The 71,223-nt window shown below is 47.9% G+C and overlaps 1 protein-coding gene across 1 annotated transcript; it reads right to left on the minus strand.

The window, feature by feature from the left end:
• Nucleotides 1-1,123: 1,123 nt before the first annotated feature.
• Nucleotides 1,124-23,102, minus strand: IGFBP5 (insulin like growth factor binding protein 5). The gene is made up of 4 exons (XM_082841530.1): nt 21,819-23,102; nt 7,484-7,713; nt 7,058-7,177; nt 1,124-5,877 (listed from the first exon to the last, which is right to left on the minus strand). The coding sequence occupies exons 1-4, from the start codon at nt 22,150-22,152 to the stop codon at nt 5,746-5,748; spliced, it is 816 nt and encodes a 271-aa protein (XP_082697656.1). The 5' UTR covers nt 22,153-23,102; the 3' UTR covers nt 1,124-5,745.
• Nucleotides 23,103-71,223: the final 48,121 nt, after the last annotated feature.

Genomic DNA, 71,223 nt, shown 5'->3' on the forward strand with positions numbered 1-71,223 from the left:
GATGAGCAGCTGCCAGCGGAGAGGCCAGGAGACAGTCCCGGGGCAGGTGATGCCACGTGGCCTGACCTGGACCACACGGCCTTCCTGCGTGCCACTCTTCCTGTCCCCGCCCAGCACAACTCATCAGCACTCCCGCCCAGGAAAGTGAGGAAGGCCGGTCCGTCTCTGGCCTCCCAGAGCAGCTGTCACACCCTCCAATCTCTGCCGTCACTGCCGGGCGCTGGCTGAACGGCTGCACATCTGCAAAGCTGTGTACGGTTCCAGTGGTCTCAGGGAAGAGAGCTTCATTGATGCTTCCGAAGGACACATGCCCAATGACAGGCCAGCCCCTTGCCAGGCAGGGACACTCCCAATGTCTCTGCTTTGCCATGTGACTCGGACGGGGCAGGGCACCGGGGTGGGGGGGGTGTCCGGGTCGGGCAGAGTGGAGATGCCCCCAATTCTGTCCCCCTGCTGTGCCCATGGATGGAGGCCCTTGCTGGGGGTGGTCAGGGGGGTGCATGAAGCAGTGCCCTGCTGTGGGCTCGCAGATAAAGAGGGGACATGGAGATGAGGAGAAGAGGCCGGAGGAAGGAAGGGCGGATGGTAGAACAGTGCAGGAATTGTGGTCCTTACGCCGCTGGAGGGTTGAAATCAGAGTTACTAGCCATTTCATAACTTTCCTCTTCAGCGGGTGGAAATGGCACCGGGGTGCTGGGCAAGAGCAGGAGGTAGGATTCACCTCTGCCAGAGGTTCCCAGGAGTTGAGAGCTTGAGAGGAACATTCTAGCATTGCCTTCCTTAAAGTCCTCTCTGAGGAGAAGAGACCCATCATTTGCTTAGGAGTTGATTCAGATCGCTTTCTTTAGCAGCGGGAGCTGAGATTAGATGGTAAAAATGATAACAGTCCTAGTGCTAACGCTGCTGAGCTGCAGGACCACCCTTCCGCCTAAGCGCCTTGTGTAGGGAACTCACTGACAGGGTTTCGGAGAGATGGAGAAGGGGGCACCTGGGTTTGGGTCTGGGGGCCCCTCTGGAGGGAGCAAGCCCTGGTTTTGCCTCCACCTGGTCCTCTCTCCTTCCCTCTGTCCTCTCTCTCCCTTCGCCTACCTTCCCTGGACCCTCGGAGGAAGGTGACGCAGGCTAACTGAATGCATAACTTTATTAAATAAATGCTTTGTCACGACAAAAGACAAAGATCAAGGAGTAACATAAATTATAAGTTGAATAAATAGTATACAGCAATCTTCACTTTTTTAATAAAACGTGAGATCCTCAGGTTTTTTGTTTTGTTTTTTTTTTTTGTTTTTCTCGTTTTTTATTTCCTTACGTACAAAACACTAAACAGGAGGCGAGCTCTTCCACATTCAGGTGATTTTTTCCCCCCGCTTTTTCTTTTTCTTTTTTTTTCCACAAACAGGTTTTGTTTGTTGGTTTTTTGTTTTTTTTCATCCTTTTCACCAGTAAAGATTATGAGCATTTATTAACAAAAAAAAAGTTGAAAACAAAAAAAGAGGAGAGAATAGCGCTATGGTATGTATGTATGTCAAATTATAAAGAACTACAGTAATATGTGCTGTGGTTATTGCTGTCTAAAAAACAAACAAACCGGTAGGCAACTCGGAATCTGAAGGAATCTTGTCTGACAACTGTCTATCCGTGTGGGCTACTGTGTGATGCTGGTGGTGGACGGTCCGGGACTCAGGCTGGTGGCCGAGGACCAGAGAGGCGGGGTGAACGGGTGCAGGGCGGCTGACCCCCCCTCACCTCCCCTTTCTCCCATCCAAAAAAAGTTAAAGAGAGGAGGCCAGAGTCTGTGGAAATGGCTAAACTATATATTCCATTAGAAAACCAAGAAAGTATGTTTATAAAAAGACACCAAAAGCCTATGAGAAAAAAAAAAAGTGGAGACTAGTGCAAAATAGGTCTTGCACTTTAGTGGTTTTAAAAATAAAGACAGTACAACGCCCAGGTTGCTGGCCGGTAACCTCCGTTCCCTTGGCCCACTACCTCTCAAAATAGAGCCTCCTTTCTCTTGGAAGCCAAATCTGTCCTCTCCGAGACCAGAGGGTTGCTTCTCCTTGGCCCACTCCTCTCTGCAATTGTCATCTGAGCTGGATCCCTCTTGGGGGCTAAGTGGATGGGGGGGGGGCACTGCCCCAGTTGGAGGGGGGCTGGGCAGTTGCTTGGTAGCCCTGTGGCTGCTGACGAGCTGGGCAGTGGGAGAGTGGTGGTCCAGGCCCGCCTCCCCGGAGGAGGTTGGCCCTGCTGGGTTACCATGGAGACCACAGAGGTGGTGATAGGGAAATGGGCGAGGGGACAAGGGATGGGACCACACAGGGCCTCCCATCCTCCCCCCCCATGTGGGGGCTAAATGTCTCCAGGCCTGTCTGTCCAGGCCTGGCTGTCTGAGAAACTTTCGAGTCTCTTCTGTCCCAGATGCCCCGCTTTGCCCCTGTGCGTGGGGCAGCTCTAGGGGCAGGGGGAATCAGTCCTGGCTAGGCCTCCCTAAATGACCTGGCAGTAGAGGCGGACACAGGTCTTCACTGCCAGAGCGAGGCATGAGTCAAAGGGGGATGGGGAGAGACCTCCTGTTGGCGCAGTGGGCCAACGTTTAGACTTGAGGCCATAGAAAACCCAGAGCCTAAGGCCTCTGGGTGAGCAGACAGCGGCCAACAGGCAGCCTGGGGTCAAGAAGGTCCCTGCTCCGGGACTTCACAGCTGGCAGCTCACACCTGCCTTCCCGCCTTCCCGCCTGCCTTCCCGCCACCTCGTCCAGGGGAGGGCTCACCTTCCTCAATGTCTCCCTCCCCATGGGCTCCCACCCTGGGCTCAGGCCAGACCTCCCTCTGTCTGAAGGTCCAGCATCCTCTAGGGAGTGGCCAGCTGACCAGAGTCCTCCCCCCGCCCCGTCCTCCCTGCAAGCACTAGAGAGAGACTCACAGGTTTGGGTTAGTCAGTGTGAGCTTTGGAGGCCTGAAGAGACGGGTGGCGTTAAAGCAGGTCCCAATCCCCCACCTTACGGCTGACGGCAAAGAGCCCATGGAAGGAGCACAGGCCCCTTCAAAGTCCAGTAAACAGCGGGAGGAAAAGACAGCCCCTCTCAGGAACCAGGAACCAGGTCCAGGCCTCGGGGGGTGGGGAGAGCTCTGCAAATCCCTGGTTCAGTCTTTTTTTAGGGGGAATGACCCCCCAGTATCCACTCGGTAGATCCCAGGTAGACGACTGATCAAGATGCAAAGAAAGAATGGGCAGAAAGAACAGTGAAGTGGGAAAGGCTGACGATACTGGCCTAAGACATTGAAAGGTGAATCGGGGGCTTGGGGACAGTTGCGCAGAGAGCTGGGGCACGGTGACACAGCAGGTCAGGGAAGTCCTCACGGCTGCCAAACCCCTCAGGCCCTTTGTCCTGCGAAGATCGACTGCCTCTTCCATCCCAGCCAACCGTCCTGGCCAGGGAAGCAGGAGACATCCCCCCAAGTTCCAGAGCTGCAGGCTTTCCACTAGCTGGAGTGTGTTTGCTCCTTAGCTATGCCTCTTCACCGTCCCCAAGTTAGATGCTGGTGTGGTCTCCACGGCGTCGTGTCATCAGGAAAGAGTGGAGAAAGCTGTGTTCACAGCGAGAAAGGGTCTCCTTCGCCATGTCCAAGACCCTTCTCCTGGCCGGCGATCTCCATCCTCAGAGGGCAGCCCCAGGGCCGCCCATGTGTTGGGGGGAGTCCGTGGAGGATGGGATTTTTCTTGGTTCAAAGTCTGGCTGCCAAATGACAGCACCCCCAAAACACACATTTCCCGCTTGTCCTGGGCCTTTCCGCCATCCTCCACCCCAGGACGGAAGCCAGAACTGGCCAGAGTGGATGAAGAGCTTGAAACCCCCTCTGGCCTCAGTCCCTTATTGCAGGGTGAAGGTAGGCAGGTGAGCACATAGGCTTGTCCCTTCCAAACTACGGCTGGTCTCTACTGATCCTGTTTCTGTCCAGCCGCTACAGTCTAGAACCCATCGAAAGTTACCCGCCTTCCCTGGATCCGAGGCCTGGATTAAGCACATTTCTCCCTTACAACCTGTTCCCCCATCTTCCTCGCTCCTTCCCCTTAAATTCCAGAGGCATTATCAGGTGGGGACCCAGGGAAGTGCCTCTTGGGTTTGTTCTCTTTTCTGTCGCTTCGCTCCAGAGCTAGAGCGGGACAGTCAGCCCCCTGTCTCTCCAGCTCTCTGCCCCTCGCTTCATCTACTCTGGCCTGAACAATCACTTTTACTGTTTCCCCATATTTAAACCTTTCACCTCCATCTCCCTCTTTGCCGTCTCTCATTTCAGTCTCTCTTCTGCTCTGCCAGCGTGAAGGCTGAAAGAGGCTTTCCAGAGGCAGGCTCTGTCCAGATGAAACAAAAAGGCTGGGCAGGACCAGGGGGTCAAACTTGGACCTATTGGGTTCACTGGGTGTGGGAGTCCAGAGACAGTGACTTCCCAAGGGTCTAAAGGTGAATGGGGTGTCCTGGGGAGCTTGGTGGGTGCACCGCTGGGTGTGCTCATCCACCTGGCTTGGTGGTACATGAACACACACACACGGGAAATCACGAAAAAAATCCAACACTGTGTCCCACAAAGGGTTGAGTTTGCCGCTGCTCATGGGAGGCAGGCATTATGGGTTGTATTACAAGAAGATGGGTTTTCTTGGTTTTCCCAGAATAAGGACGCTCTTCAATGCCCCCAGAGGAACTACTTGGAAAAGTTAATGCAAACCTTTGACAGAAAGGAAGGAAGAAAGAAAAAAATCAAGAAAATAGATTTATATGCCTATATAATACTATATGGAGCCTTGTAGATAAATACAAGCCCACTGTTTGTTTTTCCAGCCTATCCTCCCCCACAAAGGCTGTGCTAGCTGCGAACTGGATGCAATGAAGGGCTGAAACTACAGGCTTCGTTCAGCGCAGAGTTTTAGCCGCCCTGGAAGAACCCATCTTCCCACTCTTGGGGGTGTGGATTGATTTCTCAAAGTCTGCAGGGGGAGTGAAATATGCGCACATACTTCATATTCATGGATCCACTTAGGGACACCTACCTATCTAGTATCACTCAGTTATGAATTTGCTTTGCGTTGAGAGGAATGGAATGCATTTTAGGTTTTGTAAATTTGAGGGAGAGAGAACACAGTGTCGGGGTGGGAGGAGAGGAAGGACCCGTCGAGCCGTGCAAGCTGCTGGCTGCAGGTGGAGATTGATCCAGGAGAGGCACTGACGCCTGTTGTCTTTTCCTTTCTCCCCCTGTGACCCATCCAAACCGGGCAAATTCCAAGGGTGTCATCGAAGGCCACACCTGGGGCTGCACCCGCTCCTGCCCAAGCGGCTCCCCACCTCGGGCCGGGGCTGGACGTAAAGGCGGCTGCTTCCGGCCCACACTCTGCTCTTCCTTCTCGTGACTACTCGTCCTCCCCTCTCTCACACACATCTGCTTCCCTCCCTTTTCTTTCTCTTGTTCTTCCTCTCTTGCCCTCCCTGTTCATTCAACTTGCCTCAAAAAGAAAAACTTTTTTAAAGGGGGGGGGGTGTCTCCTTAGCTTTGTGCATCTCCATTGTTGCCGTTTCCAAAGTTGAGACCTTGCCAGAGATTCCGAGGTCCTCAGTTTCTTCAAATAGATAGATATATGTATTTTCTTCCCTTAAATGAGATGAAATGAGTGGCGTCCTGGGGTGGAGGGAGGCACTGGCTGGAGTCGGGGCTGGGGGGGTGGGATGGGGTGAGGGAAAGATGGGGAGGGGACGCGTCACTCAACATTGCTGCTGTCGAAGGTGTGGCACTGAAAGTCCCCGTCCACATATTCCATGCCTGGGAGCTTCATCCCGTACTTGTCCACGCACCAGCAGATGCCACGTTTGCGGCCACGGGAAGGCTTGCACTGGGGTGGGAGAGCGACAGGCAGTGAGGATGGCTGTACCCCGAGGCTCTGCTCCTGCCTGGCCCTTCATCCTCCCTGCCTCAAGACAGATCCTCACCCCCGGAGAGTTGAGGGAGCTGTACCCAACCCTGGGGGTTCTGGTGTCCACACTGCATGGGCGGACGGGGGGGCGGGGGGGAAGTGCTGATTTAGGCAGTCTTCCCTAGGCTAGCTCCTACGACTTTGTTTTATGTCACCCATTCAGGGTCCTCCAACTTGGTATTTTCCAGAGAATGATATAACCTGATCATGATCATGATGATGAAAATGATGATAAATTAAATTGTTAAATAATAGTAATAATAGGAGGCATCACTTGTATAGCTGTATCACATACAAGGCACCGCCTAACACTATATTGTAGGTACTGTTCTAAGTACTTTATAAAGATTAGTCCATTATTCCTCATAATCATGTGAGAATAATAGGTACAATTATTCTCCATCTTATATGAGAAACTGGAGGCAGAGACTAACTGGGGTAAGAGGACACAGCTAGTAAACAGGAGAGCCAAGCACTCACGCAACGCTGTCTGGTTCTTGACTCCTAACCTAGAGGAGGGATGCCCTCATCAGAGTCATCTGGGAGGGCATCTGTTAGAAATGCGAGTTCTCAGAGTCTGCCCGAGACCTACCATCAGAAACTCGGGGGTGGGACCAGCAATCAGTGTTTTAACAAGACCTCGGGGTGATACTGATGCCCTAGGAAGTCTGAGATCACTACCCTAAGGTAATGTGTACTCCTTAACGGGCTCAGATGACTGCTTAATCAGCCGTTGCCCAAAGGGTAGCCTGGCTGTGAATGGGACACTAAATGATTTCAAGTGGTATGTGGTTGAAACACGTTTTAGAGTCATGTATATGTATATATTTACGTGTGCCTATCAGAAAATAACACATCCAACGTGTGACGTGACGCAGTGACAGAAAGTTTCCTTTTTAGATGAATTCATGTATGTAAGGTGAACCATTAAAACGTCAGTAGATTATAGTATAGGAGGGAATGGGGACAATCACGACTGTGACGAGTGCAAGGATTTTGGAGGTTTGGGACAAAGTGTTGTTAATGACAGAAATCCAGGCATTTAGAGGTGGAGGTTTCTGGCAAGCGCCCTGAACTTGGGGCTTGGCACGGGGCGTACCTGCTTTCTTTTGTAGAATCCTTTGCGGTCACAGTTGGGCAGGTACACGGCACGGGGCACCATGCGCGGGCTGGCTTTGAGCTCCTGAAGGGAAGCCTCCATGTGCCTGCGGCAGGGACCCTGTGTGCGGACAGGAGGGGTGAGAGGCGTGCCAGGACCCGCGGGAACCACCAGGACGTGCAGAAAGCATGGCTGGTTTATGGGGGGGGGGCGTGGTAAAGGGTCCGTACGGAGAGTCACCGCCTTCCGTCCCCAATACCTGCCACCCAAGGTCTCCCTCCGCCTCGCCTGCCGCGCCCCCTGGGCGTATAAAGTGCTGGCACGCACGCTCATTTAGACGCGGGCTAAGGTGGAAAGCTGGGGCGGTGGCGGAGGCTGCGGGGTGTGGATGCAGAGGCGGATGGGGAGAGAATCCTTGAGACTCACCTGCTCAGACTCCTGTCTCATCTCAGGTGCAGAGATGACCCGGGGGTGGGCGGTGTTCTCAGCTCCCCCCACGAACTTGGACTGGGTCAGCTTCTTTCTGCGGTCCTTCTTCACGGCCTCGGCCTTCAGGTCGGAGATGCGGGTGTGCTTGGGTCGGAAAATCTTGGGCGAGTAGGTCTCCTCCGCCATCTCGGAGGTGGTCGGTTCCTCGTGCTCGCGGGAGTCTCTTTCTGCAGGGAGAAGGGGGCTGAGGCCCAGCCGTGCAGAGCCCGAGGCTCGAAGGATTGGGGTGAGGGCACGGGCTCTCTGCCCTCCTGGACTCGTCCAAACTGGGGAAAGCAGGGAACTGAGAACCAGGGCACGAGTCGACACTTGTGTAAGTGGTGGGAAATCCGGGGCGACTTCATGGGGTAGGAGAGTGTTGGAAAAGTCAGGCTGATACAGGAGGGGACGTCGGACAGGAGGGAGAGGATATTCTGGGGACGGGGAGGGCGAGGCCTGTGGGAAGGGGCTTGCTTGTTGGGGGGCTGGCTAAGTAGATGGAGTGGTGGCCGGAGGCGGGGCTGTGATGTAAGAACACATTCTGGAGACCTAGGCTGTGGGGGAAGTAGGCGATGGCCAGAACGTGGACAAGAGGCCAAGTCCATCCTTTTGGTGTTTTCGGAACTGCTGGAGTTGAGATATATCTGGAGCTGGGAAACCAAGGGCAGGAGGGTCCTGGGGTGTCTGGACGGGCAGGGGGGTGGGACCATCAGGCAGAACAGGAAGAGGGGAGCCGGGAAAGCCAGAAATGTGGGGTCTGGAGAGGATCAGTGCCGGCGGCTGGGGGTGACGTGGAAGCCCGGGGCCTTGCTTCCTTCTCAGAGCTGGCTCTGTGCTCTGTGCCCTGGGAGGCTGGGACATAACTCAGCTCCAGGCCAAGAGAGGCAGACTGCTGGCTGCGGGTGGCGTGGTTATATATAGCAGTGACTTGGTGACAGTCTATATTTAGCTGACTTATGACCTTTAAAGAACTAGGACTTTGTTCATTTATTTGTCGATCTGTTCATTCCAGCCTCCGGCCTTTTCTTGGTTCACAGATTTCCATGAAATTCTCATCTCACAGGCGCCCTTCTCTGGGTCCCTCCTCTCAGCACCCTGACCTCACCAGCCTAGGCAGACCCAGGGCAGGAGGACTTCGATTGCTCTTCCCAGGTGGGCAGGATGCCCAGGGTGAGAGCAGGTGTAGGGCGGGGGGGGGGGGGTGCGGGCAGGGAACCCTGTCTTCACTGCCCTCTTTTCTTTTCAATTTCTAGAAAAAGAAAATAGGGCTTTGGGGGTGACCCTGAATACCTCAAATAGACTGAAGAAGAATCCGGTTGTCCACCCTCGCTGCTCTCACTGGGCTGCCCAGGAGCTGAGATGGCAAGGCATGGGTTGGGAAATAGAAGGAGAGGAATCTGAGGAGGTGGTGTCAAGGAGAGGTGCAGGGAGAGAGCAGTTCTGTGAGAGGACACTGTTTGGTGTCCCCGGGGCAGGAGATTTCAGCCCGGGGGAAGTTCCAGGTGTGTGTTAAGAGAGGTATGTGGAGGCCTGGCCTAACCTGGTCAGGATGGCAGGTGGCAGGAAGCACCCGAGCACCTGTTTGTCTCTTGGCTCGGGATTTGTCAGATTTAATCAAATAGGTAATCCAGTCCTTAAGCCCCGGGCAGGGAAGTGCCCCACCCTAAAGACGCCTCCAGAGGTTTGCAGTGTCCTGGGTGGCGGCCGATTTGGGTATTTATCCACAGGAGAGGAAGGGAAGTAGTTTCTGGAGAAGAAGGTGTGAGAAAGCAAATGACAAAGCAGTGGGCAGGCTCTCCCTGAACAAAATTCAGTACCAGGATCCCTGTCCCCTTCCGGCCTTTCACTCCCTCTTCCCACCATGTCCTGCCCTGTGCTCTGACTCTATCAAAACCCACCGGGATGATAAATCAACAAGGTGATGCACCTGGCAGGTGGAATGGAGCCTTCCGGAGATTAGCTAACAGAGGGATGTTTTTGGCGTAAACCAACTTTTCCTGGTTGTGGGATTAGCTAGGATGGGGGTGGGATGCAGGGTGGAGCAAGCTGATTTGGGGGACTCTGTGCAAAGTGAAAGATTAGGGCTCTGTTATCTAGTAATTCAGGCCCAAACCTGAGGCCCAGGTCTTGAGGGAGGGGGTGAGGAGAGGAAAAGCGAACCATTGCCTAGTCACATCTTGCTGAGTGACTTGACACTTCACTCAGACTCTCTGGGCATCCCCAAGCGCTCTGACCCTCGCTTGAGCAGTGGGGGAGGGGAGAGGGCAAGAGATGGTTGCCATTGAAAGGCTGGGAGCATTCTGGGTGTGCATGGCCGCACGCCTTCCCCAATCAAGATTGTAACCAGGTGAAGGGAGGGGAGGAGGGCGAGAGGGCTGGGTGTGGGACGCATGGAGGAAGGATGAGCATCTCCTTTGGGGGCTGCTCTGGCCTGGCCCAGAGGAAAGCAGACTGTCCTCAGGGGCACCTGTGGATCTGGGCTCTTCACCGGGAGAGGTCCCCGGGGCTGCTTACTCCCAGTGGCTGGCTGTTCCAGCTCCCCGAATCCCTCCAATAGTCCGTCCCTGTGTCCACAAGTACACGCACCCATCCCAGCGGTACTATTTCTGGCTCTTAAAGATATCTGGGGTGGGAGTGCCACCCACCTTCTTCTGGTCACCTGTTTTGGGGGCCCCCTGTCCCTTTGGTCAGAGGGTGTGATCCTCCAGATGCCGTTTCACCTTCTCTCACGGAGCTTCTCTCTCTGGCTTTGGTGGTCGTGGAAGTACATTGGCTAATGCCCACCCTCCCCCAGCGTCAGCAGCCCTTCTCAAGACTCTTCATATTTTAGGATCTTTGAGAAGTGCTGTGGCTGCCCTTAACCTTGACTCACCCTTCCTGGGAGGAGGATAGGGCTGTTATCAATGGTTCAAGAAACTTTGGGGCAATTTACTTTGACCTCTCTTGGTCTTTTGTCCAAAAGTGTTAGCTTTGAGACTAAGCAAGGATGGTACTGGAGAACAAAGTGCCTTCTTTAAGGAACTCAAAGTACTTTTGCAAACCCTCTGTCCTTCCCCTGGCCTCACCAAGGCCGGGTTCCTGAGGGCATACCCTCCCCAGTTTGCAGTCTCTTTGGCTGTTTCTGAAGGGCAGACTTAAAGTTTTGATGTGCCTCCCGGGTTTCGGTGCCACTTAACCCCATGGGACCTATTACTTAGGCAGCGGGAGAGTCGAGTATCAAAGATACTAATCAGGGTCTTGTGGTCACCTGTAGGCTCCAGAGAGACAGTGGAAACTTGGAGCGGAGCCAGGGCAGAGCCATGAAGATTAAAGGGCTGGAAAGTAAGACTGGAGCTGGGATGCCAGAGCCAACTAGCCCTACTCAGCTGCTTTGTAGCTGAGTCATAAATAGGCTTGCAATTTTGGAAGGGTTTAAGTTTTAGATAAAACAAGAAGGCACAAGTAGACTGGCAGCTCCTGAGCTGTTGCATCCAAAGAAAATGGAGCAAGGTTGCAGAAGGGATTTAGGTGGGATATAAGGGAGGACTTCCTGGTGAAGTTGCCCTGCACGTGAATAGCAATCTAGGGAACTTAGCAATGCAGTAGGTTCTGGAATCCAGTCGACCAGCATGTCAATACCTCCATACGGCCAGTAGGTGGCGGAGGAGACCGATGGCCGCAGAACACGTCCGTGGCGCTTCCTTGTAGGGACTGTAAACAATTTTAAAATCTGGAATTTGTGTGCCTCCCTCCCCTACTTCTCTGACAACCACCCCAATCCTCCCCTCTTTGTGTGTCTGCGGCATGCATGGAAAGAGTCAGGGAGATGGACATGCACGGACTGGGAAGGACCCACGGGGGGTCAGGGTGGAGAAGGCAGGTGTGGGGCGGGGGCAATGCTATCAGTGTGTAACCCCGTGCTGTTTCTTTAATCTGCACCTGAAACACGGTCAGGGAAAGAAGGGAAACAGATCGAGGACCTCCCTTCCTATCTCTAGATGTTATTTTGAAAGGATTCTGCAGAGAGTGGGCAAGGGAATGTTCACTATTGTTCCCTCCTCTGGGAAGCTGTTGAGGCAGGGCCCTTTAACTCCATGATCTATCCAACAACTAAGGAAGCAAGGGTTCTCATATTGTCCCGATATTTACCTTTGGATAACTATCTGATTCTCTGCTCTGTTCTGCCCCCAGTCCTGCCACCCGGGCTCTCTGATGCTCCCAGCCCCTGCAGTGTTAGGGTGGGCAACTCAGTTTCTCCTTCCTTCATAAGGCGCTGTGCATTCACACTGATGCAGCAACATCCACTCCCCAGGGCAACACGAAAACCTGCCTGAGGACTGTGCCATCCTCATGTCCCAGTGAACCTTTTTTTTTTTGGCCACGCCATGAAGCTTGTGGGATCTTAGTTCCCCAACCAGGGATTGAACCAGGGCCCCGGCAGTGAAAGTGCTGAGTCTTAACCACTGGACCGCCAGGGAATTCCCCCAGTGAACCTTGAGTGTGCCTGGGTGCAGGCCCAGCCAGTGTGGACCCAGAGGCATCCCAGGGCGGGCACTGCTCCTCACAGCACAAGTGCCAATGCATGCTCCCTCCCCAAGCCCCACCACGGTCTCCAACCCGCCCTCTCACTGTAGTTCTCCGGCAGGCGCAGGCGCGCAGGGTGCTTTAGCAGCAGGACGAGGTACTTGCTCTTAGGAAGCCTTCTCATCCCACCTGCTCCCCGAGCCCAGCGATGGGGCGGGTCCAGTTGGGGACCTTCTGCTTCCTGCAATCGAACCTTCCACCCTAGGGCTGTGAGTCCTACCTTGGCACCATTAACAGCCTGGGCCCAGCCTGGTGTTTGTTTCCCACACTATCTTGACCTCATAATCAAACTTAGAGAAAGTGGGTGGACCAGATATTGTGACTTCGCCTACGGAAATTGAAGAAGCTGAGGTGTACTTGGAACGCGCAGCTCAGGAAGGATGTGGGGCTTTGCCAGGCCACTTGGACCTGGGAGTAGTCTCTTTTCCTAGCCAGAAGACAAGAGGGGTTCACCCAGAATCTCTCTACAAGGAATGAAAAGGGGAGCTGGGTTTCCACTGCCTCTCATTCTAGCTCCCTCTGTGGAATTCAAACAGTAAGCTTCTTAAGGGGAGAACTTTGTCATGGTCTCTCCAGCCTATGGTCTTCAATAAATAATCTTTAAATGGAGAGATGCGTGAATCTGCTCACGAGACAGAGCGCAGGAGGTCTAGGAGCAGTTCTGTAATGCCAGCGGCGGCATGTTAGAGCTCAGTGGATACCCTGAGGGGTCATGTCACCCATGCACCTGCCTTTAAACACAGGAGCTGCTGCAGAGGGAACAAGGCGGCAGGGAGGTGAGCCTCACAGGAGCGGGAAGAAGTAGGGTCCCCTGGATTTACTGGGCTTCTTTGATCTAAGACTGTGCTGTCCAATACAGTTGGAATGAATAAATATTAAGTCAGATTACAAACTCAGCTTCTCAGTTGCTCCAACCACATTTCTGCTGCTCAACAGCCACATGTGGCCAGTGGCTACTGTGTTGGACAGCGCAGATCGACGACACCTCCATCACTGCCGAAAATTCCCCTGGGCAGCTCGTCCGAGGGCACTGATCCATGCCTGGGTATGGCTGGATTCTCCGTGCCTCCTCTCCGCTTGGCCTTGTTTCCTAGCCAACCTGCAGTCTCCTGCTCTTTGCTACATGTAAGGCTTCTGCGAAAATGCTGGATCAGCTGCTCACTGTTTAAAAAGATGTGAGACGTGTCTCAGTCTCCTGAAGTTTGACCATTTCCCAGCTGCAGATGCCAAGAGACTCAATTACACTGTATGTGCCTTTGCATAAAGAAAAAGGGGACGGGGCAGTAGGGAGGGCTGCAGAGCCTTCCAGGGGAGCTGCACCGTCCCCGCTCCTACCCGTAACATCACTGACCAGTGGCTACCTTGCCCCAGTCTCTCTTGGAAGACTCTGTTTTCTTTTCCTCTGTGGTTAGTAACAGACATGCATGTTCTGGGCTCTTCTTCACCTGAATTATGGGCTGAGAAGGGAAGGAACACTGACTTCCCAAGAGGAAAAGAAACCCAAACGACTGTTACCCTAAGGAACCAGTTGCAAGAAGGGAGGAGTTGCAAAAAGACACTGGAGGGGAGTCTTGCTGACCTGGGGTACATGGCAGAGGCGGGGAGCAGATTCAGAGAGTTAGTGACTGGACAGAGAGAGCAACAGGCTTAGCCCCCTGAGCTCCTTTGCAGCCCCCCGCCATTTCAGGCCAGGAAAACCGACGTGGGTATGTGACACCTCTATCCTGAGCACAGACATAAAGACACCATAGAGCAAAGCAAAGAAACAGAGTCAGGAGCCAGACTACCAGCCCTTGACCTTCAGTCATCCTTCTTGGGAGGAAGATGGGGCTGCTAACCGTGGTTCAATAAATCCTGGTGCAGGTGTGCTTTGACCTCTCTTAGTTGCTTCCTCTCCTCTCCTTGCCTTAGTTTTCTCATCTGGGTTATGGGGAGGATGACAACAGCCCCTTCTCCATAGGGTTGTGAGGATTCTATGAGCTGCTACGTGCTAATGAACTCTCGGCGTAGGTCTCTGCCTTGGTAGGTCTCTGTTGCCTCCCACCTCCCTTGTTCCCATCATCAACTAAAAATCTGGTTGCTGTGATATGTGGCTGACAGGTGTCTACTTGTAGATCACAAGATCTCAGGTGCCTTGGACTGAAGAAAGGTCTGCTGGGAAGTGATGGCTCTACCTTCATCTCTGGGGAGTCTGATTGCCAACCTCAGGTGAGAGGGGCTTTGCCCAAGAGCTTCTGAGGACTGGTTCCCACTTAGAGAACTCAGCCTGGGAGTCTGTCCTTTGTCTAATCCCATTCCTTCATGCTGCATTAAGGCACTAGGTCTTTTTACCTAAAGATGGAGAGAGAAAAGGTGACCCACCACCTTTCCACAGTGTAGATATGGCCGGTGTCAAGTTGGCGACACTTCCCCAGAATGAAAGGCTGGGGTCCCACTCGCACATCCTCCACTGTAAAGGAAGGATCCTCCTTATTTTTTCTCCCTGGGGACAAACTAGGATTCAGGGCCATGACTCTGGCACACATTTCTTGATCCCTGGGCGGCAGCTGGTGATAAATTTACCCATAAGAGGTACACACTTATGCGCAACTCCCAAGATGAGTATATCCAGCCATCCAGTATCTCTCTAGACTTGGGGAAGGCACATGCTCAGTAGAAACGTCTCTATCTCTTTCCTATATACACCCCAAACCAGAAGGTAATGGAGGGGTGAGGTGGGGGGCAGCCTTTGAATGGGGGAAGGGGAGATGAGGAGAGGCAGGAAGTGAGGGACCATTTCTCCGACCTGGCCACACTCCCACTGGTGACTCATCACGGCCCATTCAGAACAGCACAATTAAGTAGCCAAATTCCCTGAAAAGTCCTGTATGACCAGAAGGGGGCGGCAGGGAGCGGATGGTTTGAACACTTTTTTTTTTTTCCCTCCCAACCCTGGTTCCCCTAAGAAGAGAGACTTGCTAGGGGGTCAAACAAGGGAGTCTGTCCTGTTTGGCAATTAAAGCTCAGACTCTTTTCCTTGTTGACTTCTTTGGGGCAGGAGGAGAGTAGAGACAGTATTTCCCTTCTCAGGTATGGGAGGGGCTTGCTGGTGGCCTCTGCCCTGTCCAGTTCGGTGGCCACTAGGTATATGTGGCTTTTGGCACTTGAAATGTGGCTAGTGGGACTGAATTTTAAGATTTATTTCATTTAAATTAAAAAAATATCCTTGGTTATTGGAAAACGTTTGAGTATATTTAGGGCAACTCAGGTATACGAATCTACTTTTTCAACTGTACATCTTATGAAAACTAAAAATACAGATCAAGTATTTCCAATGAAAATTTGGTGTTTGAATTGAGATGTGCTGTAAATGTAAAATACACTTCAGATTTCAAAGACTTAACATGAAAGAATGTAAAATATCTCATTATAATTGCTTATTTTGAGTATATATGGAAATTATAATATTTTGGGTATGTTGAGTTACAACATACAGTTAAAATTAATTCCACCTGTTTCTTTTTACCTTTTTTTTTTTTTAAAAAAAAGTGACTCTTAGAAAGTTTGAAATTACATATGTATGTGGCTTGTATTATATTTCAGTCGGACAGTGCTGTTCTAAAGGGTGTGGAAGGAGAGCCATCTTCACTGAGGTGACAGGGAGACTGGGGAGCAGCTCCCCAGGACAGCTGTAATGGTACAATCTACCCAGTTCAGGATAATAGGGGCCCATGTAAAACATCTCTGCAAACAAGCAGAGGTCATATGAGGCTAGGTTCTGAGTGCAAATTCAATCTGGGTTTTGCTTCAGGATTTGGTAAGAGAAGGGCCGATCTCTGATGGTTTAAGTGAGGGATCAAAAATAAGATAACCTATTTACTTTAAAACACCCCCCAGGGCTCACCTGGTGGTCTAAGCCGGGGGTCCCCAGCCCCCAGGCCGCAGACCGATATTGGTCCGTGGCCTGTTAGGAACCGGGTCGCACAGCAGCAGGTGAGCAGGGAGAAAGCAAAGCTTCACCTGCCGCTCCCCATCACTGGCATTACCGCCTGGACCATTCCCCCTCACCCCTGCTTCCGGTCCGTAGAAAAATGGTCTTCCATGAAACCGGTCCCTGGTGCCAAAAAGGTTGGGGACGGCTGGTCTAACCTATTGGGAAGACAGCCTTATCTGCCTCCTTCTTAAGAAACCCCCAAAGGAGCTGCACCAGCAACCAGGATGTATGGGGATGGCTCTCAGCAATTCCTCAGATCAACGTGAGGCCCCCAGCTGTAATCTGGAGGGTTTCCTCTCCTCTCTTTCTGAAAGAGCTCCCACATACCTGACTACGTTCAAAAACCCGGTGGCCTTCTCTCTCTCTTCCTTATCAACTTTTGTGGCATATGGTTTTCTCTCTTTTTCTTCTGATGCGCAAATCCCCCAATCACTCCCTCACCCTCATCCCACCCCACCCGAGCTCAGATCTCATCATCTTGCTGCCCGGCTCCATGGAAGCCCGTGCTGGTGGAGGCTGGTTGCCATGGGAAGCCGGCCACTTCTGTGCCGTGGACTCCTTAGAGACTGTGGACCGCTGCCTAGCCAAGGAGCAGCGAGGGCCTGCCTGCCTGCCTGCCCGCATCAGGACAGCTCCCTGTCATTCAGGAAATGAGGTTTGGCACATGGACCTGAAGTCCTGACTGAACACACTACCCTCCTTGCCCCCATCCCAAACCACTGGCTTAAGCCAGCCTTGCTTGCAAGACAGTGCAGAAAAAGGGACAGAACAGGGAGGGATTGAAAATAAAGGGGTACTGCCTTCTCCACTTTGGGGTCACTTCACTTCTTCCCCTCAAATGGAGCACTCCCAGTTCTGAGTTCTTATTTCATCCTCACAACCCGCCCCCCCCCCAGCTCCTCCCCCCCCCCCCCCCCCCCCCGGCCCCAAAGCTATAGGATGACAGCCTCGGGTGATATTTGCCAAAGACCTCATTGCAGGTTAGACCAGACTGAGGCCAGAGACCTAGTGACTTAAGGAAGAAAGCCAGGGAGAGCGGAACGGAGGCCTAGGCTCAACACGATTCTAAGGCTGAGTTCTAGCCCTGGCTCTGCCTCTAACCCTGCGCCTAATTCTGGGCTAGTGACTTGCACTTAGGGCCTCAGAGTCCTCATCTGTAAAATGAGGGCCTTGACTGCTATGATGCCGTGACCACTGCGGGTTCCTTCCAGCTGTAGCATTCTTTGGCCAACACCCAGGCAATTCCTGGAGAGACTCTCGGACCTAGCTAAGTTGAGTGGCCAGGCAGGAAAGGCTACTTTGCCTCTCATAGAGATTTCCAGTCACTTCTCTGGATTTATATTTAAGAAGGAAAAAAAAAAAAAGACATCATAACAGATATCATGGCAAGAATTGGAGCTTGAAACAAGAATGGGGAACTCTGTGGATATGGGGAGAGGGGACCAGAAGCTTAGAACTGGCTTTTTTAATTTGCTTATTTCTTCCTGCAGATATGTAATAAATCTTATTTTTTGGAAAACATATGTCCAGATTACACTTGAAGGATGGTCTCTGGGGGTTGCAACTTTTGGACCTACCATAGTAAAAATGCAAAACAAAATCTCAAACAAAACCTCACCAAACAGCCTCCTCCCTCTTCACTTCTGCTTCCAGCGGGACCTCATTGGTACCTGGTCTGTTTACGGTGTTCTTCCAATTTCTGGAGGCAATAGACCTGGAGTGTGGTGGCCCTTCTCCAAAATTTTATTTTCCATACATTAAATAACTGAGTTTCAACGACACTGCTCAGGTACAAAGTAAAAACTTTAGATAACAAAAATCACCTTCTTTTCCTGTTAGCACCTTCCCCCTTACCCCACCACCCCCCCCTTCCCCATTAAGGGGACCAGGGTTTCTGCTGGGATTCCTACTCCCATGCCCTTTGCTGTAACCCTCATGGTGACCTCTGGCTCCTAGGTCAGGCTGGTCCCCCCTCTGCAGCTGCAAGCCCACCTGCCTGCTCAAATCCAATCCAAGCCCCAGGACTAATGCACAGCTGCTCCAAGTTAAAACTGAAGCCCTCAGGGGAAGGCCTTGGAGTTGGGGGATGGAGAAGGGGGTGGGATGGGAGGGAGGGATAAGAAAGGGGTCAGGGTGGAGGTGGGGAGGGTAGGGGGAGAAGCGGAAAGAAAATGAGCTCACTGTGGCCAACTGTGCTTGCTCTTCCAGTCTGAACTGACAAAGCAGAAAGCGGGGGAAGGGAGGGGAGGGGGAAGGCAAGAAAAATCAAGTTAAAAGCACCCTCTCTCATCTTCCCAGCTCCCACTTTGGCTGGCTCAGGGCACAGCCAGCCTCTTAAAGACTTGTTTCAAAGGGAGGGGATACGGGTGGGAAAGGAATCTGTCTCCTTCAGTTTTCCGTGATCTTGTTCAACCCAGACAAACATTTGGCCAATAAACCTAACTCTGGAACTTGATTTCAACATGGCATTTGGACCAGGCTGGGAATGGAAGCCAGGGTGATGGAGGGCCAAACCCCTCAAAGAAGCAAAGGCGGAATTCATTTTTATTTAGGTAATTTTTCTTTCTTTCCCAGAAGCATGTTTTCTGTTCTTCCTCTCTTATTTCTAAATGACAGAACTGAAACCCAGAACCCACTTCTCCCTGTATCCCAAACTTAATATCTCACAGGCACAAGAGAGATCTTCCAGACCAGGGCAAGTATGTGCGCCAGTAAAGCCGCAAGGCTCCTTCTCCAAACAAAGCTGAGAGCAAAGCTCGGTCCTTCCTTGACTCGACCCAGCTCGCCCATATTTATTGAGCTCGGTCCAATAAATAACTCCTGTCTCCCGCCTCCCTCTAGCCCTCCCTCACATTGCCCTCTGTTTCTATATCTATCTTTGCCCCTGAACTGGCCAGAATAAAATGCAGGGCCTGGAGCGCTCCCGGCACCAGGCTCGCGGGCGGACGCCCTCTCCCGTTGCTCAGCAACGCGCCTAGCAAAACACCAGTCCCCTCCCGCCCTCCGCTCTTCCTCCCAGAAGCTTTGGCTGCCTGCCATCTCGCTCTCCTCAGCTCCCCATTTCTGATTCTAGAAATGCACTTTTTTTTTTGGTTGGAAAACCCCCCTAAATCTCTCTCTCTCCATATATTTTTTGATATATGTGCATATGTATATTATCATCTATGTCTGTATCTAAATTTGGGGCAAATCCAAGTTCGCACTGCTGGTACCGGTAGGGAGGAGTGGTGGTGGAGTGTCGGGGGGCAGTAATTTTGCCTAAAGGAGCTGACACTCTCCTCCCTGTCTCTGTTCGTTGAGCTCTCTTTAAGTACCGTCGCTGCACCATCTCCAACTTTTGGGGGACCCACCCAGTGGTTTTCGGGCTGAAAAGCTCTAGCCAGGAGAGCCCACTCCCATCCCATCCATCCGGGAGGAAGGCGTCAACTCCGGCCACCGGTCAAGGGCAGCCATCCAGCGACTACAGTGGGTTAGGCACCTGCTTCAGGCGGGTGGAGTCTTCCAGAGCGATGGGGATGGGGATGCGGGAGGGGGAGGAAGGCTGCTCCGTGTTGGTCCAGAGGCACCTTGAAGGTGGGGGCTGAGGAAGGGGCTGCAGAGAAGTCTAAAAGGCATCTTGCTTGGGACAAAAGCGTGTGTGTGTGTGTGTGTGTGTGTGTGTGTGTGTGTGTGTGTGTGTGTCTGTGTGTGTGAGCGTGTGTTGGGTTGAACTGGAAAGTTGGATGCGCCCGTTTGCTCTCCCAGCAGCTGCGCGCGCGGGCACCTTCCACACCAATCACATCACACCAACCATACGGTTGGGCAAATAAAAATGGGGCCAGAATGCGGCTGAGCGATAGCTTGCATGCTTTCGATGTGACCGGATTGTTACCCAGAGCGCTCGCTTCCAAGCCAGGAAATCGATTCATACCCCACCCCCCACCCCGTGCTAAGCTTTTCCAAATCCACATCCCACAAGATGAAGGCGAGGGGGACCGCCTTTGAAAAGTGGCTCTTAATAAAAATAACTTCACAAACCGGCCTCTGGGGCCTCCGGGGCCTGCACGTTGCTCTCTCTCCCTTTTTGCAGGCTGCAGTCTGGAGAAAGACTACCTCTTGCAAAGCTGGAGGGACGGCCTCCTGCGACAGGCAAAACCTGCAGGGTTTGTGGGCATCCAGGTCGAACCCAGGAAAGGTCTCCTGCCTCTTCTCAAGCGCCAACGCACTCCTTTCTTACATGACAGTGTCCGTAGTGTGCAGTTAAGAAAACTCACGTTGGGGTGCTCGTAATGGAAGGGGATAGGAGGTAAGAAGAGCATTGTCCCAGTAATAAAATACGACACAGAATAAACATTATTTAGCTAAGTCTGAACCCCTTTGGGAGAGGACCGATAACGACGTCTCAGAACCCAGACTCTTGTGTAGAGTTCATTAAACTTTTGCTAAAAATTTAAGATCAAGTAACTTTCCAAAAGGAAACCCAGTCTAAGGGGCGCAGAACTGTTCTGATTGAAAAGTAGAGCTCTGTCAACCTTTTAAACCCGAGACTCCTGGCACTGAGACTTTGGGGGCGGGGCAACCCGGAGGCGGGGCTACTTGGAGGCGGAGGGGAGGCTCCGGGAGCTTGGCTTTTCCGTCTCCGCCCCCTTGATTTTGCATTCTGCGTTTCCAGGGCCCCTCTTCCATTTACACCACGCCCACTTGTGATCTGGTTTGAGAGCTTGAGGGGCAACGCGGGAGAGTGGGCGATTAGCACTGGCGGGGAAGCTGTGATGTCTGAATTTCATGCCTCTTCTGGCTTCCCAACCCTGTATCCACCTTTCTTCCTAGGTAAAATCTGAATTGGGGCACGGGAAAAGAAGTTAGATTCGGGGACAAACACCAGCCCTGGAACACCAAACCCTTCCTTCTTATCTCTTTCCATCACTCCCGCCCTCCCCCACTTACCGCCTCACCACCTTCCCGCCGCCTCTGAGCTTGGCTAAAGTAATCTTTCCCTTCCAGGGAGGAAAAACGGTATTTTGCATTTCAGTATGTTGTATAATTGACCACGGTCAATCCGATCGAGTCAAGAGCAATGGGTGTGCACGTGGGAGGGGCATCGAAGTCCCCACCCAAAAGGCATTAGCTACCAAGGGTGCGTGCGTGCGTGTGTTATGTGTGCATGTGAGTGTGCGTGTGTGTCTGGTGGGGTAGGAGAATAGAAACGTCAAGGAGGGACTGGGGGTGGGGGTGGGTAGGGGGCTGGGAAGGACAAAGGTGGAATTACCACAGAAGACCGGTGACGCCTCTCTCTCTCCAGGTCCCCAGTTAAAGCAATATTTTAACAAAAGACATTATTTTTTTTCAAGTTCAGGAAAAAAAAAAAACCCAACAAACCCACCCCACAACATATTGGGTAGATGGGGGTGGTGGAGAGGGAGTTAATAATGTAAGGTGTACATTTTCGGACTGGAGATTGAGTACCTGGGGATTTGGACCTGGAGACTGAATAGGATCTTAGAGTCAGTGTTTAGTCGAGGGGGGAGGGGTGGGGTGGAGGAGGTGTGGGCAGGAGCGAGGAAAAGAAGCGAAAACAGGGAGAGCCTCGGCTAGACAGTAACCCGGGTAGCAGGATCGGCCAGGGTTCCAATCCCGAGGGGCAAGGACCCTCCCCGCCCTCCTCCCGGGATGCACCCAGGCTCTAAGCCACTTGCTGGGCAGAGCGCGCCGGGCCAGCCTGTGCCGTGTCCCCCGCCCGTGCGCCGCATAGCTGCCTGGCACACTGAGCGTGCTCACCGATCTTGGCTTGCTCGCGGTAGCTCTTTTCGTTGAGGCAAACCCCGCGGCCGTGCAGCAGGGCATGCAGCGGCTTCTCCTCGTCCTGCCGGGGGAGGCAGCGCAGCCCCTGGGCGCAGCGCTCAGTATAGACGCCGCACGACTGCCCCTCGGCCAGGGCGCAGGTCATGCAGCAGCCGCAGCCCGGCTCCTTGACCAGCTCACAGCCCAGGGGGCTGGGGGGGCACATGGAGAGGGCTTTCTCGTCGCAGGGCTCACAGTGCACGAAGGAGCCCAGGCCCTGGGCCGGTCCCGCACAGGCGGCCAGAAGCAGGAGGACCGCGGTGAGCACCATCTTCTCCGAATCTCCCCCTTTACCTGGGGCGGGGCAGGAGCGCGAGAATGAAGGGAGAAGGGGGCCAAGAGGGCGCGCGGAGAATTGTTTTTTCTTTTGAAAATTTCTGGCAGGTAGAGCAGGTGGCCTCCGCCAGACAACTGCAAAATGTAGGGAGCGATGGAGGGCTGGGGTGCCTGCAAGCAAGTCTCAGTTGCAAAGATTACGGACTTGCAACAGGTAGGGGAAAAAAGAGCAGCGCCAGGTGCACGCAGAGGGATCGGAGGCGGGAGAAACAACCCCTCCCCAAGCCTGACCTGGTCAGAATTGCGGGGCGGGGGCCAAAAATTATTCACCCCAAAACCACCACCGGAATAGTGAGATCGGAGGCTGTGGAGGAGGGGGTGCGGGGGGAGAAAAATAGATTCGTCTTCAAAATTTTTGTTTAAAATCTCAAAGTGCACCCGGCTCCTTTCTAACCCTCAGCTGCCAGCGGCGCGCGGCTGCCTCGGAACAGGTAAAAGGCGGAGGCTGCAGCCGCGAGGGTGGGGGGAAAATGTGGAAATAGAGAAAAAAAAAAAAAAAAAAAAAGACCAAATCCAAGCCCCTAACACCTCTTTTCTCCCACTCTGCCAGCACCTCTTCGAAATTCGCAGGTTCTGCGTGAAGCCCGAAGCAGGGTGCAAACGGAGAAGGGGGTGATGAAAAGGAGGAAAAAAAGAAAAGAAACAAAAAAAAAAGGAAAAAACCCACACCGCTTTGCAGCTCTTTCCTAGCTCTTTTTCCCCGGCAGAAGTTTCCAAAGAGACTACGGGCTCCGGTCGAGCAGGCGCTTTTAAATAGACGGCCCCTGGCTGCCAGCCAGTTTGTAGCTGCAATTTGAGCTCCCCAACACCCAACCCAGGCAAGGATGCCAAGGAGTACAAACTCACACGGGGTGGGGGTGGGGAGAGGCCTTCTAGACACACGGGGGCTCCCCTTCGCTGCCCGAACAGCGCCCTCCTCTCCCGGAGTGGAGAAAGGGCCGCGGGGGACGGGGCTCGGACTGCCCAGAGCGGGCAGGAGGCGGGGGGCGAGTGAAGGAGAGTTCTTCGCAGCACGGTGGATACAATACGGAGTAACCCGTCTCCCGGTCCCTCCCACCCCTTAACTAGCCAAGGCTCAGGCTGGAGGGAGAAGTATTTTCTTATTAGCCAACTGGATATATACAGTGCCCAAGAAATCCTTCCTTAGCTTTGGGAAATGGCTGGCTGCTGGTTTTTGAGTGACCAAGTAAGGTGTGTGTGTGTGTGTGTGTGTGTGTGTGTGTGTGTGCGCGCGCGCGCGCGCGCGCTCTGTCTCTGTCTCTCTGTCTCTCTCTGTCTCTCTCTCGCATGTATGTGTTGGGGTGGGCGTTAGTGTAGGGTGGCCAGTGATGGGTGGTGACTGAAAAGAAAAAGAAAGAAAAGAAAAACTGAATTTCCCCCCTAAAATTCTGGGGAAGGGGATTTAATGTAGTGTTTCTGTTGCTGGCGGAGTGACTGTCTTTGGTCACAGGGTGAAGAAGTGACCACTTTCCTTCAGTTACACTGTTAGCCCCGGGCAGCTGTGTGTGTGTGTGTGTGTGTGTGTGTGTGTGTGTGTGTGCGCGCGCGCGTGTGTACTTGCTCGAAGGGACAGTCATAGCAGCAGCATTGTAGGCAGCAGTGAGTTACAGAGACTGGCACTGCGGAGGAAAGCTAGGTCTGAAAATCTTGCCTGGAGGCCTGAAGTGTCCTGGTGTGGGGTTGTCAGAGGGAAGGTAGGCAGAGTGGAGTCATCCTTCCCCTCCAGGTTCTTTGAAAGGGGTATTTCCATTGGTCAGGGCCGCATCCCTGGAGGGACTGGGTGACAAACCAGAGGGACCCCCTGTTATGAGGGACACTGGTGCCAGCAGGCACAGCCCAGGAATCGGAGCCGACGTCACCACAGGACTTGCCGATCCTGACCAGGAACACTGTTATCCCTTTTGGAACCTCATGTGATCTATGGGGACCCTAAGGACCCTTCTTTCCTAAGTAAAACGAAAGAGAGCTGAAGTCTTCAAAGAATGAAGGTGGGGCTGGTCGTTTTCTCCTGCACTTGGCATGGGTGGGTCGTAGATTTCAGAGGCAGATCAGAGAGAGCTGGGCCACTGTTGCTGCCCCACTTGGGGGAACTTGCGGTGGGACTGTCACCCCTTTACATTTCTCTTCGTCCCTCTGGAAGTGCTCTAACTTCCCTTTGGAGAAGGGGCTGCATTTCATGAAGTTTGCCACTAGACTGCACCCTCATCTATGATAAGAATTCCTTCTGTAGGGCTGCTTTGAAGAAAATATTTCTCTTGCCAGTTTGGTTCAGAAGCATCTCGCTCTATGCTGTTAACACCCCCAGATCCTGATCTCTCTTCCCACTTATCTACTTGCCGAAAGGCACGTTTAAAAGTCAAGGCAAAAGTTTAAAGTTGTGCCTTTGTTCGTATCGCCAGAGGGGCTTTAGGTGTTGGCTGAGAGAGGAGGAGCTGTGTGTAATGATAAAAAAAAAAAAAAGCAAGGCTCGTTAACATCGCTTCTCCTCTGTGTCTGGGGCTCGGTGAGGTAGGCACAAAATTAATATTCAAAACTCTGGTTGGAATATTTGAAGAGTGAGGGAGATCACGTATTACTTTCCCCTTTGTGTCAAGTGCGGACAGCGTGGCATGTGTGTTCCGGCCCCTGATCCTATTTCTGCAGCCACTCCGCAGCAGAGCCGGCTAAGGCACAGTGGTAGCATTTCAGATGAATGGGGAGATTGTGGCGCTCCTTCCAGAGAAACATGAGTTGCCTAGTTCCAGCCACCCTCTATTCTGAGGGAGACGGCCTCAGTGACACGTCTTTTTGTCTAGCCGACTTCCAGTGGCTGGAAAATAAAATGTGTGAAGACGGGTAAAAGGGAGAGGGGGATGATTCATAGAGAAGACGAAAAGGGTAGAGAGAAAGGAAGCCAGAGCTGGTCCGTGGGGTCTGGTGGCAGGGAGCCGGGGAGAGGGGGAACTCTGTAAGTCTGTAGACATTAAGTGACTGTCTGTATTTCCACTTAGAGACGGGCTTATGTCATGAGGGGTTGAGAGCTGGCTGATGGGAGCTCAGGTAGGCTCCCTGCGAGGGCTTAAGAGAGAAAGAACGCTCAGTAGCCTGGGATTGTCTATGGTAATTCGGTCCAAAGATGGGCTCCTGGCTGGATGGGTTTGCCCCTAAGAGCCCATAATTAACGTCTGACAGCAGAGTGGGAAGGTCTGTTCCAGGATGTTGGATTATGGAGGATGCCTAAGAGCCTTTCTCTATTCCATTTCCCCCTCCCCTCTGTTCTGAAGCCCCAGATCTGTTCACAGTCACCTTTAGAAGATTGCTTCCAGAAGAAAAGTCGTTTGCGTCAGTGAATTTAGTTTGGGGGCTGGGGGGTGGCTCACTTATGCCTGCCACATTCAAACGTCAGAGGCCGGGGTCCCTTCCCTCTTTCTCTGCCACAAGTTTCCCAACTCTGCTTCCTAACTCTGGCATATTCCAGCTTTGATGCCTTTCAACCACATCTTTCTTGGAGGAGTAAGAAGTTAAATATCATCCACTTGTGTCCAATTCCCCAGAGATCACCCTTTTCCATTCCTTTAAAAGATGAACTGCATATTTCAAGAAATGCAACCCAGTAAAGATTTGTGCTTTTATATGGACGACTTTTCCAAGGGTACATAGCGTTTGTGTTTTATAAAGCGTGAGCCCTTTCCTCTGGTCATTTTCCATGAGTTTCTAAGTGGTTTTTGAGGCCAGGATGATGCCTGATGTGAGAAAGCAAGGCTTTTAATGAGACATAAGATATCATGGATTCCTCTGGTTGGAGAGGAAGAATGTCAGCTAAGGGTCTTGCCTTCATTCACTCCTATGAATGGCTATCCCCACTGTTCTAGACAGATTTGCCTAAACTGTTCCCCACAGTGAGTTATTATTCCGTTATAAAGCCCTTTTGAGATTGACCAATCCCTTTCCCAAAGGAAAATACCCTTTCACATTGAGCATTCTAATGCTACCATCTCACCCTGGCCCAAATCTAAGGTACGGTGACCCTTAAGAAATAAAGTACCCAATCGCTCAGGTGCCCCAGCCAAGATTAGGGAAATCCAGCAAGATTGAGGTCTGTGCAGAAGAGCCTTTTCAGGCAGCTTTGTTGTAGTGATGCGGCTGAAGGCTAGGTGGCAGAATAGATACATCATTTAAAACACGCCTCCTTTAGAGAAGGGAAAAGAAGCTGACACTGGTGAAAGTCTGACAATGGGGGTGGGGGGACGTGGGAAGCAAAAGCACGGACGGACGGCCACTTCGGCGCCCACTGGGTGCACTGTGCACCGTCCCGGCCTTGGCACTGCCCTTTGCTGTGACAGCACCAGTCCAGCTGGAGGTGGGAGACCCTCCAAGTCCCCCCCTGCAGCTACATGCATGAACCTTTCCCTCGGAGCCTAGGAAGGGCCAGGTCAGAACTTGATTACTTGGGGTTCATCAAAGGATGCCCTAAAGCTTCTCTGGTGAATAATTATCATATGGTCTTCAGCCAAAGTGCATAAAAATGTCCTTTTTTTTTTTACATTTTAAAATGTTAATTATGGTATATTTCAAACATTAAAAGCAGAAGATAATGCAACAGATATCCTCTACCCACCACACACATTTACCACACTAAGATTTCACCATCTTGTTTGAGGTTTTGTTAAAAAGAAATAACAATGTTACAGAGAACAGCTCACCTCCTGCTGCAGCCTATGCCTGTCTTCCCTCTGCAGAGGTAGCCATCCTCCTAAAATAGCTTTGTATCCTTTCTGCACAATGTTTTTCTAGGCTTTTTAGGAAGTTTCTTATAGAACAGAGTTAGAACGATTTTGAGGGTGAACCCATGTGCCCCTTTAGAGCTCATTTTGTAGCAGGGCTTGCTATGGTGGCCATTTAACTAACGTCTAAATAGACCCAAGGCTGACTTTTGAAGGAGTTGGAGCCAACTACAGCTCAGAATGATTTATATTTCTATGTGAGCAATATATAAATTGATAGTTTTAAGAATTCATGTTTAGAAGGCTTCTGGAGCCATTCCAGAAATATATGGCAGAATAGGGAGGGCTCCATGAATACAGTTTCTGGTTGGAGACCTCCTGTCTTTTTGGGTCATGGGACCTCTTATGTTCCGACAACAGGCAGGCCCAGGGCTGTGTTTGAGTTCTGGAAAAAATGAGATTAACCAGGAAAAGTGATCTGTTGTGAGTCAGAAGACAGTGTGGATAGATCCAAATCTAGGAGGGATAGCGATGGACCAGGTGGGGAAGCTGGAATCACATGGGATAGGAGGAAATAGAAAGCGTTACCTGCTTGAAGCAGGTTTGATGTAATGCATTTGAGTCATGAAAAGGCCAAATAAGATCATGGTGTGCAGTTGGAATAGGTTTCAGCACAGTGCAAGAGGGAAAAGCAGTAAGAGCTGGCTTACCACCATTAGCTCATAGGACACATTTAAATGAATTAGGAAGAGATGCCCCTCCCTAAGATACCTTACTTCTATTTGTCAGAAAATTGTTATAACATACAGATTTTATTAGAAAAAAGAAACTTTACTACCACTTCCAGGAAACCGTCATAATGAGTGTGTATATCTGTGACGTCTGCTGTGTGGCTTGTGCCACTTCGATGGGGCTCTTCTCATGCAGCGCACGATGTGCACAGCTGTATGCGGTGGCACTGTTTGGAAGAGTTGAGCCTGGTTACCAAACCATCAGGAAGCACTGCATTTCTACTAGTGTGGGAAGGATCGGTCCAGTGACATGGCTTGATCCATTACCAGGGTTGAAGGATGGGCGTGAACCCCTTCACGGCAGCTAACTCTGGCCGTGTTCTCAGCTGGGCCAATCTACACCTTTGTTCCGTTACTTAGAGAAACCATGCTTTTCCATGTCCCCATGGCTTTGCACAAATTGTCTGTTCTTTTTTTTAAAAAAATAATAATAATTAATTAAATTTTGGCTGCGTTGGGTCTTCATTGCTGCACGCAGGTTTTCTCTAGTTATGGTGAGCAGGGGCTACTCTTCGTCATGGTGCACAGACTTCTCATCGCAGTGGCTTCTCTTGTTGCAGAGCACGGGCTCTACGTGCGTGGGCTTCTGTAGTTGTGGCACACGGGCTCAGTAGCTGTGGTATGTGGGCTCAGTAGTTGTGGTGCATGGGCTTAGCTGCTCCACGGCATGTGGGATCTTCCCAGACCAGGGATTGAACCCATGTACCCTGCATTGGCAGGCAGATTCTTAACCACTGCGCCACTAGGGAAGTCCCCAAACTGTCTATTCTGACAAGAATGCCTTTCCCCCTCTGTGCTGACTGGTGAAGTCCCAGTCATCATTAAAGACCCGGATGAAATCACACCTCATTTGGAAGGTTTCCCTGACTCCCATGTGTAATTTCCTAAGGGCATCTAGCTGAGTAGCACCATTTATCCCATGAGGTCCTCTGTGTCCTCATCAGTAAAATGGAGGAATAATATTGCTCATCCCCTAGGGTTGTTGTGAGCCTTCAGTGAGACAGTCTATGTGAACCTCACTAGTGCTTAATTAATATTACCTGTTGTAGCCCTATCTTCCCATTAGACTGAATGTCTTGAAGGACCTGAGGTCTTACTCATCTTGACATCCTTTGAATAATTTATAAATAAATTTATTTAGTTTATTTTTGGCTGCGCAGGGTCTTCATTGCTGCATGTGGGCTTTCTCTAGTTGTGGCGAGCAGGGGATACTCTTTGTTGCGGTGCACGGGCTCTACGCACGCGGGCTTCAGTAGTTGTGGTGCACGGTCTCAGCAGTTGTGGCGCATGGGCTTAGTGGCTCTGCGGCATGTGGGATCTTCTTGGACCAGGGATCGAACCCATGTTCCCTGCAATGGCAGGTGGATTCTTAACCACTGCGCCACCAGGGAAGTCCCTCATCTCGATATCTTATTTCTGCTTTTCCTTCTTCCTTCCCTACCTCTTAGCCATAAGCCCCTAGTACCGTTCCTAGCTCAGAGGGCACTGAATAAATTATTTTTGAATGAAAAACATTTACCACCCCCTAATTATTCCAACATCTTCCTAAACAATGAGTTTTATCTCTTCATCATTCTGATTGTTTTACTATCCATGTTGATGTGTTTCTACTTTGTACCTTTATATTCTAGTCTGGTCAACGCTTTGTGTCTCAAATTGAGTAATTTATGAACTCTTTAAAAATTCCAGTAAATTCCAGTATACTCCTATTGTTGGACTTAAAATATGTTAATTGTAGTGTAACCTAAACATGTACAAACGTATAAAGGTATAAGCTCCGTACGCTTATCTCACTGTAAAATCCACCAAATATGTAAGTAAACTCAGTCAAAACTACAAACCCAACAAAATCCAAAATGACAACATTAATTTAGTGTGTTGTTTGATGTTTGGTTGATGTTTTGCTGGAAATAAATCACTACTCACGTTGTGATTATGGTTTAACTGTTACGGTGCAGGGTTTTTGAGCTTGGCATACACAGCTCGATGTCCTATTTGATGATTTAACTCTCTCACTATTTTTGTTTTTAAGCTAGAGTGGAGTCATGGCCTATATAGTGGTTAAAGTCAGCTTGACGTACAAAAACTAAGGATAATCAAAATTACCCATGAAAACCCCTTAAGTCACTTGAAAAACAAAACAGTACTGCAAAACCTTCACTTTTATAACAGCATCAGGACACCCGGCCTTCACTCAGCGCCTATGCATTGTCTCAGGATCAAATCCACATCTGCTTTTTAGCTCGTTAGCAAATGACAATCACAATGAAATTACATGAATCCTATACCTTTGAAAATGGAAAATGTCTTCTAGTGCTGGATGCAAGGCTGAGGTAAGGAACTTACACAACTGGGTGATGAGCTTTGGAGAAAAACAAATTTAAAAAAACAACATGAACAACCTGTACTATTATGGCTGGTCTGAGTGTGTGTGTGTGTGTGTGTGTGTGTGTGTGTGTGTGTGTGTGTGTGTGGTATATATTGGAGGTCACACACAGAGAGGGCCTGAAGTGAGGGGGGTTGACTACCAGGTTGTTGGTAAATGAGTCACTACATACAGCGTAAACATCACGACGCACTAGGTCATTCTGCTTGTATAGCCTTAGAACAGGTAAAGGCACCAATTCGACCACCAAACATGAAGTGGGGGCATCTTAACCATAAGCCAACTGAAGAGACAACACCTGTTTGGAGCAAGGATTGAAAGGCCGAGTGGAGAGGTAGGATTTACTGAATTAGGGTAGATTATGGGTGTGGAGGGCAGGTTTCCCTGAGCCCCAAGCTTTAAATACTTCTGTCCTTTTACATTAAAGCAACTCAACTTTGGGCAAGTTACTTGACCTTACTCTGGTTCCATTTATTCTGTAAAATGGGCTATAGTACCTATCAGTGGTTGTTGTGAGGTTACATGAGACAATCTATGTAAATCGCTTGGCGCAGCACCTATTACATTGTGTATTAATTTGCTAGGGCTGCTGTAACAAAGTACCACAAACCGAGAGGCTTAAACAACAGAAATTTCATGTCTCAAGTTTGGAGAGGCTAGAAGTCTGAGATCAAGGTGTTGGCAGGGCCATGCTATCTGGAAAACTCTAGGGAAGGATCTGTTCCAAGACTCTCTCTTAGCTTCTGGGAGCTCCTCGGTTTATGGCGGCATAACTCTGATCTTCACGTGCTGTTTCCCTGAGTGTGTGTCTGTGTTCAAAATTTCCCTTTTTATAAGGACACCAGTCATAGTAGATTAGGGGCCCATTCTACTGCAGTATGACCTCATCTTAACTAATTATGTCTGCAGAGACCCTACTTCCAAATAAGGGCACATTCTGGGGGTGAGGACTTCAACATGTGAATTTTGTGGGGACACAATTCCATCTACAACACATAGTAAACACTCCAGTGGTAGTTATTATTATTCACAATGCCTTCTTCAATCACCTTTCCATGGTATAGTTTTATAGTCAGAATTTTCAGATCTTCATTTTTATTCTCATTGTCTTTCCTGGCCTGTTTATGTCTAGAAAGTACCCCAAGAACAGGCGATTGGGCTGTTGTGTTCACCATCATGTTGCCGGGTGCCTAGAACAGCGATGGGTGCATAGCAGACACTCAGTGAAGGTTTGTGGATAAATAAATAATGTCTGTTTCTTTCCCATTTTTTTTCTTTTTTTGATTTCTCAGTTAGCCCAGACTCTCTCTCTAGTTATCTTTTCTCGATTGCCAAAGTATTAAAGGCAAAAGAAATGAAACCACACAAAATTTAATTTCCTTTTTGTTGATAGTTATTAAATCCTCCCTAATCACTTGCTCTCTGCAGCCAGTTAGAAACCCAGCCAGATGGCAAAGGGCAGTTGGGGTGCTGGTGGGGGAGGGGGGTGCAGGTGCCTGTGTTGGAGCCATCTAGAGTCCACTCGGAGCACTTCCTGGGACTTGATGTTGGCCAGGTCTAAGACTTGGGAATGAAGGAGACCCAACTCTACCCTGAGAGTCTGGGAAGGAACCAGTGAGGTCAATATTGGCTCTAGAGGTTGAAAGTCAATGTCTACATCAGGAGCCACAGGCCAGAAAGGTACAGGGGCTTTACTTGGTCTTCAGAAAGATGCATGCTTCCTTTGTCTGGTGCAATGACTCCCTGGTCCACAAACCACCAGCGGCAGGCCCCAAAGATGTGACCACCCGTGTCAGATGGTTCCCTGGTCTGACAACAAGGAGTTCTATAAATCTTGAACTCAAGCAGGAGCTGGTGTGTCAAGTACGGGGAGACAATGCTCTGTATTCTAGAGACCCACAGATGAGTTGTCATGGGCTAAAAAGAAGTGTCTGAAAACTAAAAACACACTAATAATTTACTGATCGACTGGCACCATCCATGCGTATACGTATCTATCCATCTACTTAGCTATTTTCTCACAGCTGTAGAACAGATGTCACAAATGTACATAGCCCTGGTAAGTCACAGGATGCAGGCTGGGTGGGGACTGGGGAGAAACATGGGTTCAAGAGGGGATGTTACAATTCACTTTCAGACTATTGTTACCATTTGGGACTATGAAAACAGCATTGCCCCACCCTACTCTGACTTTTTTTTTTTTCCGCAAAGATTTAATTGGATATTTAAATTTATTACAAAACCCTTTTTATTTTTATTGTGGAGACAAGCATACATAAAAGTAGACAGAATAGTATAACAAATCCCCACGAGTCCATCCTTCAGCCGGAAACAACCATTATTCTGTGGCCATCCTGCCCCCTATACACAGCTCTCTTCACTTTGTCCATTTCCATTGACTGAATTTTAAAACATATGGAAAACATAACTCTTCAGCTTCAGGTTCACAATTATATTTATGGAGCCTCTTTCTTTTCCTTTTTAAAATAAATTTATTTATTTATTTATTTTTGGCTGCATTGGGTCTTCGTTGCTGTGTGCAGGCTTTCTCTAGTTGTGGTGAGCGGGGGCTACTCTTTGTTGTGGTGTGTGGGCTTCCCATTGTGGTGGCTTCTCTTTGTTGTGGAGCACGGGCTCTAGGCGTGCAGGATTCAGTAGTTGTGGCGTGTGGGCTCAGTAGTTGTGGCTCGCGAGCTCTAGAGCTCAGGCTCAGTTGCTTCACGGCACGTGGGATCTTCCTGGACCCGTGTCCCCTGCACTGGCAGGAGGATTCTTAACCACTACACCACCAGGAAAGTCCTGGAGCTTCTTTCTTCTTGAACCCTGAAAATTCACCCAAACATTTCCAAATAATAAGTAGGGAGATAGATGATTTCCTTCTAAATTATAGAGGAGGAAATTGATGCCCAATAAAATAATGTTTGAGGAAAGTGGGTCAGTGGAGGATAAATGACTTTGAGGTTCCAGAGTTTGGACATCTGAGAGGATGGTGGGGGAAACAGATGATCTGGGCAGAGGAAGCACTGAATAAAGGTGGAGAATGAGGTGGAGAGGGTACCTCCAGTGAAGCTGCCCTGAGCACACAGCAGGTCTGGAAAGAGCAGAGCTGGTGAGAGAGACCTGGGGGTCATCCACAAAAATGTGGCAGTATGAACATGAATGCCCAGAAGGGAAAGCACTGGGCAGAGAAGAGCACCTCGTTCTGAGCTTAGGAGGAGAACTCAAGTTATTGCCAGGAACCTAGTTATTACTGTTTCCCAGGAAGGCAGAGAGGTGGTGCTGGAGGAAGTGATGGAGGGCACCTGTTTTACTTGAACTTGGTGAAGGAAATCAAGAACTGGTCATCATGTGAAGGTGGGAGGAGATTGGGACATGTGGAGAGAAATGAGCATTTGAAACAGCTGGGATGGACTGGGTGGGAGAGAGGACTCCTGGGAAACTCATAGGAGGAAGTGACTGCCTGCTTACCCAGAAGGGAAACCTCTCTACCCACACCAAAAGTTATCTGTTCCAGGAGAGAGAGAGCGAGAGAGAGAGCGAGAGTGAGAGTGAGAGAGAGCGAGAGCGAGAGGGAGAGCAAGAGAGAGAGAGAGAGAGAGAGAGAGAGAGAGAGAGACAGAGAGAGAGACACAGAGAGAGAGAGAGAGAACCTCTGCTGGTTTGAGTTTCAAATTTCAGGGAACATCTAGAGCCTCTTTTAAAAGCCACATCATTAGGTCTGGCCTACCCAGGAAAATCTACCTTTTGATTGACTCGAAGTCAACTGCAAATTAATTGAATCTGCAAAGTCTCTTCACCTTTGCCATATAAGGTAACATAATCACAGGATTTGATATTCTATCATGATGTTCTAGTGGTTAAAAGCAAGTTACATGTCCCACCAACATCCGAGAGAAAGGGATTATAGAAGAGTGTGGGTCACTGGGGGTCATTTTAGAATACTGCCTACCCCAGTGCTTGACAGATCAATGCCATTTTTGTCCTCAGGTTCCCCACCAGTACAATAATAGGACTCTGAGTCCTTGGAGCAGTGCTAAATCTCATGTATAGATCTAATTGTCAAGAGAGAATGGACTTAAGAGACGAAGAAATATTCAGTTGTCTTCAAGCTTCTCAAGTTCTGTAGTGTTTCAAAAAAGTCCGAGGAGGATACCAGCATATGAACTCAAGTCAACAGACGTTTAATGAGAGCACTTTAGCGCCAGGCACTGTCTTTCATTTTGTGTTACCAGGGACACAAAGATGAGTGTGTTTCTTGATTGCAGAAATCTTTACAGTTTTCTGTGAGATCAGACACATATACTGAATACAAAGTAGCCTAAAGGAAATATCTTATGAGATGTAGGCAGCCAGCCTGGGAGTCATAAGACCCATACTCAGGGGTATCCCTATAGTACACACACCTTGATAGATGTCCTATGGCTTCTGGTCACTTAAGTACCTCCTTTTATTTCTGATTGCCATAGGGAGCATGACCAACTCCAGGGAAGAACATACAGACTGTTATTGCCAGGCTGTGCTTCAGCATTGGCTGACATCTGGTCAACCCCACAATACTAAAGCTGCACAGCCCCTCAGCGCAAAAGAGGATGACAGCCCTGGTGAAAAATTGGGTTTTCCAGTTCTAACTTCCAGGGGTTATGCAAAGTGTCAGGGATATGAGAGGAAGGGAAGACATTCAAGAAAACTGACGAGGAGTGTTTGGGCTGGGAGTGGAATCTGCTCCCTTCCTGAGTCTGGCCCATCTCACCCCCAAGTCTTTGAAGTGTGCTACCTGGACAGTGAGCTAAGCCATGCTTGGCAGGAGGGGGAGGGAGGCTGTGTGGTCTGGCAAAGAGCAGAGCAAGGGGCAGAGGGATGGAGCTTGGATCCGCGGCTGGCTCACACCACCTCTCATGCCAGGCATTTCACCATTCAGTCCAGCTGGAAAATGAGGAAAAGACCCAAGTCGGGATTTCACTGAGAAATCCAGAGGCCTTTCACAAGAATAAACAAGGCAGTGTTTCTCCCTCTCTGGTCTCTATTGCTGTGTGAGTATGTGATTGTGTCTATTTCTGGGTCTTTAGGGGTGTGTGTGTGTGTGTGTGTGTGTGTGTGTGTGTGTGTGTGTTTTAGCTGTGATCATTTCTCTCTGTTCCCTGTCCTCTTACTTTCTCTGTGGACCAGCTTCAGGATGTGATTTTGGGCTCCACTTCTGTCACTGTCTTCAAGTATGACTGGGCCGAGCCACAGTGCCCCTCACCCCCCTACGCCTCTCTTTAGCTTACTTTCTGGCTCAAGTGAGGTCTGCGTTTCTGCTGCATCTTCTGAGTGGCATGTCTCGGCAAGCTTCTACCCCTCATCTTGACGATGGAAATGCTGAGGATCGGGGTAGTAGGAAAAGCTCCTGACCTGGCAAAGGCCTTGCAGGGCCCTGGTTCTGTCTGTGGCTGGAGCAACGGCAGGGTTTTTTTTAAAAATAGGCACTTCTGGTACAGGGACAAAGAAAAACAAAAACAAAAAAAATCACTTCTTTAAAGTGAACACTTTTCTATGGCCTTGGATTTCACTTTCTCTGCCCCCCACCCCTGCCCAGAGTCCTCAGATGGGCCAGACTTCTTCCACATTTCTACCATTTCATCCTTCCCGTTTACTCAGGAAAAGCAAATCCGTTTCTCCTTCCTCTGGCCTTCCTCCCTTCTCATTCTCCTTCATTTAGGGTGCTTTGGGGAGTAGATTGCCTTTTACCGTGTGCATTTAATTTGACTCCATTTAGAGAGGGAGAACCTTGTTTGGTGACTGCTGCATCTGAAAACATACTGGTTAGGAGTCATACAGACCTGAGTTGAAGCATTTAGCTGAGTGACCCTGGTGAGTTAGCTTTCTGTAGCTCTGCTTTAGTTTTCCTAACCTATAAAATGGAAATAAGCCCACTGTGCAGGATGGGAATACTAAACAGAAAAACATATGTAAAATTCTTAGCACTCTGTCCACTACATGGATGGGCTTTGACCTTCATACTCATTGTGGGTGGTGGACACAGTAATGCACACATCTTTTAAAGATGCCTTCCCTTCTCAATGTATTCCTCTGTCCCTTTTTATTAGGCTTAATGACGACTGCCCTGCCCCTGCTCATAGCCAAGCTCAGTGCCTTGAACCCTCTCTGCCAATCAGAGTGATTGGCTCCAGGGAAGACACCTGACCCTGTCACGGCTCACCCATGGGTGAGGCTGGGCCAATTAGATTCTCCCTTTCATAAATGTGAATGAAAAGCACAGAAGGAAGGACCAGTTGGTGGTGGTCATGAGAGCTGAGAAGTCTTAGGAGACTGAGGTAATAGGAGAGCAAGATGAATGAACACATACTCAGCAGCAAATGGCCCTGATTCACAAAGGTTTTCGGTTTTCTTGTTCCACGGTCTTATGATTGTCCTCACAATCCCATGACATTCCTTCCACCCTTTCAACAGCCACTTTCTTCCCTTGACTAGTTGGAGAGGGTTTTGGCTTTTTGCACCAAAAGAGCATTTTTTAAAAATTTTAATTTGTTTTTAATTTTATTTTTTTAAACATCTTTATTGGAGTAAAATTTCTTTACAATGGTGTGTTAGTTTCTGCTTTATAACAAAGTGAATCAGCCATACATATACATATATCCCCATACCCCCTCCCTCTTGTGTCTCCCTCCCAGCCTCCCTATCCCACCCCTCTAGGTGGTCACAAAGCACCGAGCTGATCTCCCTGTGCTATGCGGCTGCTTCCCACTAGCTATTGGTTTTACATCTGGGAGTGTATATATATCCCCAACGAGCTTTTATTAAAACATCTTCATGCATTTTCTGATTTGGGATGGTGCTGGGCTGTCACGGAAATCCTCTTCTTCTCCAACCTTGAAGACTGTTGGGATTGTGTGTCTTTATGGAATGTTGACTCTACAAGAGTTTGTGTGATAAGAGTTCATCATCCTGTCAATTTTCATACATAGAAAATTTTCACTCTTAGGAAACTCTTGATGTGCTAAACATTGGTCCTTTTGCTGAAGTTTGGACTCTTCTTTCATAATTCTTTTTATTCCCTCTGGGATCCTTGTGGCGCTACCTATTTTTCTCCAAATTATTTGGGTTCCGGGACACTGGAGATCTTCTTTTCTGCATCCAAAAGTGTTGGAGTTTCTCAGCAGAGAGATCCTGGAGATACTGTTTTGAAAATCTTAAACCATATATTACCCTTGAAAGATGCTTGCTATTTCAGATCTTGATGCCGTGCCTCTGAAAATTCATCATATATTCACAGACAGCATTTCTTTGATCCTCCTGACAATACCTGGCTGGTTAAGTGAACCCATTCTACCAACCTGGACATAGAAGCTCAGAGGAAGTCTGGTTGACAGTAGGGGTCTTTGAAGCACATCAGCTTTGGAAACCTGGGTAGAATGCCTCCTTTCCTACTATCTCAGGCTCACTGCCAAACTTCCAGCTACAATCCTGAGCCTTGGGCAGAGCTCATTTTAGGGGGAATCAAAAACATGAGGGATTCTGTCTACATGTGCCCAATAAGGGAGACTTATCTCCAACAGGGATGTTTCAAGGAACCCTACCAGGGACTTGGGAGATCTTTGCTTTTACCTACTTGGAGAGAGCTCACCAACTTGGAGGATACACAGCTCTCCAGGGAATGAGCAGGGAAGGGACTTAGAGATGTCCCGAGACTCCGTCTCCATTGCCATGGTAGTCTCATGGAACACAGGGTTGGGGGACATGCATAACAGGCACAAAGCACACCTCTAGTCCTTTAACACCAGATCTGCTAAGACAGCATCATCGCTGTCATGGATGTCTCTGGGATGTTACCTTAGAAACGAGCTAAGCTGCTTCTTTGATTTTCTCTAGCACCTGGGAATTAAACTCTTCATATGAGCTAATACCTTCAGCCTTTTCTTAGTCCAAACCAGCACTGTCGTGGAGGGAAGAATTAGAATGAGTGAGCTAATAACCTTTTGGGATACCAAAGGTCTTTGACGTTTGGTGAGTTTGTGCACCCCTACCCCCCCACCTTTAATCACTGACCAGATTCCTGAGTGAGATCAGGAGTAAGGCAAATGGGTGAAGGGCTTGAAAATAGCCTGCTTCTCTCTAGAGCCTCAGCCCTGGTTATTTTCAATGACTGTCTGAAAATTCACAATGGATCAAGGTTCATGTTCATGGTAGAGTGTCTATGTGGGGCTAGGTGAGAGTACTTCTGTGGGGCATCTAGTGGTAGATGCCTTAGGGTTAGGGACGCCAGACAGAGTATAGAATGGCCAGTTAAATTGGAATTTAAATAACAGTGAATACATTCAGTATAAGTATATTCCATGCAATATTTGAGACATAGTTAAAATTGATCTGTTGTTTATCTAAAATTCAAATTTAACTGGGTGCCCTATATTTTTATATTTATCTGACAACTCTGCCTGGGGTGAGCACAGTCCCTGGTGACTCCAAGTTTGTGAGAAGGTAATATGTGCATATGTTTGCATGTAGGAGGCATGGGTACCAAAGCAAATAGGAACGGTGTATGTGTAAAAGTGTGTCTGTATCTTAGGAGGAAACAATATCTAGGTCAGAGATATTGATTCCAAAATTATTTTTTATTTGCAAACATTTCCCAAGACCTTAGAGATCCTTGGAGAATTCCAAAGGCCCTCCTAAAATTTGAGCGATTGACCTTCCTAAATTAAATAGCCCCATTAAGTCATTTGGAAGAATGAGCTAGCTAAAATTCTAAGAGTATAATGTAGAACTTTCCCCCTTCTTTTTATTATTAGTTTTTTAAATTATTATTTAGGATTTTTCTCATTACACTCCTCTTTCTTCTCTTTGATGACCACTGAGGAGATAAAATATGAAGACAGAAGCTGTAGGAGTTTAGGCGTGGTTGGGGAAAAATAAATCGACTCTTAGAGGTTCCTGCGCAAGAGAGAGGGGCATCCAGAGAGGGCTTTGTGGGTGCGGGGAGAACAGGTTCTGGGCCGGGACTCAGGGAAATCTGGCAGCAGATGAATCAGCCCCAGCAGGTCTAGGAATGGAAGACTCTACACAGCTGGCTCCTGGTGGTGCAAAGGGAGTGGCAAGTGAGGGCTTTTAGCCCCAGGCTAAATCCTGGAGGAGGACGGGAGGGACAGGCAGATTTACAGGTTGCAACAAACTCCAAAGCCTTGCCCAGAGTTCTCTGGTTGCCCTGGAATGGAGGTGTAAGTTCAACTGCCAGTCTGGGGTGTCTGGATCTTTCTGCTCAAGGCAGATTTGACACTACTTGATGCTAGTTGTCAGAGGACTTGACCAGGGTTAAGCAGTGTTAAGTGCAGGGCAGGGGTGGGAGGCAGGCTGGTCCTAACTTCCCAGCTCTGGCAAGCTCTCCCTGCTTGCCTGGGTAAGACACACACTTTTGAACCAAGTGTTCCTGTGACATCCAGGTGAGTTCCTCTCCTTCTTGGCGACCTTCTGTGGGGATACACTAGTCCCAGGTCTGATACCTGGGAGCACACACACACCTTGTCTCAGTGAGCGGCCATCGGCCAATTAGGAGGATGTTCAGCCTCGCTGGTATCTCATTCTCCAGATCCAGACAACATGCCTGGCTGCAAATCCTGGAAAACTTGGGTTTGATCAAGCTGGAGACTCAACCTGTTTGTGCAAGTGGGAAATCAGGATTCCTACTGGCTTCCCTGCGCCTTCACGTTCCTGGCCAACGTGTGCACCAGCCCGTTCTCTGCAGACACTGCCAAAGCATTTCCCTTCTGTGCTGCATCTTTGACTCCCATTTAGCTGAGGGTCACAGACAAACTGATTTATCCCTTTGGCCTCAATTTCCTCGTCTGTAAAGTAGGTGGCACTTCATCCATCCCTCAGCTTCAAACTAGGACATCCCTTCCTTAAGCTTAGGATGCTATAGATTAGATATGGAGTTAGAATCTCTCTCTTTTTTTTTGGATGTTATTTATTTGTTTATTTATTTATTTTTTGGCTGTGTTGGGTCTTCGTTGTTGCGTGCGGGCTCTCTCTAGTTGCGGCGAGCGGGGGCTACTCTTTGTTGCGGTGTGTGGGCTTCTTATTGCAGTGGCTTCTCTTGCTGTGGAGCACGGGCTCTAGGCGCGCGGGCTTCAGTAGTTGTGGCGCACGGGCTTAGTTGCTCCGCAGCATGTGGGATCTTCCTGGACCAGGGCTCGGACTCGTGTTCCCTGCATTGGCAGGTGGATTCTTAACCACTGCACCACCAGGGAAATCCCTCTCTTTTTTAGAAATATTGTTAGATCTTTATTTTAAATACATCTTTTCTTTTTTTTTAAAAATTGAAGTATAGTTAATGTAGAATACTATGTAAGTTACAGGCGTACAACCTAGTGATTCACAATTTTTAAAGCTTATACTCCATTTATAGTTTTAGAAAATATTGGCTATATACACTGTGTTGTACAATATATCCTTGTAGCTAATTTTATACATAATAATTTGTACCTCTTAATTCCCTACCCCTATTCTGCCCCTCCCCTCTTCCCTCTCCCCACTGGTAACCACTAGTTTGTTCTCTCTATCTGTGAGTTTGCTTCTCTTTTGTTATATTCACTAGTTTGTTGTGTTTTTTAGATTCCACATATAAATGATATTATATGGTATTTGTCTTTTTCTGACGTATTTCAATAAGCATAATACCCTCCAAGTCCATCCATATTGTTGCGAATGGCAAAATTTCATTCTTTTTTATGGCTGAGTAGTATTCCTATATATATCCCACATCTTCTTTATTCAGTCCTCTGTTGATGGACACTTAGGTTGCTTCCATGGAGTTATAATCTCTTTGTAAAGCCCCTAGAGGTTGGTGGCCCCTAACATTTCCACTTCCTTAACTCCGGAGATTCATGAACCTCTTGAGATACGATCCTTGGGAATGTCAAGGATTTACTGCACATCAGAATATTGATAGTGTGTTATCTCTGGTTGTTGGGATAATGGATGATCTCAAGTGTCTTCTCTGTACCTTTTGTGTGAGTATGCATTACTTGTACAAGGAGAAATTATTACCTTTAAATGCTGTCTTGAGAAGGAGAAGTCCAGGCTGTTTGCTAACCTTTTTCTGGAAGATGCTGATGGGGGAGCAGTGATTTTGTGTAGACGCTGGGATCTGATTCTGTGACCTCTGGTAGTTCCTTCCAACACCTGAGTCTGTGCTCAGTGGGCCCAGCCAGCTCCTACCTACCTGCAGGAACCTGTTGCCAGGAATGAGAGACAGAGGAAGCAAGGGAGAGAGAATGGAGAAGGGAGATGTGGAGGAGAAAGACAGGAGAGTAGAAAGAGAAAACTGTGCTGTCACGAAAAGCTCAAAACTTCCCTTTAACCCTTTCCCTTGTAATTAGTTGGTGCAGCTGGAGGGGAAGAGCTCTCGGTGAGTTAGAACTTGTTGGGCCCCAGTCCTCAGGACGTTTTTTATTTTATTTTATTTTTTTACATCTTTATTGGAGTATAATTGCTTTACAATGGTGTGTTAGTTTCTGTTTTATAACAAAGTGAATCAGTTATACATATACATATGTTCCCATATCTCCTCCCTCTTACGTCTCCCTCCCACCCCCGCTCCCATCCCACCCCTCCAGGTAGTCACAAAGCACCGAGCTGATCTCCCTGTGCTATGCGGCTGCTTCCCACTAGCTATCTAGTTTACGTTTGGGAGTGTATATATGTCCACGCCACTCTCTTTGTTTAAGACTTGCTCAAGTGTTTGGGGAAAGCTTAATTCTCAGATGGTTCCTCCTTCTTCTCTGTCCTCCTTCTTCTCTTCTTCTTTTAATTCCCTGCCTGGAGGGGGTTTGTGAAGGGTTGGAAACTTTCTAGTGTCCTGGCCAAGAAGCCTTTTCCTCAGGGCTGGCCTGGAGATGCTGGCAAGAACTTGGTTGAAGCAGGTTTCTCTCCACAATGATTTGGGGGCTGACTTTGCAAAGGTCTTGAGGGGGAGCAGTGGAGGAGGAGGGAGGGTGGCCAGGGTCCAAGAGGGGCAAGTGAAGTCTGCCTCTTTTCAGGACCCTTGTGATTGCATTTTGAGTCCTCTCAGATAAGTCAGGACAATCTCCGCATCTCAACATTATTGGCTTCCATCTGTAAAATCCCCTTTGCCATATAAGGGAATGTATTCACAGGATGCAGGGATAAGGACATGGACATCCCTGGGGGGGTGGGGCATTATTGAGTCTACCGCACGGATGGTTTGTGCTTCTAGAAAAGTCCTCCTACCTGCCTGAGCATTATACCAGTAAACAAAACTCCCACTTACACAACACGGACTCTGGGCTTGGAGCCGGACCAGAAGCTCTGTGAGGAGCACCTTGCTGACTCCTCATAACCCTTTCTGATGCTGGTGCTATTATTTTTATTCTCATTTTACAGTGATGAAACTAAAGCCTGAGATTTCAGTGACTTGCACGAGGTCACACAGGGAGTAAGTCAAGGACCTGAGATTTGAACTCGGGTCCGTTTGGTTCCAAGATCATTCTCTTCCACATCCCACTCTCCTGGGTATGGGAGCCAGCCCCCTAAGAAAGCCCCCATTGGTCCTTGCTCGTTCCCTTATGTAGGCCCCTCCCACATTGTACCAGGATGAAAGAGACCCCCATGAAAGTGAGAGCGTGTGTCTTCTGAGGTTAGGGCATCAAAGTCATTGTAGCTGTGCTCTCTCTTGGACACTCGCGCTGGGGAACTAGACATCATGCCACGAGTGCTCTCAAGCAGCCCCGTGAAGAGGTCCATATGGTGAGTAACTGAGGCCCCCCGCCACCAGCCTGCACCAAGTTGGCTGCCACATTCCTGAGCCACCTTGGAAGTGGAAACCCCAGCCCCTATCAGGCCCTCAGATGACCACAGCCCCAGCTGACATCTTGACTGCAACTTCATGAGAGACCCAGAGTTCAAACCTCCCAGCTAGGATATTCTCAGAAACTATGAGAAAATAAACTTTTTTTTTTAGCCACTACTTCTTGAAGAAATTTGTTACACAGCTATTTATGACTAATACAAGGCCCAAGTTCTAGAAAGGTGGGCAGGTTTTGCTCTGAGCTCTAGCTATGCAAAGGAGGTGCTGGTCAGAACTTGATCCTCTGAAGCCCGTGTTCCTTTCCAGCTGGTTAACGCCTAGCCCTTGAGTGAAGAACCCAACAGTTCCAGGGTATTCCCCATTCCTGAGCCACTTCCCAAAAAGAGCAGAAAGAGTGTTCATCTATTATCCTACTGCTCTAACACCACCCATGGCTCCCTCATGCCCATAAATGGTTCTCTCCAGCCTAAACTCTTTAGTCTGGCATTTCGCCTCCCCGTCTCCCTTATATCACAGCCCTTCTGGTCTCATTTTTCATTGATCCTCAGGCTGCCCCTTCAGGCCTGCTTGGACCAAGGTGTTCACTGCTACAATGTCTTCTTGGTTACTGGCTTGTACTGCTTTCCCCGCATCAGTTGCAAAAGAATGAACAAATCCAGACTGAGGATCTGTGAGATACTAGGAGCCAATGAGGGATGCTCTTTACGTGCAGTGTCTCTATTTGCACAACAAACCATTTTTACAGAGAAGGAAACTGAGGTGAAATGAACTGCCCAAAGTCCCAGGGGAAGTAAGTGATGGAATCAGTACTGAGTCAGGCCCACTCAGCCCTGTGGCTGTAAGTTCAGTGTTTTTCCACTATACAGTATTGCATCTGACTCACATGTCTATGGAATTTTACAGTTTATAAAGTCTATGATAATCTTTATTGAGTTCCACAACAACCCAGGGTGATAGAGAGAGCAGAAACTGCTCACCCCATTTCACAGATGATAAACTTCACAGGAGGAAGAGCATTTGTCCTCATGGGGACAAGTATCAGAGCTGTGATTCCAATTTAATCTCTGTCTCCAGACCCACTGCTCTTTCCTCTGCCTTCCCTTTGTGCCCTTCCCTAAACCTACCAGAGATTTTTGCCTATCATTGATACTCAACGTGTATTTGTTGGCTGATTGATTAATTTTGTAATGTATTCTTTAGTAAATGGTGCAAAAAGGGGTCTGGTGTCTGGAGAATCATCTGTGATGACTGAGACTGACTTTAAAACAAGAACTTAAGAAGCTCTGGCAGAAAGGTATGAGGGCAGATGGCAGAAGAAGCTTTATGATGGAAAGGCTGAGAGTACTTACACAATGTTGAACAAAGGAGGTGTGGGATTAATTCTGCTGGGCAATCTCTAAGAATGACCCATCCTTGCCTGGGTCTAAGAAAGTACTGTTTATTTTTAGGGGCAGGGGGATGGACACAATGAGCCACGGAGGGTCCAGATAGTCCAGCATCCATGAATCTGGTGTGGATGTCATTGTCATCTGAGTCACTGAACCAGAGCAAAGAGGAGGAAGATGGTGTCAAGTTCTTTGCTGGGGACTTCTCATCCCCTGAGCTGTCCTACAGAGAGACTCTTTGAAGACAACTCATACAGGGTTAGGTTCCGTGGGCTTGTGAGGACTCACAGGTTGTCCCACCCATGCAGAGTCCTTAGATATCCTGAGGTACTCCAGTGGGCACTCAGCGAGTGTCTGCTGAATGATTGCCTGAATGTCACATAAATGGATAGCTGTGGCTTTCTCCTGTCTCTCCAGGGTTCTCACAATGTTTCACCCTGTCCTGGGTACCCATTCCGGTTCCACCTGTTCTTCTTCTGGCTTCCTTCTGCCCTCTAACCACACTCGAACCAAACCCAGTGGACTCTTGTCTTGCCTTCTGTGGACATAATCCAGGACTGGTCACCCCCAGCCTGTAATCATCAGGACCTGGTTTGGTTTTGTTTTTTTTTAATAGTAGGGTCATTTTTCTTTCTTTTCTTATAATATTTATTTATTTAGTTTGGCTGCACCGGGTCTTAGTTGTGGCACATGGGATCTTCGTTGTGGCATGTGGGATCTTTTAGTTGCAGCATGTGGACTTCTTAGTTGTGGCATGCATGTGGGATCTAGTTCCCCGACCAGGGATCGAACCTGGGCATTGGGAACATGTAGTCGTACCCGGTGGACAACCAGGGAAGTCCCTTGACCTGTTTTTTTTTTTTTTTTTTTGCGGTACGCTCTCACTGTTGTGGCCTCTCCTGTTGCGGAGCGCAGGCTCAGCAGCCATGGCTCACGGGCCCAGCCGCTCCGCGGCATGTGGGATCTTCCCGGACTGGGGCACGAACCCGCGTCCCCTGCATCAGCAGGCGGACTCTCAACCACTGCGCCACCAGGGAAGCCCGACCTGTTTTTTTTATGCACCTTTTTGTTTGGAGTCAGAACCTACTTGGCGTAAGAGATGTGAAGAGACTCAAGGGCAGCCAGAAAGCAACCTTGAGCACCGGGCTGTCTGGGGCTAAATCTCCCTTTCAGAGTCCACTCTGGGGGTGTGTGTGAGTGAGGGGGCCATTCCCCGGATCACAGTGGCCTCCATCTGGGGGCCAGGAGACACGGCTGACTCGGGATCTGCCACACACGAGCCAGCACATACGACCTTGAACAAGTTCTTCCTGCTCTGGGCCCTGGGTTCCTCACTGCGAATAAGGTGGCTGGAATACTTCATCCACTCAACAGCTATTTCCTGAGCACCTATTACATGCCAGACTTTGATGACATGGTGGTAAACACAGTACAGTTTCTGCAGTCATGGAGCATATGCACAGGGGGAGTCAGACAAAAGCCAAAGGAAGCAGTGAGTGACTGGGGAGCAGATGTAACGTCAGATAGATGGGTGTGGGGAAGGTAAGTGCAGCGGGGCGAGTGGGAGGTGACGGATGGGGGCCTGCCTTAGGTAAGGCGGTCATGGGAAGCATTTCCTAAGAGGTGACATTTGAGCAGAGACATGAAGAAAGGAGGGGAAGGGCCAGGCATGTCTCTCAAGGAGCGTATCCTCAGAAAAGGAACAGCAAGTGCAGAGACCTTTGGAGGGAATCTGTTTGGTGTATTTAAGAAGCAGCAAGGACAGGTGGGGGCAGAGTGCAAAGAAGTAGGCAGGGGCCAAGCCACATGTTAAGGACCTTGGATTGTCTCCTGAGTGATTGGGCCAGCCATGGGGCCCTGGGAGCAAGGGACTGGCATGCTCTGACGTGGGTGTTAAAATAATAAGTTGATCCTGAGTTATCCGACCTCGGGCTACTCCCAGTCCCAGGCTAAGTGGATGTGGCTTGGTATGGGAGGAGGAAGTATAGACCCAAAGCGAGGTCCTGCCTGAGAGGCAGACTTCATGAGCTGCGCCAGGACAGACCGAGGGAACCTGCCTACCCACGCCTCGTCCTTTTCTTGCTCTCCAGCTGCAGCCCAGGCCTCGCTGGTGTACAGGAACACAGAGCTGGCTGACAGAGGAACCTGCACCCCACAAACCATGGGCCATGGTGGCTGCTGGGTTGGGGTGTGGGATACTAACTTAAGGATTAGATATTTGGGGTCTCAAACACTCCCAAATGACGTTCTTCCCTCTTTAGAAAAATCCTTCCTCTTTTCCCCCTTCTTCCCTCTAGTTTCCCCCATCTCCATCTTTATTCTTCCAGTCAGTTCCTTTTCTTCTTTATCTGTAACCACCCCGCAAGGACTGACTAGCATCTCCTAGAAGCCGAAGGCTTATTAAGTGAAACCTAATAAGATGGGCTCCCTGGCCCATCAGAAAGCTAAGCCACTTGCCTTCGGTCTCAAAGCTAGAAAGTTGTAGAGTCTGTACTTGAAGTCAGGGAGTATGATTCTGGAATCCTCTAAAACCTCCTAGTAGGTCCCAGGGAATCCTATGTTGTGAAAAGACCAAGGATGCAGGTACACCCAAGGCACTCTTGGAAGACAGGGAAGGGAGCGCTGGTCCAGCAGCAGGTGGGGGCGGGGCGATCAGGGAAGTCTTCACAGAGAAGCGGGTGTTTGAAATAGGGTTTGAAAGATGAATCGGATTTTGCCAGACAGAGAAAAGATGTATGTGGGAGAATGTGAGGAAAGGCCAAAAGCAAGGAGGCTGGGAAAATCCATGGTGTGTTTGGGGAGTGACTAGTCAATTATCTAAATTAAACACCAAAGGAGATTACCTTAGTGGAAAAATCAGACACACTGTTTGTTTGAACAAATCTGATAGTTTTTGTTTTGTTTTCAAGTAACTGTCACTAAATAAACAGAATAAATACAGATAATTTTCAGGTAATAAATGAGATTAAATATTTATATTATGTTCAGGTCAAAGGATAAATATAATGAGGGGAGAAGGGAGGAGAAGATTGAGCTCAGGGATAGGGAATTTCCTGTTTAGACAGAATAGTGTCTGGTCAGTTGGCGACATTTGATCCTGAGAGGAAAAAAAAAGAAGTCTGGGAAAACTGGTTGAAAGGATCTGAAACACTCCACTCTATTGGAAAACCATTTCTCAAGTCTCCTGCTCCCTTTTCCTAGAAATAGTTCATTTTGTTTAGAGTATTAAGTGAAGAAGGGATTTAAAGAGAAGAAATTTTGATTCATAATAATAATACCACACCTTTCTCCCAAGGAGCTCAGGTTGCCGGAGGGAAATTACATCATTAATTCCTCAGCTCATTCCCACCTCTTTTGCCCCCAAACTATTCCCCCGGCACAACCTGGAGAGAAAGAGGTAGCCCTGGCACAGCTTCTGTGGCTGGCATGGTGCTCCAGTGGGATCTGCCGGGATGTGCAGGCCTTGACTTCTAGGACTTGGGTCCCAAGGCTCTGCTGTCTTTGTTCTGTCCACCCCAAGCCTTCAAAAGGACACTTAGATATCTGTCTCCTTAACCCCAGTGGGACCTCACCCAACCATCCTAGAAATCAAGCAGTATCCACCTTCTCTAAAAATCTTCAGAAAAGAAAATACCACGACCTTCTTTGAAAGTGTATCTAAGCCCCAGTAGAGTGAGGAAGTGCTTGATACCCAACTCAAATCTCTTCCGCTGTAGTGAGCCCATTCTTCTGGGTCTTGTTTCCAGCTGGAGCAAAGAACAGCTATTTTGTCTCCATCACGTCAAAGAACCCCGGAACCTTCCCTTAACTTTAAAGTTAATTTGTTAGATCCTCCATCTTGCAAAAGAGAAAGCTAGGCTTTTCTAAAGCTGACAGAAGAGAAATTCTTGCATCCCATCTGCTGGTGGAGGTGGATCCACTGAGTCAACAATTCTTTGGTGAGTACTCACTGAATGCAGAGCCTGTCCTGGGTGTCACAGAAGATAGCAATCAATTATGACAGCTCTCTGTCGTGAAGGAGCTTTTGGGAGAGGATAAAGCATGTATCCACAAAAAACTAAACATCAACTTAAGACTTAATGCAATACAAGATAATGTCAATACAAGATAACCATGGACAGTATCGTGAGGGAGAGTATTATTGTATCAATTCAAATAATAATAGCTAATATTTATTGACCGCTTGTTATGTGCAAGGCCTGTCCTGAGTGTCTTGTATTCATCAACTGATTTCATCCTTATTACTCCCTTCTGAGGTAAGAACAATTACTTTGTTTTAGAAAGGACAAAACTGAATCATAGAAATATTGAAAGACTTGCCTAAGATCACAGAGTGAGTAAATGGAGGAATCCACACTGTGAACCCAGATTATTTAAGAGCAGAGTATGAATGATTAGGTTCCAACAGGGAGAAAATACAATTTTCATCACGATGAGGCACTGGGCAGATTCTGATACATGTCTGAGGGAGTCTATGGAGAAGGTGGAAGGGGTTTTGCACGCCAAACTCTCTGTGACTGGCAGAGCTGCTGTGCTTTCTCCAACTTTAGGACCAAAGATTCAATTGTCAGTGTATCGTAGTGATATCTGGATGGTTCCCAAGGCAGAGTAGGTGGAGAGAGCTGGGGGTCAGGGGACAGAGGCAGAGGCCTGGATCACCCTGACTTGTTATGTGTCCTTGGACAAGTCACTTTCCCTGTGGGCTTTGTTCCCATCTGGAAAATGAAAGGGTGTTGGACTCAGTCTCTCAGGCCCCGTCCAGCTCTAAATGCTAGTTGTTATGCTTCTTATAGAAACAGATACTATACGGAACATAAATGGTTCAGCCCAACCCAGCGCTGGGTACATCTTATGCCAAGTGTTCAAGAAATGGGTGTCAATCTGATTGAGTTTCTTCGGGAGTGGTGGTGGGGGCACCCCTTGGGGCTGGAGCAAATGGGCAAGACAGATGTCACAGAGGAGACGGAACTGGGGTGCAGAATACATGGGGGAGGTAGCTGAGGTCACCCTTTCCTGCCCTAGAGATGTGGCTCTATGTGTCTAAGTTATCGCATTGACAAATGTCTTTAATCATTGTATCAGATACGATGTGCTCAGTTGCAAATAACAGAGAATTTCCCTGAAATCTGCTTCACCATGAAGGGGATGTTTTAGCTTGCATAATCAAGAAGCCTAACTGAGTGGTGGACTTCAGGCATGACTCAATCAGGGTGCCAGCTCTCTGTGGTTCTCTCAGTTCTGCCCTCTAAGTGTTGGCTTTGTCTTCAGGTTACTTTTCTCATGGTTGCAAGATGGCAGTGTACAGTAGCCGTGGCTACATACTCCTTGTTCTTGTCCCCCCTCAACCAATAAAGTAGAGTCCTGTGCAGGACTGGTGACATCATTTGTGGGGCCCAGTGTGAAGGAAAATGTGGGCTTCTTGCTCAACAATTATTGAGAATTTCAAGAAGGCAAAACCAGAATATTAAACCAAGTATGGAACCTTAGTAAGTGCAGAGCACTGTGTGACTGTATAGGTCACATGCACGTGAGGTTGGTCTTGGTCTGTGCTTAGTCTTATTGGGCCAACTTGAACGAATCACTATGATTTCCAGAAGGATCCCATGAGCCGAATGGCTTATTTGGGTTATTGCTCATTCATGGACCAATTCTTTCTCTTTTAATTTAATTTTTGTTTTATATTGGAGGATAGTTGATTTACAATGTTGTGTTAGTTTCAGGTGTACAGCAAAGTGATTCAGCTATACATATACATATATCCATTCTTTTTCAGATTCTTTTTCCATATAGGTTATTAAAGAATATTGAGTGGAGTTTCCTGTGCTATACAGTAGGTCCTTGTTGATTATCTATTTTACATATTGTAGTGTGTATCTGCTAATCCCGAACTCTGAATTTATCCCTCCCCTTTTTCCCCTTTGGTAACCATAACTTTGTTTGCTATGTCTGTGGGTCTATTTCTCTTTTGTAAATAAGTTCATTTATGTCATATTTTAGATTCCACATGAAAGTGATATCATATGGTATTTTCTTTCTCTATCTGACTTACTTCACTTAGTATGATAATCTCTAGATTATCCAGCCATGTTGCTGCAAATGGCATTATTTCATTCTTTTTTATGACTGAGTAATATTCCATTGTATATATGTACCACATCTTCTTTATCCATTCATCTGTCGATGAACATTTAGGTTGCTTCCATGTCTTGACTATTGTAAATAGTGCTGCAATGAACATTGGGGTGCATGTATCTTTTCAAATTACGGGTTTTTCTCCAGATATATGCCCAGGAGTGGGATTGCTGGATCATATGGTAACTCTATTTTTAGTTTTTTAAGGAAACTCCATACTGTTCTCCACACTGGTTGTACCAATTTACACTCCCACCAACAGTGCAAGAGGGTTCCCTTTTCTCCACACCCTCTCCAGCAATTATTGTTTGTAGACTTTTTGATGATGGCCATTCTGACTGGTGTGAGGTCATACCCCATTGCAGTGTTGTTTTTTTAAATTAAACTAAATTTAATTTTTTAGGTAAGAAGTAGATTTTTTTAGAGAGAAACACACTCCACAGACAGAGTGTGGGTCATCTCAGAAGGCAGGCCCAAAATATGGCATGGTTAGTTTTTAACCTCATTGTAATTTTGATTTGCATTTCTCTAATAATTAGCAATGTTGTGTATATTTTCATGTGCTTTATGGCCATCTGTTTGTCTTATTTGGAGAAATGTCTATTTAGATCTTTTGCTCATTTTTTGATTGGGTTGTTTATTTTTGTTATTCAGCTGCATGAACTGCTTGTGTATTTTGGAAATTAATCCCTCGTTGGTCCCTTTGTTTACAAATGTTTTCTCCCATTCTCTAAGTTGTCTTTTCCTTTTGTTTATCATTTCCTTTGCTGTGCAATGTGGACCAATTCTTATGATAAGTTGGATGGAATTATCTGATTGGCTCAGACCAATCAGGGCTCATTTTTGGAGTTCAGGTTGGGTCATGCTCCACCCAAACTACAAGTGCTACTAAAACAAAGGAGAGGCAGGCACAAATCAACACAGTTATGTATCAGTGGCTCTGTGCATGGTTTCAGAATGGGTGGATCACATAGTATCTTCCCACCAGACAAGCATCTGAAATGAGCTCCCATCTCAAGAAGTAGCCTTGCTGTTTTCTCCTCCCTCCCTCTTGTCCAGAGCAAATTATCCATCCCTCTGTTGAGTGGAGAAGAAAATAGATTTCAGGCAGTGTGGAATTAGGGAAAGAACTCTGAATTCACACTTCTAGGTTTCTATCTAAAGGAATGAAATCAGTATCTTGAAGGGATATCTGCACTCCCACGTTCACTGCGGCATTGTTCACAATAGCCAAGGTATGGAAACAACAAGTGTCTGTCAAGAGATGAATGGGTAAAGGAAATGAGTATATTTACAATGGAATATTATTCAGCTTTAAAAAAGAAGGAACTTTTGCCATTTGCAATAATGTGGATGAACTTAGAGAACATTACGCTAAATGAAATAAGCCAGACACAGAAAGACAAAGCGTGCATAGTATCACTTATATGTGGAATCTAAAAATGTAGACCTAGAGAAGTAGAGAGTAGAATGGTGGTTTCCAGGGGCTGGGGGTAGGGGAAATGGGGAGATATTGGTCAAGGGGCATGAACTTTCAGTTATGAATAAGTTCTGGGGATCTAATGTATAGCATGGTGACTATAGTTAATAATATTGCATTGTATATTTGAAATTTGCTAACAGAATAGATCTTAAGTATTCTCACCACACACACACACACACACATGCACAAATGCTAACATGTGAAGGGATGGATATGTTAAATAGCTTGATTGTGGTAATCATTACACAATGTCTACTTATATCAAAACACCACATTGTAGACCTTAAACTGTTTTGTTAATCATACCTCAGTAAAATTGGGGGAAAAATGATGATTCTATGTGAGCTACTTGCATGCAGATTTAAGATCAGTGTTATTTCAGTGAATGAATGTGACCACCACACTGTGAACATTGTAAATAGTATTTAAACATACGTGTATGAAAGCTGTTTCTAATACTAAGAAAAAAAAGATTGGGTTTAACCTCTCCACTTGATTCCTTACTAGGTACGTCATCTTGAACCCATAACCTTATTTCACTATCACTGTTTTTTTTTTTCCCCCCACATCGAGCAGCATATGGAATCTTAGTTCCCCGACCAGGGATCGAACCCACAGCCCTTCAGTGGAAGTGTGGAGTCTTAACCACTGGACTGCCAGGGAAGTCCCACTATCACTATTTTCTTGGCTTTGAAGAAAAATAATGCCAGCCTTACCTGCTTCAGAGGGCTGTTGTAACAACTGAATGAGAGTGCGTAAGTGAAAACGCTTTTCAATCTGGTGCGTAAGTGAAAACACTTTTCAATCTGGTCAGGATGATATGTATGGAAAGGATTGCTATGTATTCTAAAGTCTGCGGGCTTTAACATCTTGAAGGCTTAACGTGCAAGTCTCTTCCAGATTTTAAATAGGAAACAGAAGAATGGCTAGTAGAAAGAAAGGTAAATTGGGCAGGGCAATTTGGGAAGGTCATGAAAAGACTGTTGAGCTTTAAAAATTAGGAGAAAGGTGATTGGTATTAGAGCTAGAGGATAGAATTTCTTGTCCAAAACAATAATTTCAGAGGCAAGTCATACTAATTTCTTACTGATATGGAAAATCACCTCTTGGTCTCCCCCCCTGGGTCTCCACCCCATCATCTGCCCCTCCCATTACCATTCTGCTTTCCTTACCCTCTAGCCCCCGCTCCCCACAAATAATTCTTAAGTTGTCCCTACTACCTCTCCAATCACTCTTCTGGTGCCTTGGCTCCGATATCTTCTAGGCAACTTGGAAGGGATCACCAATCATGGGTCATCAGTCCTTGATAGTTGAGGGTAAAGAGAATGGAATTAAGTTCCAACAGGTTCCCAGGGCCCAGGCCTCTGGTTCATGCCTTCCTCCAACTTGAGATTTCAGCATCCATCATTCTTGACAGTTGCTTGCACGGGGAGGCGTCTTCCAAATCTGTAAATCCCAGGTGCTCCAACAGGGAGGGCAACTTGCCTGCAGCCTATCAACACATCTAGATGTCTATCTTGACGTAAACACCGGCAACACTGAAGGCACATCTGCACATAAATTAGACGTTACCCATCCAACCTAAAGTTGGTTATTCCAACAGCTCACCCCATCGTGTCCCCTTCTACCCCACCCCAGCACACCAAAAATGAAACAGCATGATTTCATACTTTCTCACATAAAAAAATACACTAATGGACAATATCAACCCTTCCACATTCCTTTGGTTGTCCTGAAACTTTGATTCTTGTAGATGTGGGAACAACTAAAGATGTTACTTTGCTCATTCTCCTATTTCTAGACAAGGTTCTATTCAAATAACCTCAGGAGCAGGTTTGTATATGATTTTCTTTTGAAATCACCATAGAAGGAGACGTCATACGTCGTCTCATTCAGTGCTTTGCATTCTGACAGTTTGGTAAAGCTTAGTGATGATGAGGACGTATGTATTGGCTGCTCGACATCCATTTTCTCTTTCTTTTTTTTTTTTCTGCGAACGCCACCCTAATTTCAAATGGTGGAATTACCCATGGGTGCAGTCTTCGTCTCAGTAAAGTCCTGTCCTGGTCTAACCAAGAGGTGGGTCCATGCCCCAAGCTACGCAGTGGATTTTCTCTCCCGGGACTTAGTTGAGACGAGCAAGTAGGATGAGCCACACTGGTGGAGCCCGTTCTGGAGGAGCTCCTGGCAGGCCGGGCTTCTTTCCTACCCCACACGTGCCCTGACCTACCCTGGACCCAGCCTTTCTAAACCTGGCCACCAGCTTCTTCTCTGACCTTGAGAGCCACCTATGTTGGCCCCCAAAGTAATCCCCGATCCCCAGGTGAGCTGTTTTTGTGGTTCAGCTTGTTTTTGGTTTGTTTTTTTGTTTTTCTTTGAATCTGCCAGTGTGAATTCTGTTTTCTCCTAACCAAAGAAACTTATCTAACTTCATAATGCATATACTTTCCCTGGACAAGAATATTCACACTCATGGCTCCAATATACAATCAATATAGTAGAATTTAAAAATCTGATTTTAAGTCCCTGATCCTTTCCCCATTTCCACATCGATAAATTCACTTTGACTAGGCTCCTCTACCAGGGTGTACATAGCCATGCCTCATATACAAACCTACAAGTTTCTTCAACAGAGCCTTTCTTTCTTTCTTTTTTTTTTTGCATGTACCAGATACCAATCACCATGCCAAGTACTATGGACTTAATAGCAGGCCCTTTCCTTAAGGACCCATGGTTTAGTGTGTGGCTTAGAGAAGTAAACACTTCATTCCATATGGTGTGCTCAATGCTGTGCAGAGAAAACAAAGGAGGGTCCTAACGCCGGCTAAAGGCTTCAGGAAAGGCTTGATGAAGGGGATAATATCCGGGTAGAATCTAAAGGTGAATTGGAGTTAGCCAGGTAACTATGGGAATGGGAGTTAGATCTGTCACTGGTTCTCATGGCCTTGTTTCCTTGTTTATCCTCCGAAGTGCCCTCACTTCCTGCTGGAATGTAAGTAGCACCATGAGAGTGGTGAGCTCGTCTGTTGGTTCACTTCCTGTATCCCAAGAAGAGAGCCTGGCACATTGTAGATGCTAAAATAGTTCTACATAAACATGTTCTGAATATGAGGCATCCCCTGAGGTGGGTGCCAGGGCTCTGCTTTCCTCACCTCGTGCTGCACTGGGTGACACTGGGGGACACTTGGGGACACTGGATGCCATCAGTTGTTAGAACATGCTGTGCTGTTCCAGGCTCTGGGTCTTTGCACACGAGGCCTGCAGTGCTGTCCTTCCTCTGCCTGACAGGTCTCTGTCCTTTCACAGCCAAGCATGGGGTTCTCCATCACCTCCCCCTGTACCCTTGTCCTGACCCCACTCTTCCACCTCCCCTCCCCGGACCCCACAGGACCCTCTCCAGCCTGCTGTCACGGTGCTTCCTGCCAAGGCTGCTAGATTTAACAAATACAAACACAGGGGCTTCCCTAGCGGCGCAGTCTGCCTGCCGATGCAGGGGACATGGGTTCGTGCCCCGGTCCGGGAAGATCCCACATGCCGCGGAGCGGCTGGGCCCGTGAGCCATGGCCGCTGAGCCTGCGCATCTGGAGCCTGTGCTCCTCAACGGGAGAGGCCACAACAGTGGGAGGCCCGTGTACCACAAAAACAAACAAACAAAAAACAAACACAGGCTGTCTAGTTAAGTTTGAATTTTAGATAAGCAACAGTTGTTTTTTTTTTTTAAGTATAAGTATGCCCCACGTAGTATTTGGACATACTTGTACCATAAAATTATTCCTTGTTTCTCTGAAATTCAGCTTTCACTGGGCGTCCTGTACTTTATCTGACAGCCAGACTTTCCGAACTGGGTTTTGGCCACTGATTTTCCTGTTTCTCCCTGTTCCCATCATTGTAAGACATTTCTTCTCCCATCTCTCCACTGAGCCCTGTGACCCACTTGCTGTCCCTCAGGCCCCAGACTGCTACCTGTGAGGTCAGCCTCTTGACCACTTGGTAGAACCGGACAGGGGTCCATGTCACCTGTGGGACATGGACTGCCTCTCTGCAGACCCCCTGCCAGGAGCCCTGGGGCACAGCTGTGTGTGGAGGGCAGATTTAAAAAGGGACCTTTCTTCTGGTTCATCACTGGGGGTGATTTTTCCTTCCTGCTTCCTCCCTTCCGTCACCTCCTCCAAACTCAAGAACTTCAGGAATGAGCAGTAGCTCCGCTGTCGGGATGGGGCTGGTCTAATGACAAGATAACAATGACTGCTGATACTACTAACAGTGTTGGGTGTGTCATAGGTTCTGGACACTTTACTGAATGCTTCCTAAAATCATCTCCCCTTATACGCATGAGAACCTTAGGAGGTGGGTTACTTGTATCCCCATTTTACAGATTATTATCATCCCCATCATGCAGATGAGGAAACTGAGCTTAGAGAGGTTACTTACGGGATCCAAGTAGTACAGTTGTGAATCAGGGGTGGGACGGGGGCCAGGCACTCTCGGCCAGAGCCCATGCTCGCCCCGGCTCTACCCTGTCTGCCCCGGCGCCGTGCTAGGACCCGGCTGAGGAATATGGTGGGGTATCTTGGTGCCACCCCCATCTTACCCATACAGTGGGTTAGTGTTCTCTGGACTGTAACTCTGGATATATATAAATTCTTATTTTTGCCTGCTTTCTCTGCTATCTCACTATATACCCCATTCTTCCTCCCTCAGTAATGACCTGCCCAGTGCTTTCCCAAGCCCTGCTAAGAGACCTTGGAAGCCTCACCTGGAATAGACCCTGCCTCCCCAAGCCCCTTGCGGGCCCAGAGCTGTGCTAGGTAGGTGTGCCTTCTGAAGCTGCAGCTTGAGTGGGAGCTCTGGGTACCCTTTCCCTTAGCCCATCAGCTGTCAGGCAGCCGGGGCCATTCCATCCAGGAGGCTTGAGCTCCTGACCTCACTCTGTACCTGGAGCCTTGGACAGCCATCCAGCTCTCCAGTGTGAATACACTACTTTTCATGTTTTCAGCCTTTGCTCATGGCCAAGGCCATTTCTACCCGGAGCTCAGGTGTGACTCCCACATAAATCCTGAGTCCCCTCTCTCCTCCCACCTGCCACTTTACCAGCAAGAGTTATCACAGGATCGTAATGTTAGCCTTAGATCAGATTTCAGTGAGAGATTGTCTGGTCTGATTTTCTCATTTTCCAGATGAGGAATTGGAGGCCTAAGAAAGATTAGACAGTTAGTCAAGTTCAGAGTTAGCAGTGATTTGTCTTTTTTGAAAACTGAAGGCATGAACCGAGTATCCTGGAGAGCATCGGCCGGTGGGTTTGGGTTATTCCATTGAGAGACTGTAGCCCCAAGGGACGTGAGCAACGGCAGAGTGTAGTCTCATGATTCTTACGGCTTGGTTATCAACCAGGCTTTGTGTCCTAGGATAATTCAGGACATCTGTCCCTCATGGGATGGACATTTCCAGAGGCGTTTGCTTAGTATCTTTCCAAGGGTCCGTTAATAGAAGAGGCTCTTTGGGGAACCAGGGAGATGTGGTCAGATGGAGGTTGGACGTTTGCCAGATGCCGAGAGGGTGGGAAGGATTTGCCCTTGGACAGGGGAGGGGGATGAGAAAATCCCTGAAGTCCCAACGAACACCCAGATTCTACAAACTCTGTAAGCTGGGACCCAAACCCAGGCCTGGAGGTGTTTTGTTATTTGCTTATTTGTTTTTCAGTTAGGGCATGCTGCCTCTGCCTAGGCCATTAGGGCCATCAAAGGTCCCAGTAGCCATCCTTCGACCTCTTCACCCCTGCGAAGCTGACGGAAGTCTATCATGATGAGAAATATTTCCAGGGAGGTAAATTTGTTTTCTCTGGACCCCATGTTTTGGTTTCACATGCTTAAGAGTTAGGAAGTCCTCCCAAATGTTCTCCCTGGGGGCAGCTTTCATTCTTCCCTTCTTTGTAGGTCATTGGTGAAAAAGAAAATCATATTAATTAATTTGTTAAACATTTACTGAGCCTTACCGTGTAACACGGTGCTAAACTAAGGGGTTATGGAGATGGACAAGTCAGAGCTCACATGTTCTTTCAGCTGCAACTGTCCACAGGCTGCCAGGCCCGGATGCCAAGTTTCTGATTCAGGGCCCTTGGCATCCCCCTCCTCTCACACCCAAATACAGGATTCAGTTACAGCCATGGCCCCCGACAGGGTTTGCTTGCATCTGGGGATTACCATCCCCCCAATTCCCTTTTCTCTGGGGATTGTTCTTTGAAGCATGGTTACATCCAGGTGTTGGTGGGCCATGAGGTGACTTCAGAGTCCGAGGGATTTTCCCCTCCCTCCCCGCAATTCCCAGCCGGCTTGCTGATGAGAGATCTCTCTGTTTCCTTTTAGGAATTTGCTACTCATTAAAATGTAAATCCTTCTAAAGAGAGGTCTCACTTATGCTCTGATCAGTTGCAACTGATGATGATGTAGTTGGTGATGAAATAAGATCTTTTTCTTATGTTCATATAATTATAAAAGTTATTCCTGATCACTGAAGAGAAATGGAAATATATAGAAAATGCTTAAATAAGGAAACAAAAATCACCCATGTTCTTATAACCCAGAGACAACTGTGGTTGAGATTTTGTCCTAGTTTCTAGCAGGCACATTGCTTAGTTTACTGAGAGGCTAAAAGCAAAATCTCTGAGCAAGGGGCTAAGCCAGCTCTCAGCTCTGCGTTCTTACAAATGCTTAGCAAGTGACTAAGCTTTTTCCGCCTCAGTTGCCTCATCTGCAAAATGGGGATAATTGTGGTGGCTACTCTATAAGGCTGTTGTGAAGATTTAGTAAGTTGACACTTGTAAAGTGCTTAGAGCACTGCCTGGTATATAGTAAGTGCTCAGGAAATGATCATTGTTAGTATTATTATTATGATTGTTGTTATAGTTTTGTAACACACACATAACTAAGCCTCCCTGGGCTGCCTCCGTGGTTCTTGTTCTGTGCTATCTGGAGGCCAATCCCTGTAGTCCCTGGACTCATCCAATTCCAACTCCTAAATCATTACTGAGTGATGTAGATTCTTCTAGAATCTCTTGGGGGATGTTGGAGAGGTTTATATCATACTATGCAGCAAATTCTCCCTCTCCCCATGCACTTTAAACATCTGTGAGCTTTCTCCAAAGTTTTAATCCTGGTGGAAATTGTCCCATCCTGTCTTCTCTTTCTTTCCCAAGAAACTCATCCTCAGCTTCTCCAGCCACCTGGCACTTAAATCCTCCCACCACCGCCTCAAAATCTCATCAGCTTACAAAGCTAGCAGCTGCACTCAGTAGAACCAAAGAGCCAAATCCTGACCAAGCACACCCCCGGGGCTTCACTTTATCTAGCCATGGGTGTGTCAATTTACACACATGGACACACTCAGAGCAATGTGCCTAGGTAGACCCCCTAAACAGGAATCTTTCTTCTTCTTTTTTTTTTTTTTTCGATACGCGGGCCTCTCACTGTTGTGGCCTCTCCCGTTGCGGAGCACAGGCTCTGGACGCACAGGCTCAGCGGCCATGGCTCACGGGCCCACCCGCTCCGCGGCATGTGGGATCTTCCCGGACCGGGGCACGAACCCGCGTCCCCTGCATTGGCAGGCGGACTCTCAACCACTGCGCCACCAGGGAAGTCCAGGAATCTTTCTTCTTACACTGTTTGGTGTCTTGCTTTTTTTTTTCACTTGCTAATATATTGTGAGCACTTCCTATCACGTGATGGTACATCCATGGGGCAAAATATTATATGATCATTAAAAATATTTTTAGAGGTTCTTTTATGCAGGTTTCTTGTTTTTTTGTTTTTGTTTTTTAATAGGGAGGAGGCTGGAGGCTGCAGGCACTGGAGGTAATAAGAGGCTAACCATGAAGGCTGCCAGCAAGGCAGCTTCCGTGCCCACGCTCACAGCCCTCTAGAACCTGGCTTATACACACCTGCTTTGCCATCATCATTCCCTTCCTGAATGCTCTCAAGACCATGGATTGGACCATGTTTTTGTAGCTTTCTAGCAACTCCTCTTCCTTCTCCTCTGCCTGTCTTACCTCTTGTACCCGCCCTTAAAGATGGGGTCTCCACAGGGTTTTCCCTGGGCCATCTCTCATCTCCTGTCTGTATGGTCCCACAGGCACCTCCCCCATTACAGAGCCTTCAGTCATCATTCACTTACCTAATACATTTTCCCTCAGCCCCAGATCTCTGCGTTGAGTCCTGACCTCTGTGCTTGGCTTTCTCCCAGGCCCCAGTCAACATGTTCAAAGTGGAATTCATAGTTTCTGCCCCAGGCTTGCTCCCCGTCTGGTTCTCTGTTTCAGTCAATGGCATCCTCTTCACCTACTCCTCAAGCTGGAGCCCATCTCTATGTTGTCTTTCCCCTTTCCTTCCGCATCCAATCATTTTAGTCAGTATTTCATAAAATTTTATGTATTCAATCAAAACTACTGTCCTTTATTTCGAAACTGTGTTCATCCCATGTCTTTGATATCAAAATACTTAGAAAAAAATGAGGTGTAGGAGATGGTAGGTGGCAGTGGTTTTTGGCTGTTCGTGTGTTTTCAGTATCAGTGATGGAGATACTGTTGATTGCTACTGAAACCCAGACTCCTTCCTTTTTCCCAACAGAATCCAGTTTTGTTCAGATTTCCACTCTATCCCCTGCTTCAGAGGGCAATTCTGATGAGCCTAAGGCAGCAATTCTCAGTGTGTCCATGAGACCCTTCCAGGGGGTCTGGGAGGTCAAAACTATTTTTATTCTAAGCCATTATTTGCCTTTTTCACTCTCATTCCTTTATGAGTATACACTGGATTTTTCCAGAGGCTGTCATGTGATATTGCCACAGATTGAATGCAGAAGCAGATATGAGAACCCAGCTGTCTTCTATTAAACTAGAAATTAAAAAGATTTGCAAAAATGTGGAACACTGCCACACTTCTCACTAAACTTTAACAAGAATGGTTATTTTTTATAACAAGTTATGTTAACATGTAATGTGTTTATTATTGTTACTTTAAAATACATTGACAAATAAATATTTAAAAAAATTTCCTGTATTAATTTATAACACAATACACATCAATAGCTATAATCCACCTAAATGAAAGCTCTCTGGTGTCCATTTTTAGAATATTAAAGGGGTCTCAAGTAGAAAAATTTGAAAACCAATGGTCTAATCTGGTGACAGCTATTGCTTATGTAAGTGACCCAGATTAGCCCAATCAGATTAGATCATGGAAAGATTTATATTTCATATCTGGGGCAGAGATTGCTCTCTCTTGTTGGATGTGAAAGCTTTTTGTCTCCATTTCCACTGGTAGGATGTCACAATGCTGCTGATGTGACCTTGTTTGAAGCCACTCTCTGCTCTTCCAGTGACATAAGAAGATAAATCTCTACACTGCTGGCTCCATTTGAGTTGGATTCTTCATTATTCACCTCTGAAAGCCCCGTAGCTGATATAGCACTTACCAATAATACCAATATCATTCTACACCCAGTTCTGGTGTGTGTGTGTGTGTTTTCCAATGCCACCAATTAACCAAATTCTGATACTACCTGGAGATAGCATCACATCCCACAGGTTAAGGGCTCAATCCCACAAAACCGTCCTCCTTCGCCCACTCCCTGCTCCCACTTCAGATGCCAGTGAGCCTGTGCTTCTGACTGATGGGGTATGGATTGGAGGTTCCAGTGGCTCCTCCTTAGGTTCAACTAATTTGCTAGAGCAGCTCACGGAACTCAGATAAACATCTTACTTACTAAATCACTGGTTGATTATAAAAAGATATCAGGAGCAGACAGATGGAAAAGATGCACAAGGCAAGGTGTGGGGAAGTGTCTTGGAGCTTCCATGCCCTTTCTATGCGATCCTCTCCCTGCAGCAATACATTTTCACCAACCTCAAAGCTCTTTGAACTCTGTCCTTTTGGGTTTATATGGAGGCTTCTTTTTACATCATTGTCCATTGGTGATTGATTCGGCTTCCAGCCTTTCTCAATTCCCCTGAGGCCAAGGGGGCAGGACTAAAAGTTCCAACCCTCTAATCATGTGGTTGGTTCTCCAGGCAACTGGTCCCCATCCGTAGGTGCTTTCCAAAAGTCACATCATTAACATAACAAAAGACATCTTTATGGCTCTTATCCCTTAGGAAATTTCAAGGGTTTTAGGAGCTCTGTGCCAGAAACATGGACAAAGACCAAATATATATTTCTTATTATAAATCACAATGTCACAGTTAGAAAATGAGGAGTTGGCATCCCCCCTGTTGGCCCTAAACTTTGGAGGACACTTTACTGTTCTGTGTAATCTATAAACCACCATATTAGATGATCCTCAGATCTTTCTCTGAGCCCGAGGAACCACCTAGAAGGAAGAATGGGGCTGAGAAAGATGGGGTAGCAGAGAACTGAAGGTGTGCAACATTGAAGGTTCACCACATATAGATGTTCTAACTCAGAGCGAGAGACATTAGAAATAGGGTTGCCGTGGAAATCATAGACCTGGTGTGTCCTTTGAGAGCCAGACTCCTTGAAGCTACATCCCTTTCCCTTCCATATTCCCTAGCCCCCACTCCTCCCTCTAGCTCTCTTCTTTGTAAACCGAACTGTCAACATCTGCTTGGGTGAACTGACTCATGGTGACAGCTGGGAAAGTTTGCTCCACTGCCTGATGAGGGGTAGATTAAACTTCACAGCCCTGGGATAGAAGAGCGTTTTCTACCCTGGATATCCATACCACCAAACTGAGAACAAAGAAGGATGGATGGGGCAAGAGGCACCTGAGGCATTTGTGGCACCTGGGTGACTGTCCCCAGTGCTTTCTCCTTCTGTTGGCAGTTGTACTAGTCTCTATTTTGTCACTTTATTCAGGACTTTCAAAGGATCTTGCAGATAAGTTTGGGTGAAATGGGTGGGATGAAAACATGGTAGAGAAATTAGTTCCCATACCTTTGAAAAGAGCATTCTTGCCTGTTTAAAATTAGCTCGGTGTCAAGGGGCAATCATTGATGCCTTTCTTAACAGGACTCTAGCCACAGCAGATATTTCCTGGGAGTGTGGGAATGACTATATGCAAATTTACAGGTACTTCAAAGTGAGTTTGTACAAAAGCTGGAAAACATTTGATTTTTATTTTGTTTTTGGTGGGCAGCAAAGTGGGAAAGAAAGCAGGAAAAGAGCTTGCTGGCTTAAAAGGACAAATCGGACTTTTCTCTAATAAGCTGCAAGTAGGCTTCTCAAGGTCTTTCTAGTTAGAAAGAGATCAAAGCTGGATAGAAGCTCCTTGCACTTTTTTGTTATAAAAAACTGCTACGAAGACACAAAGCACACTAGACTTGGGATAAGCCCCGGGGAGACTTTATGTCCAAGTTAGGATAATCAAAAAGAGTTTAATTTACTCAATTCTGGAATAAAACCAAGGTTGCATTCAGCAATATTTGAAACCGGATAAAGGTCAGCGAATGAGATGCGCAGTTGTGTTTAAATGTTTGCGTCTATTTATTCATGTCTTACGTTGTACTCTAAATCACTCACCTTCCTTTTTCAACTAAAAAAAAGATAATCGTCATGCCTAATCGTTTTATCATAGCTCTTAACTTTAAAAAAAGCATAAGGAATGAAAAAAGCCTTTCCTAATCTTCAGTTTTCTCTTTTTTACTCTCAGGGGTCCTTAAAGCCAAAGAGAGTGTCTGTTAGTGAGTTAGAGTGAAACCACAGGGTAATTACTTTCTGGGCTACCGAAGCAACATTAGTTGCTTTCTGTTGTGAGAATGCTGAAAAGTTGCCACAAAATTAAACCAATTAAGATAACAAGGGGAGAAGGGGAAGATTAAATTTATTTCCATCTGATTTAACTTATTAATTTCTCAGGGGAGAAGGATTCCCTGCTGTTGACCTCCAGGTTTTAACCCATGAACCACTTTTGTTCTCAAGATGTACTTGGGATTTAATTCATACCCCAAAGGCTGGGCCTTTTTAGTTGACTCAAATGCCTCTGACCTTTAGGAAGTAGGTTTGAGGAATGAGAGTCAGGGAACAAGTTAGTCAGTCAGCAAGTTTGTTTGGAGCCCCTACTGGGTGCCAAGCGTGTTCTATAGTCTGGAAATTCAGTGTGAACAAGTCAGAACTCCTGACCTCCAAAAGCTTATGCTCTAATGGGGGGAACCAGATATAAACACACAAACAAGTAAAGCAATAAAATAATTGATAAGTGTTACAAAGAAGACAGAAGAGGGAAATGTGATAGAAAGTCACTTCCCAGCAGATAGGACAGCAAGTGCAAAGGCCCTGGGGCAGGGTTACACTTGGTGTGTTTGAGAGAAAGAAGTCCTGCATGACTGAGGGCTAGGGGGAGAAAGCCGTGTTATACCGTCTCTTCCTTTACTATTTCATCATGGCCTATGCAGCTAAAACCTTCCAAACTGTTCTCTACCTGGTCAGTGGGAAAGCTTACTATAAAGCCTGGGAGGGATTTGTTGAATTTCATGCCAGGTCCTACTGCTGGTGCTAGCCAAAGGCTAGGGAAAATGGTGTCTTCCTTCTCAGCAGCTTAGGGAAGATAGTTTTCTCACTAGGTTTAGGCCTTCGTTCAACCATAATTACATTGTTAGGGATGGTCAGTTCTAAATAGGTTCTCCCACTTCTAGTTGCCGAAAGTGGAATCCACTCCAGCTAGTACAGGCTGGAAAGGATTTATTAAGAAGTATAGATATACCATGGACCAAGTGGGGGGCTGAAGAAAAAGATTGTAGGCCGAGCTTCCAGGAATGACTCCCCAAACCACACTGCAGAATTGCACCCCTGTGGAAACTGCTGCCTCTTCTGTGGTCAGAAAGCCAGCATAGCCACAGCGGGCTGCTCTTGCTCCCCTGCCTTTGCTCCAGTCTGCTCCAGTTAAATATACATCCCATACTTGTCCTCTCTTCCTTCATAATTTGATTCCAAATCAAAGTCTTGAATGAGTGTATATGATTAATAAGTCCCAAGTCACATCCCAAACCTTAACGGCTTGGGCAGGAAGGTCAGCTAGAAGCTGGAATGGGAACTGAGGAAGGTAATCTACTGAGCCTGGCACCCCAGCTCAGCTTGGGTTTTGCCAACTGCATTCCAAAGTTTGGGGCTCATTCCGGTTACTCCAGCACTTTTCTCTTCTGTACACAAGGCTGGGACAGCTGTAAAACCACAAGCAATTTTCCTTTTCAGGTCCTGCATTCAGAGCTGTATGGCCCTAGGCAAGATGTGATCTGGGCTGGGATGGTTTAACGTGACATGGATTTGGAGGTGCCTGGGGGGAAAGGCTCATCCAAAGAGTAACATTTAGACTCTGAGCCCCAAGAGTGGGTAGGCCACGGTTACTTTTGCTCATTTTTACAGCTGCAGTATCAGCATAGAAGTTGACATGTAGTAGGCACCCAATAAATATTTACTGAGTAAATAAATGAAAGAAAAAAAATAGGGTGAGGAATGGTTAGGCATAAAATACTAAGCAAATTCATTTGAGTCTATGTGTGTTTAACAAATGCTAATAATGCTTGCTATGTGCCAGGCTCTGTTCTAAGTGCTTCACAAATATTAACTCATTTAATTCTCATAACTACTCTATGAGATACGTACTATTATTAATCCCATTTTAAAACTTAGATACAGAAAAGTCCTGTTTCTTACCCAAGGTTGTACAGATAAGGAGCGGTGGGGCTAGGGACTGGGTTGCCCCAAATATCTTGTGTTGTTATAAGACTAATCTGTTATTGATTTGGCCTCTATATACAGTCCTACATGCCTACATGTGATAATATGAAAGTAAATGGTTACGATAAGGAGCATACGTAGGGTGTGTTGCTGTTAAAACACTGAAATCCACCTGTCCTTATTTTCTCTTTATACTGCCTCCCAGCCCCTTCCAGTCTCCTCTAGGCCATGCCTGCTCAGGTCTCCTTCCCCTTGTCCTTGCCTCATTCCTGTGCCGGGATGGGTTTCGGTGTGATTTCAGTTCCCAGGAGGGTCAGTGGGCCCTTGGGTCCCCTGCTGAGCGATAGGAGGCTACGCCTGCTTGAATGAATCCCAACACAGTGGTAGGGCCTGGCGTGGAACCCACTGTCCTCTTGGATGACTCCAGAGTTAGAGACTTCTGACTGCCCTGACTACGGTGGCATTCTAGAGCTCTGCGCTTTCTTCTAGAAATGCTGGGGAGGCCACAACACTAGCATACAGCATCCCGTCCCCCATTGTCCGTGGCGTCCATCTGCCAACCTCCTCCTTGGCTGGTTTATTTTAGGGTAATGGGTGCCTCGGAAAGACTGAGATGGAGTGTTGTCAAAACTCTTCTGGCCCGGGAGAGCATGGTATTTGCAAATGCTGTGGAGAGCTGGCTCTTTTACAGGGGCAGAGTGGATTATCTGCAGAAAAACCAGATACTCTGCTGGCATTCTTATAGATAACATGGGGCCGTGCGGGAGAGCATCCTCTTTGCCAGCATAAACAACAGTGTTGTGGGAGTGGGGGTAGGGAGGAAGGGTGTGCTGTTCAGAGTTTATTCTATCCATCCATCCCCTGCTTCCAAGCAGACAGCTGTTCCCAAGCTTAGATAGACCTCTTGAGGCACCTTCTTTCTACAAAGGCACCTGGCAATGGGGAAGTCCTTCTGATATCTACCTATAGGTCCTTCTGCTTCAGGACTACCTTCTGTTTTCCATGGAAGTCTAACCCAATGTGCTTCAGATAGTCAGGAAAAGCCACCCATTTTCGCTGCCCCTGACAAAGAATTTCCCACACTGTGGGGAACCAAGGCTCCCTGTGCCCAGGTTGCAAGAGTACCTGTGGCCCTACTGCAGGCCCAGTGGGTCCTGAGCCCTTTAGCTCTTGACCTTCCCCTCGGTGAGTCACAGAACTACATATCCTGCTTCGTCTGGTTGGAGCATACTTTTCCCCTTGAATTTTTTTTCTCCTTTTGGTGTTTACATGAACTGGTTGAACCCGTCACGTGGTGAGTCCGTGTTTATATTTGCAGAAGCTCTGCCTGGGGAAGTTCTGTTTGCAAAGAGGTCACCCCATCCCCGGGCTTGGCTGCAACCCCACACTGGGGTTTCAGCAGTAGTAGCTGAGCACACAGCAGGGGCCACCCTCCCCCTTTTCACTTCTCTCTTTGTCCTAGGTTCCAGGATCCTGGTCCCAGTGGCTCTGTTTCTCAAGAAGAGGAAGAGGAGGCAAACTCAGGGGAGAGTGAGGCCATCTCCCTCCCTCCTCATCTTCAACCCAACCCAGTGTTTTCCCAGACTTGTCTGTCTCCTTTCTCAGATCTTAACTGTCCTCCGTGGTCTTAGAGGTAGACTTGGGTTGGTGGAGTTGATGGTAGAATCTAAAGATGGGCTGCTCTGTTGCCAACCTTCCTTCTACTGGGCTGACGATGCAGTCAGCTTTCTAGGATGGTTGAGACCTTGGACTTCGGAGTCAGGCAGAACTGGGTTGGAATCATGCCTTTGCCAGTTACTAGCTGTGTGGCCTTGGACAATACCTCTAAAGCTATTTCATCATCTTAACTGACTCTAATAGTTCTTACTCCTTAAGATTGTTAGGAGGATTAATTTAGGGCATGCATACAAAATGTTTTTAATTATGATGGTGATGATGATAACTATCTTACCAGTTAGAACTGGCAACTTTTCCTCATTCCCATTTTTCTCCTCTATTAGAGCATTGTTTCCCAACTTTTTTCATTAGTACTCCCCTAAGTAGCCTTTTTAGGCATTGCTTTCCTTATCATTTCCTCTCCTCGGCTGTGTACTCTAAATCTGTTCATGTACTCTGACCCTTTGGAGGCTGCAAATCATTGTAATATCTAAGATATTTTTAATCCCCCTAAGAACTAGTTTTCACAATGATATATTCCCTAGTTGAGAATGCATGTATTAGAGAGAGGTTCTGCTGCCTGGGGAATCATACAGGTTATTATTAAAGTCTTTTGATTAGATGTAGAAACACATAAACCCCAGTGTAGCCACTTTGTGGGCACGGCTGTCCACAGGAGAGAGCCCCAAAGAAACCAAATGCTTGTCACACAATAATGGGTACTTATTGACCATAAGGGTAGAGCTAGAGATTTTACTCGTTATGGTTTGAATTGTACTTTTTTTCTCCTCTCCTCCATTTAATGTTTGTCTTTGGGACAGCTCTCCCTGGTAGGAGAATTGGAGGATCCACAGTCACTCTTGCTTATGGGACTGGAGCCCACTCTCCTATGGTCTTTGAGACTCAGTGATGACCGCCCCACTGATGTTGACCACGTGGCTGCCTCTCTAGCTATACATGGGAAGTAAAATGTAGGAGTGATTTAGAGAGCTGACACTTCTTTGTACAGAAAGAAGAGGAGGGTTCCTGAAGGAGAGTAGCATTTAGGACACAGAGACTTGAAGAAGTGGGTGTGAATGATCTGAATCTGAATGCAGAGGGGTCAACTTAGGGGTGAGGCAAAGCTGTCTTTCCAGCTGAGTAGGCCAGGCCTTGCACAACGGAGCCATTACATAGACTGTTATGTGAATGGTGCTCCCAGGAATTGTGCAACATGGCGGACCTGCATAGATGACCTCTTCCTTGTGAAAGCCTAAATGTTAGATGACTTCCCTTGGGAGCTGAAAGATAGACTCCGTGTTCACAGTTCACTCAAAGTCTGACCAGTCCAAATTGACCATTTCCTTTTTAGTTTTCCCTACTTCAGCAAAGCGATGTACATATAACTGCAACATGGAGTGTTAGTCTTGTGGTGGACAAGAAAAAGGAGAGGGATGTATTGTCCCATCTAGACTTGCCCTGAGTTCTAGTAGAGAATGGATAATGACATCTTGGAAGAGACATGGCCCCAAATCTTTAGGGTGACCAGAGGCGAAGCCTGTGGCAGGGCATCCTGAAAGGATATATACACAAAATAATGTCTGATCCTGTAAATACCTACCTAGGCCAAGCTCTCTTGAGAAGGGATGCAGAGTTGGGGTAACCCCTGAGTTACGGTCCTCTGCTGAGGTCTTGCTATATGCCAGACAGGCTGATAAGTGCTTAGATTTAAATTCTTAGTCCACAATGTAGGTGAGATGATACCTATTATTTAGCTTCTAGATTAAAAACATTTTTTTCCGGACTAGGCAATGTTAGTCTTGGTCCCATCTAGCCCTGACATCTTATGGAATCTGCCTGAGAGAATGTTCAGTCAGTTCTGCTTCAGCGTGGATGCACTCATTAGCATCTTTCCTGAGAGGAAGTGTTGCTTATGAGGAAGAGGAGCTCGATGTCCGGGAGGGAGAAAGGCAGAGAAAAGGAAACTTGGAAGCATGGAACACAAGTGCTTGCATCTTTGGCTCTGCCTGGAGCAGAAGCGTTCTTAGCTTTTTCTCCAATATCACTATAAGCTTTTAATCTTTCCCATTCCAAATGTTTTGAGGTGTTTCTTCTTTCCTTATTTCTTGGCCAGTTGTCCCTTTCCTGAAAATTTCCCTAGAGACTTGATGTACTGCCCCTCAGCACACTTTGCCACCTGCTGCATGGCATCAGACTATACAGTACATATAAAGGCAGCCCTGATGGGAAATAATCCTCACGCCAAAGTGGGATGCGTCTTGGTGCTGTTTGTGGGAGAGGGTGGGAGGGTTTACATGCTGGTGGTGTGAACGTGAACATGGAATAGCACAAAGAACGCTAGGGCTGGATTCAAAACACTGTGGTTGCAGCCCTGACTCTGGCCTAAACTTTGGGGAGGCCGTTTAGGCTGACTTGACCTGGATGCCTTCATCTGCAGAAGGAGGAATCTTTGAGATTAGCTTTGAGGTTTTTTCTTTTCCCCAACTATTGGTATGTTATGACTTAAAAAATTTTGGTTGACAGAATCACCAATTCCTTCTGCCCACAGTGTCTGTGTCCCACTTACCAACCACTTAGGGCTCGCAACAGCGTTTTTCCAAACGGGACTCTTAGTGGCTCTGCGAGCTGGCGATGACATTGGTTTTTCTCATTAACTTTGCCTTGAGTTTTATGAGACTGATTCCATGCTGCTTCGCCGCCCCCCTCCCCCCAGTCCCCACCCCTGGCTCATCCTTAGTCAGAAGGGCACTTCCCCATGAGCAGCTGGGTGAGGGGCCTGAGAACTCAGACACTGAAGGCTGAAGCCAATTTAGGAATGGGTCTTCCAGAGAAGGTAGGGGGAGGGCACCAATTGTGAATGGTACCAGTGGGTTCCCAAACCTCTGACGATAACTGCATAAGCATGAAAATATTCTTCTCCTTTCTCCCATCCCAGGCCTTTAGGCAACTAGCCTCGGAAGGAAGAACCTGTTTTCTTCCAGACTGTGGCCACTCCTATTTTTATTCTTCCTTGCGCTCTGCGGATCATGGCAAAACCGTGCCAGAGCAACTGGTGGCTTGCTCCGTGAGCACCTCACAGAACTGGGGTCTTTTGTCTTTTTGGACCCAGATGATGACAGCTGACACCTCGCTGGAGACTGGAGAGTAAGGAAGGTCTTGGTCTTAGTGTCCCCTCCCTGCTCTATGGACCAGAACAGGGAGTCGAGTGGCAGGACGTGTTAACCCTACAAGCTAAGGCTGGGAGTTTGTCTGCTCTGTCCTGCTCCTGCTTCCACAAGGATCTTCATCTCTCTGATGGCTATCCCCTCCACAAAGCAACATCTGCCCCATCTAAGAAACACCTCTTTTTTTTTTTTTTTTTTGCGGTACGCGGGCCTCTCACTGTTGTGGCTTCTCCCATTGAGGAGCACAGGCTCCGGACGCGCAGGCTCAGCGGCCATGGCTCACGGGCCCAGCCGCTCCGCGGCATGCGGGATCTTCCCGGACTGGGGCACGAACCCGCGTCCCCTGCATCGGCAGGCGGACTCTCAACCACTGCACCACCAGGGAAGCCCAGAAACACCTCTTTTTTTGTTTAACCAAGACACTTCTCCTGCTCTGACCCTGAATCAAGCCCCTTTCTGGCACCTCTGACTAAGGAATAAGAAGGTAGAAGCTAAGTACTTGTGAAACAGGATATGGTCGCCCTCGCTAAACATGAAAGTTATGTTTGCCAACACACCTCCAGTTCCTGAGGAAAAGCAGTGTTTTTAGGACTCCCTCAGTGCCGCCTATGTGGAGCATACCTGGTCTGGAGAAAATGAGGAGGAGAAGGTGTGGGTGTTTAGGAGATGGGAAGGTTTGGTTCTAGGAAGTGAGAATGCATGTGAATTTATTTTACAGAGGAAAATAGGAATTGAAGAAAGGATCCATTAAGAACGTCCAAATACTAAACCTTTTGGTAAGAGGAGCCATATTTTGTACCTCTGTTG

The sequence above is a fragment of the Leucopleurus acutus genome, assembly GCF_964270905.1.
Source record: "Leucopleurus acutus genome assembly, chromosome: 6".
NCBI lineage: Eukaryota > Metazoa > Chordata > Mammalia > Artiodactyla > Delphinidae > Leucopleurus > Leucopleurus acutus.

Coding starts and splice junctions, on each gene's coding strand:
- IGFBP5 (XM_082841530.1), bottom strand. CDS start 22,152: ATGGTGCTCACCGCGGTCCTCCTGCTTCTGGCCGCCTGTGCGGGACCG. Junction 7,714..21,818: donor CCGCGAGCAAGCCAAGATCG/GTGAGCACGCTC, acceptor TTCTCCCTGCAG/AAAGAGACTCCCGCGAGCAC. Junction 7,178..7,483: donor TGAGACAGGAGTCTGAGCAG/GTGAGTCTCAAG, acceptor GTCCGCACACAG/GGTCCCTGCCGCAGGCACAT.